The sequence below is a fragment of the Tamandua tetradactyla genome, chromosome 10 (assembly GCF_023851605.1).
Source record: "Tamandua tetradactyla isolate mTamTet1 chromosome 10, mTamTet1.pri, whole genome shotgun sequence".
NCBI classification, from domain to species: Eukaryota; Metazoa; Chordata; class Mammalia; order Pilosa; family Myrmecophagidae; genus Tamandua; species Tamandua tetradactyla.
In genome coordinates, this window is record NC_135336.1 from 4,836,921 (window position 1) to 4,897,868 (window position 60,948).

The 60,948-nt window shown below is 39.9% G+C and overlaps 1 non-coding gene and 1 pseudogene across 1 annotated transcript; both read right to left on the reverse strand.

Annotated features, from left to right (window-relative positions):
- Positions 1-18,286: 18,286 nt before the first annotated feature.
- Positions 18,287-21,834, reverse strand: LOC143648171 (ubiquitin-associated protein 2 pseudogene; annotated as a pseudogene).
- A 17,877-nt stretch (positions 21,835-39,711) lies between these two features.
- On the reverse strand, positions 39,712-39,782 carry TRNAE-CUC (transfer RNA glutamic acid (anticodon CUC)). Its single transcript has one exon. It is a non-coding gene; the product is annotated as a tRNA-Glu (tRNA).
- Between the last annotated feature and the right edge of the window lie 21,166 nt (positions 39,783-60,948).

The following is a 60,948-nucleotide window of genomic DNA, read 5'->3' on the forward strand; positions in this document are numbered from 1 at the left end:
TCGCTGGCTGGTAGACTCTGCTTCTCATGGCTATGTCATTCTCTGCTCTTTCAGAAATCTCCTGGCTTTCTCTCTTATCATTCTCTTTTATAGGATTCCAGTAAACTAATCAAGACCCACTCAATTGGGTGGAGACATGATTCCACCTAATCCAGCTTAACAGCCACTCTTGATTAAATCACATCTCCAGGGGGATGATCTAATTACAGTTTCAAACATACAATACTGAATAGGGATTAGAAGAAAGGGCTGTCTTTACAAACTGGGATTAGGTCTAAAACATGACTTTTCTAAGGTACATACATCATTTCAAATCAGCACAACCAGATTGGTTATTATTATTTTTTTATTGTGGTCTCTGGGACAAAGCTGGAGTAGTCCTGGGCCAGCCAGGGCCATTTTTCCTGGAACCCACATGAAGCCCTTTCTGGGTTCAGAAGCAAACTTTACAGGGGTCTTTTAGGAGCCTCATTTGTTTCTCACACAGCAATGGATGAAAAGAATTTTGAAAATTTGTCTAAAACATCTTAATATTTTTTGACAGTGCACAAAAGATGTCTGCCCCACCCCTAGCCAGGGCAAGGAAGAGAATAGCTTTCCTTTGGAATTGCTCAGGATAGTGACTTGAAGACCCAAGAGAGGCACAGATGGTGACAATTGGGCTGTGCATGCTATGAACAAACCCACCTCCTGGTGTTTGGGCAGTGGGTGGAATGAAGGAGTGGGGAGTTAGAGGGGGAGGAACTAAAGGGATACAAAGGAAATTTCTCTTTGTGATTCTAGGAATGTTCCTGTAAACCCAGGCTATGAATTCAGTCCTGGATTTATTTTCTGGCTCTGCCAGTGACCAGTTGTGTGAATTTGGGCAAGTTACTTGACTTCTGGACTGCTCTGAGCTTTGAATTTTCACTTCTGCATAAGGGGCTGACTGAAAATGCAGAAGCACTTAGTGGGGTCTTTGGCAGATAGCATGGACTCAATAAACAGTAGCTGTAATTATTACTGAGAGTAATTCCTCTCTCGCCTCCTACACATTGCACCTGAGTTCCTGGGTGCCTGCCCCCAGGTTTCTCCCATTGAGATGTGCCAATTCAGCCAGCCTTCTGGTTTGCTTGCCGTGCCCACCATCTGCTGAGTGTGTAATCCCAGCCCTTCTCCCTTCATCTGCCACTAGATGGCACGACGAGTCCAGCATGAAAAACGTCCCAAAGGATCATGGCGATTTTCCAACCCAGGTGGATTTCTTCAGGGATGAGGCCAGTGGGGACAGTTATAAGGTGAAAATTACAGCCCTTCAGTCTTTCAGTCTGTCTCAGTCACCATCCATGGTCATTTCAACAAACATGCGCTGGGCATCTTCTCTGTGCCTGGCATTGTGGGATCCAGTGCCTGGTTTAGGAATATAGAGAGGAAGAGGAGAGCCAGGGTAATATTATCCAGAGGCTTCAGCACTGGCCCAACCTGGGGGAGAGGGAAGCCCTTCAGGCCGAGGGGTGACCTTCGACATGTGAAGGGCTCCGAGGCCCCTGCCCCAGGGCGCACAGCACAGGGCTGACCGTGAGCTCAGTGATGTATGGCAGAGACCCAGCGTCAGCACTCCTGTCCTCACCACAGTGCCTGCTGTTCTCTCTCCTGCCCCAGGGACCTTTCCAATTCGCAAGCATTATCGAGACTGCACAAAGAGCAGAGCAGTTCTCCGAGGGAAACTGGGACACTGTTAAGGAAAAAGAAATGGAAGCGGAAAGGAAATGGAAGTCGAGCAGCCTCCAAACAAACTATCCACTCTCTGCAGTAGCTCTTCTCTGGCAATGTAATCAACTGCTGGACTCCTTGCAAAAGTGAGCAGGACAGCAATGGTGTAAATTTTAAAACATCCCAGAGTATAAATTGTTACAGCATTTCTGAAGGGCTTTTGAGCTGAATGTTGCAAAAGTATTTGAGTGCACACCCTTTGACTTGGCAGTACTAGTTACAGGAAACTGTCATAAGCAAATAAACACAAATATGGATGAAAATTAAATTTTGAGGATTTTATGGTAATGTTGCTCATGAGAGCAAAGAAGTGGAAATAAGCTAAGTGTATAACATTAAAAGAATGGATAATTAAATTACTGAACAGTTTGAAAATTTCTTTAATTTTAATTTTAATTTTTTTATTAGAGCAGTTAGAGATTTACAGAAGAATCAAGCAGAAAATACAGAGTTCTTGTATATCCCACTTCATTCCATGGTGTCCCTATTATTAACGTTTTGTATTAGTGTGCTACCATTGTTATAATTGGTGAAAAATTATTATACTATTAATTATAGCCCATAGTTTACCTTTTTTTTTTTTTTTTTTTTTACCTTTGCCTGTGATTTTTTTAAAGTAAATTTTTATTTGGTAACATGTAATTTCCCCCTTTTAACCACAATTAAATTCAGTGGTGTTAATTACATTAACAGTGTTTTGTTGCTATCACCGCTACTATTACCAAATTTTTTCCATCACCTGAAACAGAAACTCTGTATTAGGTAGCATTAATTCCCTGTTTCCTACTGCCAGCTCAGCTCCTGGTAGTCTGTATTCTGGTGTCTTTCTTTTTCTTTTTAAAGAGAAACTGAAGGGTTACAGAAAAATAATGTGGAAAATACAGAGTTTCCATATGTATTCTGATTTCTGACTCTATAAATTTGCTTACTTAAATTATTTCAGATCAATGAGATCATACAATATTTGTACTGTTGTGTCTGGTTCATTTCACTTAACACGATTCTTCAAGGTTCCTCTATATTGTTGCATGTATCAGAACTTCATTCCATTTTATGACCGCATAATATTACATTGTATGTATACACATTTTATTTGTCCATGTATCTGCTAATGGATAGTTGCTTTACTTTCATCTTTTGGCAGTTGTGACTAATGCCACTATGAACATCAGTGGGCAAAGAGCCATACTTTCACTTCTTTTGGGAATATATCTATTAGGTTGCTGGATCATACAGTAACTACCTAGTGGTGAGATTGCTGGATCATATAATAATTGTATACTTAGCTTCCTGTGAAACTGATTTAGTCTTTCACAGTGGCTACATTTCTTTATGTTCACACCAACGATGAATGAGTATTTCTATTTCTCCACATCTTTCCCAACTGTTATTTTCTATTTTAAAAATAGCCATTGAAAAAAAGAAATAGTAGCCATTCTAGTGGGTGTGAAATGATATCTCAGTGTGGTTTTGATTTGCATTTCCCTAATGGCTAATGATGTTGAACATCTTTTCGTGTGCTTTTTGGTTGTTTGTTTATCTTCTTTGGAGAAATGTACTGAAGTCTCTTATTATTGATGTAGAACCATCTGTTTCTAACTTCAAATCTGTCAATATTTGCTTGATATATTTTGGGGTTCTGAAATTAGGGGAATATATGTTCATAACTGCTATATCTTCTTGTTAAATTGACTTTTTTGTTGGTGTATATAGTGACCTTCTTTGTCCCTGAGAGAAGTTTTTGACTTAAGTTCTGTTTTATCTAATATTAGTATAGCTACCCCAGGTCTCTTTTGGTTGTTGCTTGCATGGTATATATTTTTCCAACCTTTCACTTTCAGCCTATTTGTGTCTTTGAATTTAAGCTTAGTCTCTTGTTAACAGCATATAGTTGAATCATTCTTTTTTTTATATGTAGTCTGCCAATCTCTGCCCTGTGATTGAAGAGTTTCATCCATTTGCCCACTGATGTTCATAGCGGCATTAGTCACAACTGCCAAAAGATGAAAGTAAATATATATATATATTATATATATTTATATATATGTATACACACACACACACACACACACACACACACACACACACACACACATATATATATATATATATATATATATTTTTTTTTTTTTGACATGGTCAGGATCTGGGAATTGAACCCAGGTCTCTGGCATGGCAAGTGAGAATTCTGCCACTGAGCCACCGCACTGCCCTCATTCATTAATATTTAAAGTTACTATTGCTAATGTGGGACTTTCTTTTACTATTTTTCTATTTGGTCTTTGTAAGTCTTATGCAATTTTTTCCCCTCAATTCTTCTGTTAATGTCTACTTTTGTATTTACATATTTATTTGACTTTTTGTATGGTACCATTTTGGTTCCTCCTTGTTTCTTTCTGTTTATATTTTTCAAATTTTTTTGTGGGGGGGGGGCTTACCGTGAGGCTTAAATTTAACATCCCAAATCTATAGCAAGCACATTTGATTTGCTATCAACTTAACTTTAATAGAATATATATATACACACTATTCCTATACTCCTGTATTCCCCCCATCTTTTTGCTGTACTTGTTACATATGATATCTTTATACATAGTATGTCCCAAACCATTCATTTATCATTACTTTTTATGCATTTGCATTTAAGTACCTGTAAGAAGTAAAAAGTGGAGTAACATACCCCAAATACTGCCATTTATAATTATCCCTATGTCTATCTTTACTGGAGATTTTTATTTCTTTTTGCTGCTTTGATCCACTGTCTAGTGTCCTTTCCTCTCATTCTAAAGAACTCCCTTTAGTATTACTTGCAGGTCAGGTCTTATATGATGAATTCCCTCAGCTTTTATTTATCTAGGAATGTCTTAATCTCTCCCTCATATTTAAAAGAAAGTCTTGCTGGATATAAAATTCTTGACTGGCAGTTGTTTTCTCTCAGTACTTCAAGTATTTCAACCCACCACTTTCTTGACTCCATGATTTCTGATGAGAAATGCACTCAATCTAATTGAAACTCCCTTGTACATAACATGTTTTTCTTTTGCTGCTTTCAGGATTCTCTCCTTGTCCTTTGCATTTGATGGTTTGATTAGTATGTGATGAGGTATATTTTTCTTTATGTTTATCCTAGTTAGCATTTTTTTGTTTGTTTTTTGGGTGTGTATATTCACATCTCTTATAAAGTTTGGGAAGCTTTCTGTCATTATTTCTTTGAATATTACTTTCACTCCCTCCCTTCTTTCTTCTTCTGGAACTCCCATAATGTGTATATTTGTATACTTGACTGTGCCCCAGAAGTCTCTTAGGCTAGTATTGCTTTTTTGCAATTTTGTCTTCTTTCTGCTCCTCAGCCTGACTCATTTCAATTGTATTATCTTCCAGTTTGCTGATTCTTTTGCCAGCTCCAGTTTGTTGTTGAAAGCCTACTAGGAATTTTTTTTAACTTTTTTTATTAATTAAAAAAAATTAACAAACAAAACATTTAGAAATCATTCCATTCTACATATATAATCTCCTACTGGGAATTTTTAATTTCAGGAGTAGTTGTGAGGAACTCCTTCAGGTTTTGTTTATCTGGGAATGTCTTAATCTCTCTTTATTTAAAAAAAAAATTATTAGAGAAGTTGTGGGTTTACAGAACAATCATGCATAAAATACAGAATTCCCATACCCCACCCCACCACTCTCATCTTGCACTGGTATTGAACATTTGTTACAATTGTTGATAGCACTTTTTAATAATTGTACTTTAAAAAGTACTAGTTACATTTATTACAATTGATGAATGATTATTAAAATACTATTAACTATCATCTGTAGTTTCCATTAGGTTTATTTTTCCCCATATACCTCCCTATTATTAATACCTGGTTTTAGTGTCATATATTTTTTAAATTCGTGAACGAACGTACGTCCTTATATTTGTACTATTAACTATAGTCCTTCAACTACAATAGGATCATTATGTTGTACAGTCCTATGTTTTAGCCTTCAATTTTTATTCTAGTAGCATATACATCCAAAAGTTTCCCATTTTAACCACATTCACTATACAGTTCAGTGATGTTGATGCCACTCAGACTAATGTGCTCCCATCACCACCATCCATTTCTAAACCTTTACCATCAGCTTAGAGAATCTGTACAAGTTAAGCATGAACTCCCCATCCCTGACCCCAATCTACCTCCTGGTAACCTATATTCTAGACGCTAACTCCATGAGTTTGCCAGTCAACAATTAGTTCATATCAGTGAGATGATACGATATTTGTCCTTATGTGTCTGGCTTATTTCTTCAACATAATGTCCTCAAGGGTCATCCATGAATCAGGACTTCATTCCTTTAAATGGTGGAATAATTTTCCAAAATTTGTATATAATACATTTTGTTTATCCATTCATCAGTTGATGGACACTTGGGTTGCTTGATCTTTTTGCAATTGTGAATAATGCTGCTGTGAACCTTGGTGTGCAAATGTCTGTTCCAGTCCCTGCTTTCAGTTCTATATCTAGTAGTGGGATTGCTAGATCATAGGTAATCCTATAATTAGGTTTCTGCAGAACTGTCAAACTGTCTCCCAGAGTGGCTGCACCACTTTATACTCTCATCAGCAATGAGTGTTCCTATTGCTCCACATCCTTTCCAGCATTTGTAGTTTTCTATTTTATTTGATAGTGTCCATTCTAGTAGGTGTGAAATGATATCTCATTGTCACTTTGATTTTCATTTCCCTAAAAGTTACTGATGTCAAGTATCTTTTCATGTGCCTTTTAGCCATTTGTATTTCCTCTTTGAGAAATGTCTATCCAAGGCTATAGCCCATTTAAAAATTGGGCTATTTGTCCTTTTATTGTTCAGTTGTAGGATTTCTTTATGCATGCTGAATATTAAACCCTTATCAGATGTGTGGTTTGCAAGTATTTTCTTCCATTGAGTAGGTTGTCTTTTCACTTTCAAGACAAAGTCCTCTGATGCACAAAAGTTTAAAATTTTTAATCTACTTGTTCTTTTGTTGGTTGTAAAGCACTTCTAAGAAACCATTGCCTACCACAAGATCTTAGAGTTGCTTCCATACATTTTCTTCTAGAAGTTTTGTCGTCCTGGCTCTTATATTTAGGTCATTGATCAATTTTAAGTTAATGTACATGTTGTGAGATATGGGGTTCTCTCTCATTATTTTGCACATGGATATACAGTTCTCTCAGTACCATTTGTTGAAGGGACTATTCTGTTAGTTGAGTGGACTTGGTAGTCTTTCCAGATAACAATTGACCATAGATGTAAGGGTTTATTTCTGAGCCCTCAATGTGATTACACTTGTGATCCTTATGCCAATACTATTCTATTACAAGCGCTATAATTTTTGGTATGTTTTAAAATCAAGAACTGTAAGTCACCTGACTTCATTCTTTTTCAAGATGTTTTCTATTTGGGGCCTTAACCTTCCGCATAAATGTGGTAATTGGCCTTTCCATTTCTGTAAAGTAGGATATTGGAATTTTGATTGGGGTTTTGTTGAATCTGTAAATTAATTTGGATAAAATTAACATCTTAATGGTATTTAGCCTTCCTATTCATGAACATGGAATGTCCTTCCATGTATTTAGATCTTCTTTGATTTCTTTCATCAATGTTTTGTTTGTTCTTGGTATACAAGTCCTTTCCATCCATGGTTAAGTTTATTGCTAAATATTGGATTTTTTAAGTTGCTATTATAAATGAAATTTAAAAATTTCTTCCTCTGATTGCTCATTGCTAGTGTACAGGAACACTACTGATTTTCACGTGCTGATCTTGTACCCCATCACTTTGCTGAACTCATTTATTAGCTCTAGTAGCTTTGTTGTAGATTTTTTGAGACTCCGTTCCAAGCCCCTCTCTCCTGTCTTTTTCTTTCAGCCTGTAGAATTCTCTTTAGAATTTCTTGTGGGGCAGGTCTCTTATTGATGAATTTTGTTCTTCTGTGAATATTTTAAACTCTCCCTCATTTTTGATGGACAGTTTTGCCAGAAAAAGAATTCTTGGCTGGCAGGTTTTCTCTTCCATTACTTTAAATATATCATACCACTGCCTCCTCACCTCTGTGTTTCTAATGAGAAATTAGTCTTATTGAAGTTTCCTTGTATATGATGAATTGTTTTTCTCTTGGTGCTTTCAGGGTTGTCTCCTTATCTTTGGCATTTGTCATTCTAATTAGTATGTATCTCAGGGTAGGTCTGTGAGGATTTATTCTCTTTGGAGTATGTTGCCCTTCTTGAACATGTATATTTGTCTTTCATAAGAGATGGTAAATTTTTGGTCATTGTTTCCTTAAAAGTTCTTTTTGCCCATTTTCCCTTCTCTTATGCTTCTTTGCTACCCATAATGCATATATTTGTGTGCTTCATACTGTCATTGAATTCCTTGAGACCTTGTTCAATTTTTCGCATTCTTTTCTCTATCTATTCTTCTGTTGGTAAAATTTCAATTGTCTGATCTTCTTGCTCGCTGATTCTTTCTTCTTTCTGTTCAAATCTGCTGTTGTATGCTTCTAGTGTATTTTAATCTCTTCTATTGTGTCTTCCATTCCCAAAATTTCTGTTTTATTTCTTTTATACTTTAAAATTCTTTTTTTTCACACAGTGTCTTCTTAATATCTTTTATCTATTTAGCAAAGTTTTCCTTCATCTCCTTGAATTGATTTAGGGGTTTTTTTTTTTTTTTTTTTCTTTACTTTTTTTTTTGCGTAGGCAGGCACCTGGAATCGAACCCAGGTCTCCGGCATGGCAGGTGGGGACTCTGCCTCCTTGGCCACTATGGCCTGCTCAATTTAGGAGATTTGTTTGAACATCTTGTATTAGTTGTTCCAAATTCTGTGTCTCCTCTGAAGTTTTGATTTTTTCCTTTGACTGGGCCGTATCTTCCTGTTTCTTATCTTGGCTTGTAATTTTTTGCTGAAATCTAGGCATCTGATCATCTTGATGTGCTTATTCTGGAGGTCAGCTTCTCTCTCTTGCCTAGAGTTTTATTGTTGATTGGCTTTGCGTTAAGTCTCTTCTTTGACACTTGGAGCAGGTTGTGTTTAGCTGATCAGATATTTTCAGCTGTTTTTCATCTGATTCTTGCCCTGGATATACAGTATAATTGTTCTAGATTGCACTATTTCTGCAATTGTTTTACCCCCAGGAGAAAAATTCCTTTTCTGTGTCCCTTATTCATGAATGCTGATCTATTCTGTTACTTTAAAATATATATTTTTATTGACACATCTTTGCCCACATATAGTCTATGCATGGTGTGCAATCTGTGGCTCACAATATCATCACATAGTTGTGTATTCATTACCATGATCATTTTTTAGAATATCGGCATCACTCCAGAAAAAGAAATAGAAAGACAAAAGAAAAACTCATACATCCCATACCCCTTTCCCTTTCCTCTGTTCTGTTAGTTTTTTATTTGGCTCTATAATTTTTTAACACTCTTCTTGTTGTCTGTCGCTGCTTTTTCCTGGAGGACAAATTTGTGTGTAGAGCACATTCTGAGAGGGCAAGCCAGAGAAGAGAGTCCTGGTTCAATCTTTCAGACTGCCACTGGATAGACTGGCACAAACATACGAGCATCCCAGTATGTGCATAGAGGTTAGTTGCTTTAATCCCTCTGGGGTAGGTCCAAGAACTTACACTGGAGTTTCGGCTGATTCCATACCATGTTGGGGAGGGAAGAGAAGGGAGAACAGCAAGAACACCATGAACTTTTCAACTTTTTTTTTTTTTGATAAACAGATTGACGTATATTTATACTTATCTTTATTCCTATAAAAGAAAGTAGAGCCAATGAGCATAAAGTGGAAATATAACTATAGTGATTTGAGTTCAGCATTTACAATGCAGCATTATCAGTGGGCTTTTAAAAAATACTTTTTGAGTATATTGGCTTTCACATTTGCTGTTAAATTATAGAAGTGTCATTATAGACAGCAAGTTTGCCTTTATTTTGTTGAAAATGATGTCTACTAGACACCCAGAAAATAAATTTGACATATTTTTATAATATAAATAACCTTTTTTTGCACTTGTGTTCATACTTGAATAAAGTGAATTAAATATTGGTGTGAAGATATTAAAAAGAAAGTATTGATTTTGATTCAGTAAATGTTTTCTTTAAAAAAAAAGTGGAATAATGAAGATATCCATGTAACAATATATGCTAGCATTCTAACCTGAATAAAAGATTCTGGAATGGAAAATATTTCATAAGGAAAAATGTCAACAGGCATAAAAGCAGAGAGAATTAATATAATGAACCCCCATATACTCATGATCCAGTGTTAAAATTTATCAACTCATAGTCAGTCTTGTTTCATCACTACTCCTGTCCTCCAGCTAGATTATTATGCAGACATCATATTTCATCCATAAATATTTTAGTGTCTATCTCTAAAACCAAAGGAATATTTTTTTAAAAACACAGCTCAAGTACCATCATCATACCTAAAATTAAATAACAGTAATTCTTTAATACCATGAAATATCCAGTCAGTGTCCATACTTCTGTGATTGTCTCATAAATGTTGTTTAAATAGTTGGTTTGTTCATACTGGGCTTCAAATATAAACAGAAGCAATTGATTATATCTTTTAAGTTCCTATTACTCTATATGTTCTCTCTCTTTTTTTAAAAACTTTTTAATTGTGATATATAACATGTATACAAAAAAAACCCAATACATTTCCAAGTACATAACAGATTTTAAAGTTTGGTATGGGTTACAGTTCCATGATTTTTCGGGTTTTTCTTCTAGTTGCTCCAAGACACTGGAGACCACAGAAATATCAGTATAATGATTCAGCAGTCATACTCATTTGTTAAAACCTATCTTCTCTGTTAAATAACATATATATATTTATATATATATTCCTTTTCTTTAAATAACATATATACATAAAAGCAATACATTTCAAAGTACATTGCAACAATTAGTTGTAGAACAGGTTTCAGAGTTTGGTATAGACAATATTAGGTTTTTATTTCTAGCTGCTCTAAGGTACTGGAAGCTAAAAGAAATATCAGTATAATGATTAAGCACTCACATTCATTTGGAGTTATACAAACCCAACCTTCTTTGTATACTCCACCATCACCTTTGATCTTTCTCCCACTCTTCAGTGGCATTTGGCTATTCCCATTCTAACTTTTTCACGTTGGAAGGGGCTGTCAATAATGTGGAATACAGGGTGGAGCAAGTTCATGCTCTGGAAAGGCTGGCCTCACTGCATTTCAGGACTTAACTGATTCAGGGACCCATCTGGAGGTTGTAGGTTTGGGAGAGTACCCTAGTGCATGGAACCTTTGTAGAAGCTTATATAATGCCCTTGGTATTCTTTAGGATTGGCAGGAATGGTTTTGCTTGGGATTTGGCAAGTTATGATAGGTAGCAATGTCAAACTGAAGCACATGTAAAAGTACCTTCAGAGTAGTCTCTTGACTCAATTTGAACTCTCTCAGCCACTGAAACCTTATTTGCTACAGTTATTTTCCCTCTTTTGGTCAGGATGGAATTGTTGATCCCATGGTGCTGGGGCCAGACTCATCCCTGGGAGTCATCTCCCATGCCACCAGGGAGACTTTCACCCCTGGATGTCACGTCCCATGTAGGGGGGAAGGCAATGATTTCACTTGCAGAGTTGGGCTTAGAGAGAGAAAGGCCACATCTGAGCAACAAGAGGTCCTTTGGAGGTGACTCTTAGGCATGCCTACAGGTAGTCTAAGCTTCTCTGCTACATATATAAGTTTCACAAGAGCAAGCCTCAAGATCAAGGACTTGGCCTATTAATTTGGGTGTCCCTAATGTTTGGCACAGTATCCGGGGTTTTCCTGGTGGTAAAGCTTAATAGTTACTTAATTTTTCTCCCATCCCTTAGGAGACTTTGCCAAATACTTTTTGATTATCTGCTTAATAAACTCTGGGATGTATCTAAGCATTGCATTTAACTATACAGGATTAAAGGCTCTCCTTCTTATTCTGGGCTTCTTGTGTTTGGATTGTTTAAATGATCTATTCAGACAGGTTGAGTTAGATTATGTGTTACAGAAAACCTAGGTTCTGGATATAATAAACCTTTCTTCCTTTGGTCTCAAAGAGTAGGTGAAGTTCTAAAACACAGGCAATGTCTTTCTTAACCCTGTATTCTGAATTACCTTAATCCTGACCCGATCAGCTTCATTCTTATCTCTAAATCCCAGGTCATACATATATACAACAGCCCCTTAAAAACCAGAAATAAAAATTACCACTCCAGGCTAAATGTGACTGCTATAAGAGCTTACAATCCAGGCCCCAATTTTCTTATAAGCATTTTCTAAATGAGATCATACAATATTTGCTCTTTTGTTTGTGACTTATTTTGTCTCACCAAATGTCCCACAGGTCGATTCACATTGTTGCATGCCTCACAACTTCTTTCCTTTTTGTAGCAGCACCATGTTTGATCATATGTTTATACCACCATTTGCCAATCTACTTCTTAGTGCACATCTTTCAGCCACTCTATCTACTGGGCCATATGTATAATGTCCAAAGTCAACAGTCCATCAACACTCTCAATTTTAGATAATATCATCATTCCCAAGAGAAAGATAGCCAAAAAATACACCCTCACCAAATAGAAAATTCAAACCTCCCCCTAGCTCTTGTCCCCCACTATGTACCCCTGGTATTGCTGTGGTGCTGTTGATGTTTTCCTGTTAAACAGCCTATAGCAAGCAATAACATTTCCTCCCCATGTCCTGATATTATACACTCTTTGTACAAGATTTATATCTTTGCAGTAGTTCATGCGAGAAATTATATATATTTGTAGTGTTAATTGCTGGGACACATGAGTCTATACAACCCCTTTCAATCATGTACAACTTCAATATGGTAAGACCCACTAGTGAACCTTATTCACTTCTATGTCTTCCCTTACAATTAAGTTCAACCACATTAGCAAACTGTTCACCAATCTCAAGCTTCTGTGTATCTCTAGGTCCCCTATATTCTGTATTACAAGCCTCTGATTTTACTTTTACCATGGTCATAAAAGTGGAATCATGCAGTATCTATCCTTTTGCATCTGGCTTATTTCACTCAGCATCATTTCTTCAAGACTCATTCATCTTGTCATGTGGTTCAGGACGTCATTTCGTCTTACTGCTGCATAATATTTCATTGTATGTATATACCACATTTTGTTAACCCACTCATCTGTTGATGGGCATTTGGATTGTTTCCATATTTTTGCAGTTGTGAATAATGCTGCTATGAACATCAGTGTGAAAATCTCTGTGTCACTCCTTTCAGCTATTCTGAGCATATAGAAGTACTGGTATTGTCATAGGGCAACTCAATATTTAGTTTTCTGAAGAACTGCTAGATGGTTTTCCATAGTGGTGGTACCATTATACATGCCCACAAGCACTACATAAGTGTCCCAATTTCTCCCCATCCTCTCCAACATTTGTAGTTTCCAGTTTGTTTAATAGCAGCCATTTTTATAGGTGTGAAGTGGTATCTCACTGTAGTCTTGATCAGCATTTCCCTTATAGCCAGTGAAAATAAGCATCTCTTCATGTGCTTTTTTTTTTTTTTAACTTTTTTTTAATTGAATAGTATAACATATCTACAAAGCAAAGAAATAAGAAACCAATAGTTTTCAAAGCACTCTTGAACAAGTGGTTACAGGACAGATCCAAGAGTTTGTCTGGCCTACCATACTATCCTCTCATATATTTCCTTCTAGCTGCTCCAGAATATAGGCAGCTAGAGGGTTAAAAATTTTTTTTTATCACAATCGACTTTTTTCCTACTTTTTAAATGAAAAATAACATATATACAAAAAAGCTACAAATTTCAAAGAACGGTACCACAATTAGTTGTAGAGCATATTTCAGAGTTTGACATGGGTTACAATTTCACAATTTTAGTTTTTTATTTCTAGCTGCTCCAAAATACTGGAGACTAAAAGAGATATCAATTTAATGATTCAGCATTCATATTCATTTGTTAAATCCTATCTTCTCTGGAGAACTCCACCATTATGTTTGATCTTTCCATTCATCTCCCCAGGGGTGTTTGGGCTATGGCAATTCTAAATTTTTGATATTGGAGGGGTCTGTCATTAATATGGGGTAGGGAGATGGAACTATCTGATGTTCTGGAGAGGCTGGGGTATGTTTCAGGACTTATCTGGACCAGGGACCCATCTGGAGGTTGTAGGTTTCTGGAAAGTTACTCTAGTGCCTGGAATCTTTGTGGAATCTTATATATTACCCTAGGTGTTCTTTAGGATTGACAGGAATGGTCCTGGTTGGGGGTTGGCAGGTTATGATAGGTAGCAAGGTCTAACTGAATCTTGTGTAAGAGCAACCCCCAGAGAGACCTTTCGACTCTATTTGAACTCTCTCTGCCACTGATAATTTATTAATTATACTTCTTTTCCCCCTTTTGGTCATGATGGAATTGTTGATCCCATGGTTCCAGGTCTGGATTCATCCCTGGGAGTCATCTCCCACATCACCAGGTAGACTTTCACCCCTGGATGTCTTGTTCCACATAGGGGAGAAGGAAATGATTTCACTTGCAGAGGTGGACTTAGAGAGAGTGAGGCCACATCTGAGCAACAACATATGTCCTCCAGAAGTAACTCTTAGGCATGACTATTGGTAGTCTAAGCTTCTCTGCTACCTACATAGGCTTCACAAGAGTAAGCCTCCTGATTGAGGACATGACCTCTTGATTGGGTGTCCCAAAAGTTTGATGCAATATCAGGGGATTCCCTGAAGATAAGGTTTAATAGTTCCATATTCTTTTTCCCTTCCCTCAGGGCACTTTGCCAATGCTTTTTGATTATCTGCTTAACCTACTCTAGGATGTTTCCAGGCATTAAAATAATCTATACAGGATTAAAGGACCTCTTTCTTATTCTGGGCTCCCTATTTTTCAATTGTTCAAATGAGTATTCAGATAGGTTGAATTAGATTATGCACTACAAAAAATTTCAGTTCCAGATGAAATAGACCTTTCTCCCATTGGTCTCAAAGAGTATGTGTGGTTCTAAAATATAGACGCTGTTTTCCTTACCCTTATGTTCTGAATTACTTTAACCCCAGCTTCTTTGGCTTTGTTCTTATCTCTAAGCATCAGGTTATATATATAAAACAGCCTCTCAAAATCCAGAAATAATAATCACCACTTTGACTTAATGTGTCTGCTCTAAAAACTTATAACCTAGGCCCCTGTTTTCTTATAAGCATTTTCTAAAGGTGACCATACTATTGTTGTCCTTTTGTTTCTGGCTTATTTTGTCTCACCAAATGTCCCACATGTTCATTCACATTGTTGCATGCCTCACATTTGTTCCTTTTGTAGCAGCACAACCTTCATTCATAAGTTTACACCATCATTCACCAATCTACTTCTCTGTCAGTGCATCCTTCAGCCACCTGCATTCACTGGGCATCATGTAGAGGGCCCAAAGTCCACAGTCCATCAACAGTCTCAATTTTAGATAATTTCATCATTCCCAAGAGAACGAATACCAATAAACACGTCCTCACCAAATAGGAAATCTAAACCTTCTCTTAACTCTTGACCCTCCCCTCATTATTTACCTCTGCTGTTGCTGTGGTAGTGCTGATGGTTTCCTTTTGAGCATAGCTCATAGCATTCAATAGCAGTTTCCCCCTGTACTCTGGACTTAAACACTCCTTATACAGAATCATATTTTTGAAGTAATTCTTGCGAGAACTAATTCATATGTCTAGTGTGAATCAGTGGGACACATAGGTCTATATAACCTCTTTCAAGCTTGTTCATCTTCAATATGTTAATATTACTTATATGTCCACTGGAGAATTACCTTTGCTCCTACCTATTCCCTTACATTGGAGTTAAACTTCATTAGTTAATTGTTCACCCATCTCTAACTCTATGTATGTCTAAGTCCCCTATATTCTGTACTATAAGCCTCTGTTTATACCTTTATGCTGGCCATAAAAGTGGAATTATACAGTATCTATACTTTGTGTCTGGCTGATTTCACTCAGCATTATGTCTTCAAAGCTTGTCCATCTTTTCATGTGCTTCAGGATGTCATTTTGTCTTACTGCTGCATAATATTCCATCATATGTATAACCACATTTTGTTGATCCACTCGTGTGCTGATGGGTGTTTGGTTTGTTTCTATCTATGGTGATTGTGAATAATGCTGCTATGAACATCGCTGAACAATGTGTGTTTGTGTCACTGCTTTCAGCTCTTCTGAGTATGTACCAACTAGTGCTATTGCTGGGTCATAGGGCAACTTGATATTTAGTTTCCTAAGGAACTACCAAAGAGTCTTCCATAGTGGCTGCACCATTATACATTCCCACCAGCTGTGCATAAGTGTCCCAGTTTCTCCACATCCTCTCTAATATTTATAGTTTCCTGTTTGCTTAATAGTAGCCATTCATACAGGTGTGAGGTAGTATCTCATTGTAGTCTTGATCTGCATTTCCCTTATAGCCAATGAAAATGAGCATCTCTTCATGTGCTTTTGAGTCATCTGTATTTGTTCTTCAGAAAAATGCTATTCATATCTTTAGCCCATTTTATAATTGGGTTGTTTGTTCTTTTGTTGTTGAGTTGTATGATTCTTTGTATATACTAGAAATCAAATCTTTGTCCAATATATGATTACCAAAGATTTTCTCCCATTGAGTTGACTGCCTCTTCACATTTTTGACATAGTCTTTTGAGGTGCAGAAGCATTAGATTTTGAGGAGTTCCCATTTATCTCTTTTATCTTTTGTTGTTTGTGCTTTGGGTATATAGTTTGGGAAGCTACCTCCTATTACAAGGTCTTGAAGATGTTTCCCTACATTTTCTTCTAGAAGCTTTATGGCCTAGTTCTTATATTTAGGTTTTTGATCCACTTTGAGTTAATTTTTGTGTAGGGTGTAAGATAGGGGTCCTCTTTCATTTTCTTGGCTATTGCTATCCAGTTCTTCCATGCCCAATTATTGAAAAGACTGTTTTGTCCCAGTTCAGAGGATTTGGGGGCCATGTCAAAAATCAGTTGACCATAGATTCGTGATCTCTTTCTGTACTCTCAAGTCGATTTCACTGGTCAATGCTTCTATCTTTGTGCCAGTACCATGATGTTTTAACCACTGTGAATTTATAATAAGTTTTAAAGTCAGGGAGTGTTAATCTTCCCACTTTGTTCTTCTTTTTAAGGATGCTTTTAGCTATTCAGGGTCTTTTCCCCTTCCAGATGTATTTGGTAGTTAGCTTTTCCAAATCTTCAAAATAGGTTGTTGGACTTTTGATTGATACTGTATTGAATCTGTAGATCAAATTGGGGAGAATTGATATCTTAACTATATTTAGCCTACCTATCCATGAGCAAGGAATGTTTTCCCACCTATTTAGATCTCCTTTGATTTCTTTTAACAATGTTATGTAGTTTCCTGTGTACAAACAAGTCTTTTACACCCATAGTTAAATTCATTCCTGAATACTTGATTCTTTTAGTTGCTATTTTGAATGGAATTTTTTCCTTAACTGACTCCTCACCTACATCATTGCTTGTGTATAGAATGTTACTGATTTTTGCACATTAATTTTGTATCCCATCACCTTGCTGAATTTGTTTATTAGTTCAAGTAACTTTGCTGTAGATTTCTCAGGATCTTCCAAGTATAGTATCATATCATCTGCAAATAAAGAGAATTTTCCTTCTTCCTTTACAATTTGGATGCCTTTTATTTCTTTGTCCTGCCTGCTTGCTCTAACTAGAACTTCTAGCACAATGTTGAATAATAGTGGTGACAGTGGGCATCCTTGTCTTGTACCTGATATTAGGCAGAAAGCTTTCAGTCTCTCTCCATTGAGTATGATGCTGGCTATAGGTTTTTTATGTATTCCCTTTATCATCTTGAGGTAGTTACCTTTTTTTTTTTTTTGCTCTCAGAACTTTATTAGGTGGAATTTGCCCACCTGGTTCAGGACAGTTGGAAGAGAGGGGCTTTTGCTTGGAGACATGTTATTTTTGGAGCCAACTGGCTAAGCATCTGAGCCCAAGTTCAGATTATTTTTAAAATGGTCAGCCAGAAGAAAACAAGTCTCTAGGACATGAGTACACCAGAAGCAGAAGCTTCTGATACAAAAGACAAAACAAGTGCCTGGTGTTATGTGGGGCCAGGGGACCTCTCTCCTATTCCCAGATCAAGAGTTGGCATGGGGAGGTACGTGACAAATGATAAAGGAACAGTTTCTCAGAAAGGATACATTACACACAGGGTTGAGAAAACTCAAATAATGGTTTACAAGGAAGCAAGATTAAGTTGTGATTCATCATTGGTACCTGATTCCCATACCCGGGGTACCTTATCAGGCAGCCAGGGCATGGGCGCTTTGTGGAAGGCCTGAGAGCAGAAAGGAGCAGGGCTTATTTTGCTACCAGGAAAAGGGCTCAAGGAGAAAGCAGGCCTAGCTGAGGGCAGACCCACCTCCATGCCCCCAATGCTTCCATCACATTTACAAATACATACATAAATACAATACATACAAAGGCCAGGCTGGGAGGCAGGTTCTCCACAGAGGGTCAGGTGACAAGGGTTACAGGTCTCAGAAATTATAGGAAAGGGACTTGGGCTCTGGGCTCTGTGTGTTCTCTCCTACCCAGGGAAGGTCCTGCCATAGCCCACCCCTCTCTTTGGGGTTCAATTCGTCCAATATGGAGAGTTGCCATACGTGGGTTTGAAGGCTTGAGTCTTGGGCTGCAGGGAACTCGGCTGGCTGCACTGACCCGAGCCACTCTGGGCATCTGGCGGAAGGTGGTGGTGCAGCAGCTGTGAGTGGGGCTGCTCCAGGGGCCAGGGGCCCAGTGGAACCCAAGGCAGAGGGCAGGCTGAATGGTGGAGGAGTCCCGGCGTGAAATCCCTGCTTGTCAAAAGTCTGAGTTTTGTTGTAGACTGAACCAGTCATATCAGGTAGGCCAGTAGTGCTTGAAGACAACGATACTCCTTTGCCAGGTCTGGAACCTGCAGACTTGTTCTGTGCCTGTGATCATCCACTATAGCCACCCTTGGTGTAGTCTCCAGCGCTGTCCCTTGGGTCAGGTCATCATAACCTGCACCGTAGCTGTGCTGGCCATAACCACCAGCCTGCTGGAAAGGAGGGGTTGGGGTGCTGAGGTTCACACCGTGCTGCTTGGCTGAGGTTGGAGGGACAAACATGGTGGGCCCGTACTGGAAGGCACTGGGCATGCCTGTGTAGTAGGGAAGGCCAGTGTAGCTGTAGCCGGGTGGCAGTGCAGGATTCAAGAAGGGCTGCTGGGCTGTGTGATGGGTCTGAGATTGGCTCTGCTGTGGCTGAGCTAGTGTGGTGGGGGGCACAGGGGATGCAGAGTCACCTTGGCCAAACTTGGTGACATCCCCTGAATATGGACTGTTAGCTAGACTCCCATCTCGGCTGGCAAGGGCTGTGGGCGTAGCAAAGGGAATTCCATAGTAATCCACTGGCAGCCGTGACTGCAGCATCTGGAGCTCGTCATAGCCATAGATCGGATAGGCGGGAAGCAGTCTTCCAGGGCCCACGAGGTACTGGTTATGCAGCAGCGGAGGCACCCCCTGGGGCAGGTTGGGGGGCGCTTTGTCTGAGGTCACCAAGGGTGTGGTCCTGGTACTGTTGCTGGGTGCACTCATGGTGGTCCCACCCAAGCAGAGGCTGTTCCCTGTGTTCACACTGCTGGGCAAATTGGCCCCTGAAGATGTGGCACTTGAGATGGCGGTTGCTGCTGTAGAGAAGGTAGCTGAGGACTGAAGGGGAGAGGTACTCTCCATACTAGCATGTGTGTGTGGCATACTCTAAGAGAGTGCTGCATGTGCAGAGGAGAGACTGCTCTGGTGGCTGGAGAGGGAGCTGCTAAGCTGAGAGAGAGGGCTGCTGGGTAGGTCACCAGGCTGAGACAAGGAGGGCAAAGTGGCAGTGTGCTGGGATGCAGAGGGTAGAAGCGTAGTGCAGGAGGTGGTACTGGGCAGGGAGCCCATAGATGGGAGGACAGAGGGAGGGTCTGTTGTCTTTGGAGCTGGAACAGATGAAGTAGTGTCTAGAGTCTGCTGACTTCGACCACCACCATGTCCATGTCCATTCGTGATGGTTCCTGGAGCTGATTCTGATAGACTCACAGAGCTTTGGTATACGATCCTGTTATGCACAGAACTCTGGTCATAGGAGGATGACGCTGTTATGGGACTAGAGGAGCTCAAGGATGAGCTCGTCAGACTGGAGGAGGTAACAACAGAAGTTGTATAGGTGGAGTCCTGTACTGCACTGGTCATCGGTAAAGAGGTATTCGAAGGATCACTTAGAGATTTAGAATACAAGCTGATGGGAATCTGTTTACTATTTTTGCTGGTTGGAACTGACCCAAATTCAGACAGAGAAGGTTCTGATCCAAATTCCAGGGCACCAAACTGAGCATTTAATCCTGTGACATCTGCTGAACCAGGCATTTCCACTGCAGATACTGGGATCTTAGAAGTTGGAGGTATCCGCCGCTTAGGGAGCTTGATGTGTTTGGACTGTGGTTGGTGGACAGACACAGCCACATTTTCAATGGTCATCCTGGGAAGCTGCAAAAGCTTATTCACAGTGGAGGTACTCTCTCTGGGTGTTGGTTCTCGGAATTTTACCTGGGAAGGAAAGGACTCCAACCCAGGCAGAGGAACAGCAGCTGCCTGGGTCTGGTGCTGTTGTTGCTGGCTCAACTGGCTTAGAACTGGGGATGGCTCAGGCTGAGATTTGAAGTCAAATTGACTGAGGACTGAGGGCTGGGATGATGGGGGCTTGAGGTCCCAAGAAGAAGTGGGTGTGGGAGGATTCGTACTCTTCTGTGGTGAACTCTGGGTGGTGCTAAACTGGCCCAAACTTGGAGCTTTCAACTGATCCAAAATCTGGGAACTGCTAATGTTTGTCATTTTTGAAGGTGCAATCTCTCCAAATCCTGAACCAAGGATGGATGACAGACTCGGGGGAGAGTAGGAGTTGGCAGTAGTGGAGTTGCCAGTTCCTGGTGCCATCTGAATGTTGTGTTGAGAATTTGTGAAGACAAGGGCTTGGCCAAAGTCCTGCTGTTGGGAAGATTCAAAGGAGTTGACTTCTGAGACTTGACTGGGAGGAACAGGCTTCTGGAGCAAGGCTACCAGATCAATGCTTTACCCAGGCATGACATGATTCTCTGGTGGAACAGATGAGGCTGTATAAACCTTTGTTTCAGAAAGATCTTCTGTCCAGTCTTCCACAGAGTTCTTTCAGGTGCCATTTTGCTTGTCTCCACCATTCTGAGCAACCTCCCAAACTACTGGTTTTGTCCCACAGCCATCTGTGGATACAGGATCTGAATATTCTTCAGGATTAAATGTCCCCATCCCTTGGGTTGAGAACCTTCCTGCCCCTCTCCCTTTGCCACATCCAAATCCTCTACCATGGGCTCGCTTGCCACAGTCTGAAGATTTGTCCTCTTGATTGCAATCAATTCCATTCTCTTCGCCTCGAAACTCTCTGCCACAATTGCCACCTCTTCCTTTTCGACTGTTGTTTCCATGTCCACGACTCACTTCTCTCTCAGTTCTCTTCTCTCTATTCCCTTTGTTTTCTGAACTTTCTTTTCCAAAATTCTTTTTCCTCCCCCCTACAGTCTCCCATGAAGTCGTGTCTGAATTCCCTTCCAGCAATACATTGGTAGCTTTGTTCACATCTCCGTTACAGTCATGAAGGGCCACTATGCATTCATCCTGATTTTTCCCTTTCACTTCCATAAGCTGTTTAACTTTAGCTTCAAAATCTGAATCATTCTTATCAAAGATCACTTGAGCAAGACGCATCTGTTCAGCTGTTGCCTGTACTACTTGTTTCTGTGGTTGTACTGCCTGTGTCGCAGAAATCTGCATTTTTTCCCGAGAACTTCGGGACCGGTCACTGCTCACCGAAGTCATCATATACAGTATATACAAAATAACGTATGTACAAAATAGAAAATCAGTGTTGCTCTCAATATTCTCAGGACCCGTCACCGCCGCTGTCGCCGCCGCTGCCGCCGCAGCCACCCAAGGTAGTTACCTTTGATTCCTATCTTTTGGAGTGCCCTTATCAGAAAAGGATGCCAAATTTTGTCGAATGCTTTTTCAGCATCAGTTGAGATGATCATATGATTTTTCCCTTTCAAATTGTTAATGTGCTGTTACAGTAATTGATTTTCTTTTGTTGACCCGTCCTTGCATTCCTGGTATAAACCACACTTCATTGTGGTGTATAATTCTTTTAAGGAGTTATTGGATTTAATTTGCTAATATTTTATTGAGAATTTTTACATCTATGTTCATTAGGGAGATTGGCCTGTAGTTTTCCTTCCTTATAGCATCTGTGCTGGTTTGAAAGGATGTATGTCCTTAGAAAAGCCATGTTTTAATCTAAATCACATTTCATAAAGGCAGAATAATCCCTATTCAATACTTTATGTTTGCAACTGTAATCAGATCATCTCCCTGGATATGTGATTTAATCAAGAGTGGTTGTTAAGCTGGATTAGGTGAGGACATGTGTCCACCCATTTGGGTGGGTCTTGATAAGTTTCTGGAGTCCCATAAAAGAGGAAACATTTTGGAGAATGGAGGAGATTCAGAGAGAGCAGAGCAGAATGACATAGCCATGAGAAGCAGAGTCCACCAGCCAGCAGCCTTTGGAGATGAAGGAACATGCCTCCCAGGGAACTTCATGAAACAGGAAGCCAGGAGAGAAAGCTAGCAGATGATGCTGTGCTCACCATGTGCCCTTCCAGATGAAAGAGGAACCCTGACCATGTTCACCATGTGCCTTCTGACTTGAGAAAGAAACCCTGACCTTCTTTGGCCTTCTTGAACCAAGGTATCTTTCCCTGGATGCCTTAAATTGGACATTTCTATAGGCTTGCTTTAATTGGGACATTTTTTCGGCCTTAGAACTATAAACTACCAACTATTAAATTCCCTTTTAAAAGCCATTCCATTTCTTGTACATTGCATTCTGGCAGCTAGCAAACTAGAACAGCATCTTTACCCAGTTTTGGTATTAAAATGATATTGGCTTAATAAAATGAGTTAGGTAGAGTTCTTTTTTCCTCAATTTTTGGGAAAAGCTTGAGCAGGATTGGTTTTAGTTCTTTATGGAATGTTTGATAAAATTCCCCTGAGAAGCTGTCTGGCTCTGGGCTTTTCTTTGTGGGAAGATTTTTGATAACTGTTTGAATCTCTTTACTTGTGATTGGTTTGTTGAGATCTCTGTTTCTTCTTGAGTCGGTGTAGTTTGTTTGTGTGTCTCCAGGAATTTGTCCATTTCATCTAAGTTGTCTAGTTTGTTGGTGTGTAGTTGTTTATAGTATCATCTTATGATTTTAAAATTTTTTTTAAGGTCTGTGGTAACACTCCCCTCCTTATTTCTGATTTTATTTATTTGCATCCTCTCTCTTTTTTTCTTTATCAGTCTTGCTCATTGCCCATCAATTTTATTGATTTTCTCAAAGAACCAACTTTTGGTTTTATTGATTCTTTCTATTGTTCTTTTGTTCTCCTGTTCATTTATCTTTGCTTTAATCTTTGTTATTTCTCTTCTCCCATTTGCATTGGGATTAGTTTGCTGTTCTTTCTCAAGTTCCTTCAGATGCTGTTAAGTCCTCAATTTTTGCTCTTTCTTGTTTTTTAATATAGGCATTTAGGGCAATAAACTTCCCTCTCAGCACAGCCTTTGGCACATCCCATAAGTTCTGATAAGTTGTATTCTCATTTTCATTCATCTCCAGATAGCTACTGATTTCTCTAGCAATTTCTTCTTTGACTCACTGATTGTTTAAGAGTGTGTTATTTAATCTCCATATGTCTGTGAATGTTCTTGTTCTTTGGTAGTTATTGAGATCCCGCTTCATCCCATTGTGATGATAGAAAGTGCTCTGAATAATTTCAGTGTTTTAAATTTATGAAGACCTGTTTAGTGCCCAAGCATATGTATGATCTATCCTGGAGAATGTTCCATAAGCACTAGAGAAGAATACATAACCTTGTGTTTTGGGGTGTGATGACCTATATATGTGTGTTAGGTCTAATTCATTTATCAAGTTATTTAACTTTTCTATTTCCTTGTTGCTTTTCTGTCTGGTTGTTCTATCTATAAAGGAGAGTGTTGTATTGAAGTATTCTACTATTATCATTGAAACATCTGTCACTCTCTTCGGTTTTTGCCAATGTCTGTCTCATGTACTTTGGAGCTCCTTGATTGGGAACATAAAAATTTATTATTGTTATATCTTCTTGGTGACTTGATCCTTTAATTGTATATAGTGTCCTTCATTGTCTCTTATGATGTCATTATATTTAAAGTCTATTTTGTCCAATATTAGTATAACTACTCCTGTTTTCTTTTGGTTACATCTTGCGTGGAAACTCTTTTTCCATCCTTTCACTTTCAGCCTATTTATATCCTTGTCTAAGATGAGTCTCTTGTAAGCAGCATATAGCTGGATTATGTTTCTTAACCCATTCTGCCAATCTGTATCTTTTAATTGGTAACTTTTGTCCATTAACATTCAAAGTTATTACTGAAAAGGCATTTCTTGATTCTGCCATCTTATCTGTTTTATTTTATTTGTCAAATCTATATATTCTTTTCCCTCTTTCTTTTTGTATCTTTGAATTACCCTTAGTGGTAGTCTTCAATTCTGTGCCCTCCTCCAGACCTTCCTCTCCTGTCTTATTTTTTACCCTGCTGGCAGAGCTCTTTTAGTACTTCTTGTATGGCCAGTCTTTTGTTATCAAACTCTTTAAGGACTTCTTTGTCTGTGAAAACTTTAATCTCCCCCTCAGTTTTGAAGGACAATTTGGATGGATGCAGAATTCTTGGCTGGAAGTCTTTCTCTTTCAGGATCTTGAGTATATCATACCTCTGCCTTCTCCCCTTCAGGATGCTAGTTGAGTAGTCTGAACTCAGTCTTATTTGATTTCCCTTGTATGTAGTAGATGTTTTTCTCTTGCTGTTTTCAGGAGTTTCTGCTTCTCTTCAGCATTTGACAGACTAATCTGTATATGTCTTGGAGAAGGCCTATTTGGATTTATTCTGTTTGGAGTTTGTTGGGCTTTTTGACTTGTATATATATATATATCCTTTATAAGGGTTGGGAAGTTTTCCCCTATTATATCCTCATCTACTCTTTCTAAACCTTTACTCCTCTCTTCTCCTTCTGGGACACCAATGATTCTTTTGTTTGTGTGCTTTGTTTTGCCTATCATTTTCCTGAATTCCCATTCAATTTTTTCACCTTTTTTGCTATTTGTTGTTTTGAGTCTTCAAAGTCAATTATCCTGTCCTCTATATTACTTATTCTTTCTTCTGTCTCTTCAAATCTGGAGTTGTGTGTCTCTAGTATGTTTTTTATTTGGTCAACAGAGTCTTTAATCTCTGTGATTTCTGCTGTTTTTCTATTTATTCTTTCAAATTCCTCTTTATGCTCTTCTACTGTTTTCTTGATCTCCTTACATCATTTGCTATCCTACTTATTTTTTTATTAATTAAAAAAAATTAACTAACACAACATTTAGAAATCATTCCATTCTACATATGCAATCAGTAATTCTTAATATCATCACATAGATGTATGATCATCATTTCTTAGTACATATGCATCAATTTAGAAAAAGAAATAGCAAGACAACAGAAAAAGAAATAAAATGATAATATAGAGAAAAAATAAAAATAAAAATAAAAAATACAAAAAATATAAGAAAAAAAACTATAGCTCAGATGCAGCTTCATTCAGTGTTTTAACATAATTACATTACAATTAGGTAGTATTGTGCTGTCCATTTTTTTTTTTTTTTTTAGAAATCATACCATTCTACATATGCAATCAGTAATTCTTAACATCATCACATAGATGCATGATCATTGTTTCTTAGTACATTTGCATTGGTTTAGAAGAACTAGCAATATAACCGAAAAAGATATAGAATGTTAATATAGAGAAAAAAAATAAAAGTAATAATAGTAAGAACAAAACAAAACAAAACAAAACAAAACAAAACAAAAACCTATAGCTCGGATGCAGCTTCATTCAGTGTTTTAACATGATTACTTTACAATTAGGTATTATTGTGCTGTCCATTTTTGAGTTTTTGTATCTAGTCCTATTGCACAGTCTGTATTCCATCAGCTCTAATTACCCATTATCTTACCCTGTTTCTAACTCCTGCTGAACTCTGTTACCAATGACATATTCCAAGTTTATTCTCAAGTGTCGATTCACATCATTGGAACCATACAGTATTTGTCTTTTAGTTTTTGGCTAGACTCACTCAGCATAATGTTCTCTAGGTCCATCCATGTTATTACATGCTTCATAAGTTTATCCTGCCTTAAAGCTGCATAATATTCCATTGTATGTATATACCACAGTTTGTTTAGCCACTCGTCTGTTGATGGACATTTTGGCTGTTTCCATCTCTTTGCAATTGTAAATAACGCTGCTATAAACATTGGTGTGCAAATGTCCGTTTGAGTTTTTGCCCTTAATTCCTTTGAGTAGATTCCCAGCAATGGTATTGCTGGGTCATATGGCAATTCTATATTCAGCTTTTTGAGGAACTGCCAAACTGCCTTCCATAGTGGTTGCACCATTTGACATTCCCACCAACAGTGGATAAGTGTGCCTCTTTCTCCGCATCCTCTCCAGCACTTGTCATTTTCTGTTTTGTTGATAATGGCCATTCTGGTGGGTGTGAGATGATATCTCATTGTGGTTTTGATTTGCATTTCTCTAATGGCCAGGGACATTGAGCATCTCTTCATGTGCCTTTTGGCCATTTGTATTTCCTCCTCTGAGAGGTGTCTATTCAAGTCTTTTTCCCATTTTGTAATTGGGTTGGCTGTCTTTTTGTTGTTGAGTTGAACAATCTCATTATAAATTCTGGATACTAGACCTTTATCTGATATGTCGTTTCCAAATATTGTCTCCCATTGTGGAGGCTGTCTTTCTACTTTCTTGATGAAGTTCTTTGATGCACAAAAGTGTTTAATTTTGAGGAGTTCCCATTTATTTATTTCCTTCTTCAGTGCTCTTGCTTTAGGTTTAAGGTCCATAAAACTGCCTCCAATTATAAGATTCATAAGATATCTCCCTACATTTTCCTCTAACTGTTTTATGGTCTTAGACCTAATGTTTAGATCTTTGATCCATTTTGAGTTAACTTTTGTGTAGGGTGTGAGATATGGGTCTTCTTTCATTCTTTTGCATATGGATATCCAGTTCTCTAGGCACCATTTATTGAAGAGACTGCTCTGTCCCAGGTGAGTTGGCTTGACTGCCTTATCAAAGATCAAATGTCCATAGATGAGAGGGTCTATATCTGAGCACTCTATTCGATTCCATTGGTCGATATATCTATCTTTATGCCAATACCATGCTGTTTTGACCACTGTGGCTTCATAATATGCCTTAAAGTCAGGCAACATGAGACCTCTGACTTCATTTTTTTTCCTCAGGATACTTTTAGGCATTCGGGGCACCCTGCCCTTCCAGATAAATTTGCTTATTGGTTTTTCTATTTCTGAAAAATAAGTTGTTGGGATTTTGATTGGTATTGCATTGAATCTGTAAATCAATTTAGGTAGGATTGACATCTTAACTATATTTAGTCTTCCAATCCATGAACACGGTATGCCCTTCCATCTATTTGGGTCTTCTGTGATTTCTTTTAGCAGTTTTTTGTAGTTTTCTTTATATAGGTTTTTTGTCTCTTTAGTTAAATTTATTCCTAGGTATTTTATTCTTTTAGTTGCAATTGTGAATGGGATTCATTTCTTGATTTCCCCCTCCGCTTGTTCATTGCTAGTGTATAGAAATGCTACAAATTTTTGAATGTTGATCTTGTAACCTGCTACTTTGCTGTACTCATTTATTAGTTAGCTCTAGTAGTTTTGTTGTGGATTTTTCCGGGTTTTCGACGTATAGTATCATATCATCTGCAAACAGTGATAGTTTTACTTCTTCCTTTCCAATTTTGATGCCTTGTATTTCTTTTTCTTGTCTAATTGCTCTGGCTAGAACCTCCAACACAATGTTGAATAATAGTGGTGATAGTGGACATCCTTGTCTTGTTCCTGATCTTAGGGGGAAAGTTTTCAATTTTTCCCCATTGAGGATGATATTAGCTGTGGGTTTTTCATATATTCCTTCTATCATTTTAAGGAAGTTCCCTTGTATTTCTATCCTTTGAAGTGTTTTCAACAGGAAAGGATGTTGAATCTTGTCAAATGCCTTCTCTGCATCAATTGAGATGATCATGTGATTTTTCTGCTTTGATTTGTTGATATGGTGTATTACATTAATTGATTTTCTTATGTTGAACCATCCTTGCATACCTGGGATGAATCCTACTTGGTCATGATGTATAATTCTTTTAATGTGTTGTTGGATACGATTTGCTAGAATTTTATTGAGGATTTTTGCATCTATATTCATTAGAGAGATTGGCCTGTAGTTTTCTTTTTTTGTAATATCTTTGCCTGGTTTGGGTATGTGGGTGATGTTGGCTTCATAGAATGAATTAGGTAATTTTCCCTCCGCTTTGATTTTTTTGAAGAGTTTGAGGAGAGTTGGTACTAATTCTTTCTGGAATGTTTGATAGAATTCAGATGTGAAGCCGTCTTGTCCTGGACTTTTCTTTTTAGGAAGATTTTGAATGACTGATTCAATTTCTTTACTTGTGATTGGTTTGTTGAGGTCATCTATGTCTTCTTGAGTCAAAGTTGGTTGTTCATGTCTTTCCAGGAACCCGTCCATTTCCTCTAAATTGTTGTATTTATTAGCATAAAGTTGTTCATAGTATCCTGTTATTACCTCCTTTATTTCTGTCAGGTCAGTAGTTATGTCTCCTCTTCCATTTCTGATCTTATTTATTTGCATCCTCTCTCTTCTTTTTGTCAATCTTGCTAAGGGCCCATCAATCTTATTGGTTTTTTCATAGAACCAACTTCTGGCCTTATTGATTTTCTCTATTGTTTTCATGTTTTCAATTTCATTTATTTCTGCTCTAATCTTTGTTATTTCTTTCCTTTTGCTTGCTTTGGGATTAGTTTGCTGTTCTTTCTCCAGTTCTTCCAAATGGATAGTTAATTCCTGAATTTTTGCCTTTTCTTCTTTTCTGATATAGGCATTTAGGGCAATAAATTTCCCTCTTAGCACTGCCTTTGCTGCGTCCCATAAGTTTTGATATGTTGTGTTTTCATTTTCATTCGCCTCGAGGTATTTGCTAATTTCTCTAGCAATTTCTTTGACCCACTCATTGTTTAGGAGTGTGTTGTTGAGCCGCCACGTATTTGTGAATTTTCTGGCACTCCGCCTATTATTGATTTCCAACTTCATTCCTTTATGATCCGAGAAAGTGTTGTGTATGATTTCAATCTTTTTAAATTTGTTAAGACTTGCTTTGTGACCCAGCATATGGTCTATCTTTGAGAATGATCCATGAGCACTTGAGAAAAAGGTGTATCCTGCTGTTGTGGGATCTAATGTCCTATAAATGTCTGTTAAGTCTAGCTCATTTATAGTAATATTCAGATTCTCTATTTCTTTATTGATCCTCTGTCTAGATGTTCTGTCCATTGATGAGAGTGGTGAATTGAAGTCTCCAACTATTATGGTATATGAGTCTATTTCCCTATTCAGTGTTTGCAGTGTATTCCTCACGTATTTTGGGGCATTCTGGTTTGGTGCGTAAATATTTATGATTGTTATGTCTTCTTGTTTAATTGTTCCTTTTATTAGTATATAGTGTCCTTCTTTGTCTCTTTTAACTGCTTTACATTTGAAGTCTAATTTGTTGGATATTAGTGTAGCCACTCCTGCTCTTTTCTGGTTGTTATTTGCATGAAATATCTTTTCCCAACCTTTCACTTTCAACCTATGTTTATCTTTGGGTCTAAGATGTGTTTCCTGTAGAAAGCATATAGAAGGATCCTGTTTTTTAATCCATTCTGCCAATCTATGTCTTTTGATTGGGGAATTCAGTCCATTGACATTTAGTGTTATTACTGTTTGGATAATATTTTCCTCTAACATTTTGCCTTTTGTATTATATATATCATATCTGATTTTCCTTCTTTCTACACTCTTCTCCATACCTCTCTCTTCTGTCTTTTTGTATCTGACTCTAGTGCTCCCTTTAGTATTTCTTGCAGAGCTGGTCTCTTGGTCCCAAATTCTCTCAGTGACTTTTTGTCTGAGAATGTTTTAATTTCTCCCTCACTTTTGAAGGATAATTTTGCTGGATATAGGAGTCTTGGTTGGCAGTTTTTCTCTTTTAGTAATTTAAATATATCATCCCACTGTCTTCTAGCTTCCATGGTTTCTGCTGAGAAATCTACACATAGTCTTATTGGGTTTCCCTTGTATGTGATGGATTGTTTTTCTCTTGCTGCTTTCAAGATCCTCTCTTTCTCTTTGACCTCTGACATTCTAACTAGTAAGTGTCTTGGAGAACGCCTATTTGGGTCTAATCTCTTTGGGGTGCGCTGCACTTCTTGGATCTGTAATTTTAGGTCTTTCATAAGAGTTGGGAAATTTTCAGTGATAATTTCTTCCATTAGTTTTTCGCCTCCTTTTCCCTTCTCTTCTCCTTCTGGGACACCCACAACACGTATATTTGTGCGGTTCATATTGTCCTTGAGTTCCCTGATACCCTGTTCAAATTTTTCCATTCTTTTCCCGATGGTTTCTGTTTCTTTTTGGAATTCAGATGTTCCATCCTCCAGTTCACTAATTCTATCTTCTGTCTCTTTAAATCTATCATTGTAGGTATCCACTGTTTTTTCCATCTTTTCTACTTTATCCTTCACTTCCATAAGTTCTGTGATTTGTTTTTTCAGTTTTTCTATTTCTTCTTTATGTTCAGCCCATGTCCTCTTCATGACCTCCCTCAATTTATCGATTTCATTTTTGAAGAGGTTTTCCATTTCTGTTCGTATATTCAGCATTAGTTGTCTCATCTCTTATATCTCATTTGAACTATTGGTTTGTTCCTTTGACTGGGTCATATTCTCAATCTTCTGAGCGTGGACAGTTATCTTCTGCTGCTGGTGTCTGGGCATTTAGTCAGATTTCCCTGGGTGTCGGACCCAACAAGGTTGTAAGATTTTTCTGTGAAATCTCTGGGTTCTGTTTTTCTTATCCTGCCCAGTAGGTGGCGCTCGTGGCACACGTTTGTCTGCGGGTCCCACCAGTAAAAGGTGCTGTGGGTCCTTTAACTTTGGAAATCTCTCGCCGTCCGGGAGGTTCGCTAGCCGAAGCGGCTTGGAAGAGTTCTAGCCGGCCCGGGGTCCGAACGCGGGGAGGGTTGCTGGTCGCCGCAGCCAGGGAAAGAGCCCGTCCGAATTTCCTAGTTGGCCCGGTGGCGGGAGGGCGCCAGCTGCAGCGGCCCGCCCAGGAGAGTGCACGTTCCCGGGGAGTCACGGGTTTGGAAGGGCCCCCCCCCCCGTCACCGTTCTCCGCAGCCTGGGGATTTCCAATCCAATTCTCTCAGTTGGTCCGGGGGGCCACGCGTGGTTTGGGCGCCAGCTGCCGCGGTTTGAGGGAACCGCCTGTCCAATTCTCCCAGCCGGCCCGGGAAGGGGGAAGGGAGTGACTCCAGCCGCTTTCTGCCCCGCCCGGTGAAGCCCGCGCCCCTCAGCGATCTCACCAGAGCGGGTTCTCTCAGCCAGCCAGCCGTTCCAGGATGGGGTACGCTGTCTTTTTTATCTCTGTCGTGGCTTTGGGAGCTGTTCTGTATCGTTTCTACTCCCCTAGTAGCTGTCCTGGAGGAGAAACTAAGATCCGCATGTCTTACTAAGCCGCCATCTTCTCTGGAAGTCCCTATCCTACTTATTTTATTAAGTAGAGTTGTATCAACATCTTTGATTAGTTGTTCCAATGTCTGTGTCTCCTTTGGTGTTTTAATTTAGTTATTAGGCAGGGTTATATTTGTCTGCATTGTGATAAGCTTAGTGATGGTCTGCTGTCTTCATGGCATGTAAATATTTTGATTGATTTACTTTGGGAGTTGATTTCTTTCAGTAGTTTAAGGCCTGCATTTGTGGGATGGTTGTACAGTAGGCAGCAGGGCATGGGGTGGGGCACTCAGAGTGGTGATTTGCTTCAGGACAGGTATAGGCACAGGTTGGGGATATTATGCTGATGCTTGTGCATGTGGGTGCCCTGCAGCCAGGGAGGATGTAGCTGTGTGTGTGCACTGGTCTGGGGTCCATAACCCTGGTATGTGCTGGTCTAAGGCGCGGGGCCCTTTGTGTGCATGTGTAGAGTTGTGGCAGCAAGTCGGCTATATGAGTTCATGGATTGGGGGCAGATGTGACCTGGCTGCACAGGACATGCGCAGTTCTAGCACTGCTGTAAAGTATAGTTCCCACAGCTGAATGATGTGATTGGGGGCCTGTGCACATGTGTGTTCCTGAGAATATGCAGAGCTCAAGGGGGGTGGAGTGAGGCTGTGCGACTCTATAGCAGGGGATGGGCAGGGGTAGCCTAGGTATGGAGGTTAGTGCCCACAGCCTTTTTGCACTGGTAACAGCCTGCAGGGAATAGGTAGGGGAAGGTAGTGCTTGGGAGGGGTGCAGGAGAGGTGGGTTGAGCTACACTTGGGGTGGGGGTGTGGGGCAGGTACATGCACTGGGGCCTGATGGGGTGGGGGCTCCTGGAGCGCAGGGAATGGGAGTGGGTGACAGGGGTTTTGGTGCCTGGGGTGTGGGGTGAGTCGCTGATCACGGGGCTGCGCTCATGAGGGTAGCACGCCTAAGGAATGTGGCCTGGCTTACTTCCTGGTTCCAGACTCCTGTATGTGCACTCCTGCGGGCTCTGTGGCTCTGCACCTCCACACCAGCCTCCAGCTTTCTGCCTCTCAGTTCCTCCGCCTGTGCAACCAGGGCTGCCCCATGTGGTGCAGAAGGCTCTCCTAGGTCAGCTGCACTCCCAAATTGCCACCTCAGTTGCCCTCCTGTCCCTTCTCTAACTTTTCCATGGGGCAGGGGTAATCTCGAGCTACTCCATTTGGCCATCTTCCTGGAAGTTATCTCTTCATGTCCTTTTTAGCCATCTGTATTTGCTCTTCAGAAAGATGTCTAGTCATATCTTTAGCCCACTTTATAATTGGGTTGCTTGTATTCTATTGTTGAGTTGTATGATTTCTTTATGTATACAGGATATCAAACCTTTATCCAATGTGTGATTTCCAAATATTTTCTCCCAGTGAGTTGTCAGCTTCTTTACCTTTTTGAAAAAGTCTTTTGAGGCACAGAAACATGTGATTTTGAGGATTTCTCATTTATCTATTTTTTTCTTTTGTTGCTTGTGCTTTGGGTGTAAAGTTTAGGAAGCTACCTCCTATTACTAGATCTTGAAGATATTTGCCTACATTTTCTTCTAGGAGCTTTATGCTGGTTCGTATATTTAAGTGTTTGACCCAGTTTGAGTTCATTTTTATATAGGGTGTAAGATCAGGGTCCTCTTTCATTCTCCTTGCTATTGATATCCAGTTCTTCCATGCCCATTTATTGAAATGACTATTTTGTCCCAGTTCAGTGGATTTGGAGGCTTGGTCAAAGATCAGTTGACCGTAGATTTGGTGGTCTATTTCTGTACTCTTGATTCAATTCCATTGGTTAGTACTTCTATCTTTGTGCCTGTACCATGTGGTTTTGATCACTGTGGCTTTGTACTAAGTTTTGAAATAGGGGAATGTTAATCCTCTTACTTCATTCTTCTTTTTTAGGATGCTTTTAGCTATTCGGGGGTCTCTCCTTTCCAGATGATTTTGGTAACTAGCTTTTCCAAGTCTTCAAGGGAGGCTGTTGGAATTTTGATTGGCACTGTTTTGAATCTGTAAATCAATTTGGGTAGAATTGACATCTTAACTACATTTAATCTTCCTATCAGTAAGCATGGAATGTCTTTCCACCTATATAGATCTTCTTCCAACCATTTCTAAAGTTGCATTGTCTTGATTTGACACTTGTCCGCTTACTACAACCCTTTAACTGCTTTCCAGAGTTGAGGAAGATGACTCTGTCAGTTTTTGCTAGTTGTTCATAGATTCTGAGTACGAATGGTACTTTGGAATATCTTACACTGCCATCTTGGTTGACCAGAAGCTCCTTTAAAGGTCATATTCTTTAAATCTAACATTTGTAAAGCATTTTTACCAAAGAGGAAAGAACTTATATTTTATGTGAATGCTGGACATATAATAACATTATATCTAGCATAATCCCAATTGTGTAAATTGTACATGTATGTAGTAATGGGAAAGAAAACATCAAATATGAATAGTGGTTTTCATTGAGAAGTGAGATTTTGGATGAATTCTATTTTATTCTTCTAAGTTTCCTGTCCACCCACAAGTTTCCACAGTGAACATATATTATTTTTATGTTATAAAAGAGTTATTTTAAAATTTTATAAATATCACAGACTATCCTAATCCTTCCTGAAGACAAATATAGTAATTACCATTTAAGAGTGTTTATTATGTACCAGCCACTATCATAGGAGCTATAAATATACATACTTTCTTTAGTTTTTGTACCAACACTCTAAGCAAAATTATTTCCCCATAACATAAATATAATTCAGAGAGTTTAGGTAACTTGCTGAAAGTCACACAGCTAGTTGATGCCAGAGCCAGGATTTAAATCCAAGTTTGTCTTTCCCCAATGACTATGAACTTTCTACTATATCAGAGCCCTGATCAGTGCAACTCTCCAATTATAAAAGGATTGGGTCATCACATTCACTCACAGTTCAATTATTGTTAGTTTGGGACATTTTCTTTTAGAAACACTGTTTAAATACTAACATGCCACACTGTGTAAAGGCCAATCCTCCGAAAGCTGATGAAACCACATTTAATCATATACTTGAAACCACAACTTTTATAAGATATTGCTTGCTAACTCTCTCTTTGAGCTGCTCACATAAGAGAATAATGAAACAAACGTTGGGGTGAGGACAGATCAGTACTTGAGGGAGTCCTGGGGGAGTCACAAAAGCCATGTATGCATACAAAAAAAGAAAGAAGCGCACGGTATGCATAAGAATGTGGGCAAAAGTCATGAAATCTGATTGGCAGACTGGCAATGTGTCCAAAATTAGGGCTGCAGGGTTGAATGTGGAAGCCTTGTGCAGAAACCTAGGAGGTCTTGGGGGTCCCAACCCAAATGTTTCCAAGAGCCAGACAGGTAAATTAATGAAGCAATGGAAGACTGCATGACACAGTCATGTGTCAAAATACAGTCATGTTTATATTTGCCCCAAAACACAGTCATGGCAAAATATAAAAAACTTTATCTTTTCCCAAAATGGTGGTCCTCGGACCCTAGAATTGAATATCTGAACATACTAATATTGTGGAAGCAATGAATTACGGAAACTGTATGGACTGTGACTAGAGGGCTTGATCATGAGGGAGGGGAACAAGAAAGACTCCAATGTCCCCTGCTTTGCACATTGGAAAACTGTTAGACAAGGACTCTGGGGGATGAGGAGCTTGTCAGCAGCAGCTGTTCCTATTTGTGGGTAATTAAAGCATCCCTTCATTGCTTCTTGAAAAAGTTCGACCATGGGGGAAAAGAAAGAAGAAAGGAACCAACACTTGTTGAAAACTGCACTGTTTTACAGTCACCAGTTCATTTAAGCTTTATACGCTCCCTGTTGGTACATGTGGCAAAGATTAACTAGATATTTACCAAACCTGTTTCCTCGACTTCCTTGGCAGACAGCTAGGCCTCATTCCCCAGTTTTCTTTGCAATTAATTGAAACCATATGACTGTGTTACAGACAGTTGTATGTGAGTGCAAGTGATATGTGCTACCTCTAGGCCTGGCATACTCTTCCAACTTGCCACACTCCTCTGTCCCCTACCTTTGGATTTATTTCTGCAAGCCCCGTGACCTTGAAAATACTTTGAAAATGGTGGATCCAGACAAAGAAAGGAGCCCAGGTGCCTGATCTCTTGAAGAGGCATAGCCTACAGATTAATTAGGTACACCTGTTTTGAACTTTATGCAAACAAGAAATAAACTACCACATTATAGCAATTTATATTTTCATGTTTATTGTCGCAGCTGCCGTTGTCTTACAAAAACTGTATTTTAATGCCTATTTTATATAGTAGGAGACAGACTCAGAGATGTCTAGTAATTTGATGAAGGCCACACAGCTGAAAAGTAATTCATTGGAACCCAGGTTTATCGAGCTCCCAAGCCCAGGCTCCTTCCACAGCAACATATTTCTTCTAAGGTAAACAAGAAACTCTACTGTGCCTGATCTGTGATTTTTTCATCTTAGTATAACTGTTCCCTACCCCAATCTGATGGGAGCTTCCAAAATGTAAGCGAGAGGAAGAAGTTAGAGATATCACGCTGATATCAAGGTTGCGTGGGTGGGGTGGGGCGGGGTGGAGGGGTACCTGTTGTGTAGTTCCCAAGTCCCTTTTCTGGAAGCCGGATAGGGCTGCTGGAGGAACAGAATGGGGCTGTCAGCCCCAGCCTGCCAGCAGGGGTCTGAAAACTCTGGGGACGCTTTTCTATTCCCAGTGACCCCCTTGATGGTCCCCTTGTTCATTAGCATCTGTGTTCCTCCAATCTGGGCTCTGGCTTGAACTCTGTGAACTGCTCAAAGAGGCTCTTGCTACCTCTTTGTTCAGATAGACAATGGCTGCAGTAATAAAGAGGAAAATCAGATGCAGGTGAAAGTTTATTTTTAACATTTCCAAGGCCAAATGTGGATTGAACATGAAAATCAGAGCCCTCACTTCCTCCTGCTCTCGCCAAAAGTGGATAGGGTGCTTTTGGCTGGTCAGGACTATTTCTCCAACACACTTGGACCTCTTCCAAGCAAGTGTTATCACTTGATGAGGTAGACAGTTCAGTCTTTCTGGGGCCTTCTTTTGGCAAGAAATAGTCCTTTTGTTTGGCAATGGGGTTACACTTAGGCCCAAAGAATATGTCTAGCTTTGGAAGCCATGCTGCTCTGGCCACCCCAAATAGCTGATTTACATTTCAGTCAAACAAAGCTGAAGCCTGAACAAATGTGGAATAAGGTGAAAATTCTCTCAAATGATCTGGCTGAAAACTGTTTGGGGGCTGGGCCCCTGGCACCTGCCTCCTCTGCAGCTCTCCCTAGAGGCCGGCACATAGCTGAGGCACAGGCCATGAGGAACTGGTATTTATGAAGCGTCTACATGTGTAAAGTATTTTACCACCATTATCTCCTCTCATTATCACAACTGTTTCCCAAGGTAAGAGTTTTATCAATTGTGTCTTAGTGAGGAACCAGCTCAGAGAAGTACTGTTTTAGCCCCTTAATCACAGAATGCACCCAAGATTGTTTGATGCCAAAAAGCCAATCTTCTTTCCATCATACCACAGTGTAGATGAGCATTAGTTTTCTTTTCCATGGTTTTCAACCTAACAGGGGAGGCAGAAACATGCAGAGATGGTTCTGTGCTTTCTCTATCTTGAGAACCCCAGGAGCTGCCAAGTTTATTCCTATAGAAATTAGAAATTATAGGTTCATAGTAGCCACAAAGGTGAGAAAATAGTTCAAGAAGATAAAACAAAAACATTAAATTATTTACTTTTTTTTGTGCTAAACTTTAAGCTAATTAGAGTTCTGATATAAAATGTCCTTTCAGTTTCACTGCTTCTATTGGCATGCCTTGGGCAAGAAGAGGGGAAGGGGAGAAAGTTGTCCCAAGAGCTGCCCCTCTTCTTTTATGACACCTCATGAGCGTGCTGTCTTCTTGTGTTTTATTATATTCTTATTATTATTTATATTCCTTGTACAACAGAGAAGAAGTAGAGTGATCATGGAAGGGAAAGGAAGAGCAGGGAAAGGCAGGGTGAGAAGAGAGAGTCAAAGAGGCTCTCTGGGCAAGGCCACGGGTTGGCTTTAAAGCGAGCTCAGCAAATGGGATGGGCTGACTGGGTCAAAACTGCCAGGTGCAATTTGATTTTGCTGTTACATCCAAGTCCCCTTCTTGCCAGTCCACCTGCTTCCTCTCTATTCCAAGGCTCCTTCCTAGGTCTTCTGCTTGGTCAGACCCCCCCAACACACACACCTGCTGCTTGCCCCCTTCCCAGAAGAAGAGACCCCCACTGAAGTTTACTGAATTGGTTCTTCCCAAATTGCCATCAATCAGCCAGGACCTCTCTCTCCATCCTGCCCTGTATTCCCCCATTTTCGTCACCAGCTACTTCCATCAAGTTCAACAAAGGCAAAGTCAAGGCCATATCTTCTCTCTCAAACCAACTTTTCCTTTCTTCCTGTTTTTTCAGCAGGGCCATTGCCAATGTCCAGGAGCCCAGGCTTGGAATCAACATTGTCCCTTGCTTCCCCCTTGGACTCCTATATTCTGCCATTCACAAAGTCCTATTTGTGCTTTGTTCCAAATCTGTTGCATTTCTTATTCCTGCTACTGCTCCCTCTGCTCCCACCCTAGCATTGGGCCTTGCATCTGCTCTTGGCTGTTCTCCCTACTCTCTTTCACTCCCTTCACTCATTCATCCGAAAAATATTAATTGAGCACCCACTAAGTCCCAGATACTGTACGAGACGTCACATGCACCAGTAAGACAGACATGGTCCAGTTTGGGAGTCAGGTAATTAATAGGCAATTACAGTACTGCAGGATGAGTGTGGTGCTGGAGGAAGAGCAGGCTGTGAAGGAAACCCTTATGTGGGGCCCTGATCCAGATGGGGGGAGATGCTAAGGGAGGCTTGCCTGCTCTTGCCAGATTTATCCTCATAAAATCAGTCTTTTCCTGCTTCCACTAAAGTTGGCCTCATTACTTTCCCTCCTTCAGGTTCAATCTTTCCCACCTGGAGTTCCAAGCCCTCCCCCTCATCAGCCCAGCCTCATCCCAAGGACTGTCCAGTGGAAAATTAGAAGTAGCGCTAGAAATGATAATGCTGTTAGTAACAATAATTGCGAAACTTCATTAAGACTGTGTATGCTGGGGTCTTCTTCTAAGTGCTTTTCTCATATTAATTCCTCACAGTGTTCTCTGTGAAGGAGGTGAAGCTGTTCTCACTGTTTACAAAGGAGAAACCTGGGGCCCAGGTGAGCTAAATGGCAGAAGCCAGGTTCCAGTCCAGATGGCATGACTCCAGGCTGGCACCTGCGGCCGCAACCCCATCGTGCCTCTGTGTAACCTAGTCGTGTGGATTCCAGTTCCCACCACTCACCTGAATTCTCCCTGAGGGCCTTTTCTCCTAGTCCTCTCTCTCCTGGGGATGCCCTTCTCCTTCTTTTCAAACCCTGCTCTATAGAAAAGAAACGGTGTCTGGGATCAGTTCTAAATTCAGGTCCCAGTTTCCAGCGGACAAATTCCTGCTTCTCCCTGACTCTCGGTTTCCCCATCTCTACGGTGGGGATGCTATCATTCCCATCACAGGGCCAGCCTGGGTACATGTGAGACAATGGATGTGAGCACTGCTTTATATACTCCAGAGCCCTATATAAATGTAAGGGAATCATTCCCTTCCCCCAGTAACCCAAAATAAGAATATTTCTGTATGGTCTGTACGTCACTCTGACAAAGTTTGCTTACACATTCCCTTGGACCTATGACTTCATCTTTCCTAATCTGTGAAGTGGGGATGATACCATCGACCTTGTGGGACTACTGTGGGGATGAAATGAAATGTTTTTAAAGGATTAGACACTTGCAGAGACAGTCTAGGTTGCTGTCCCCACCCCCAACCTTGACTTTTCTCTAGCTGCTGAAGGGAAATAATTTTTGTCTCTCATTAGAAGACATCAGTCCAGACTCATGCCTTTCCTCTTCCTCCATTCTTTTTTTTGGGGGGATGAGGTGGTGGTAGTGCATGGTCCGGGAATCGAATCCGGGTCTCCCGCATGAGAGGCGAGCATTCTACCACTGAACCACCTGTGCGCATCTTCCCTTCATTTTTTTAATGAATGAATGGGTCCTGTCTTCTTAGAGCTTCTGACTTAATTCAGTATCAACACTGGAATATTTATTTACCAACGAAAAATATTTCCCATACTCCTTTTGACCGTGTCATCCTGGTGTGCCACCTCCAGCAGCCTAAAAAGCCAGTTCTGAAGCAGAACATTTTGCAAGCGCAGCAGTACTCTGTGACCCTTCAAGTGCTTGTTCAGCTGAAATTACTTGTGTCTGGCACAGCCCTTCTCTTTTGACTTTGGCAGAACTTCAGGGAGTGAAAGAGCTGGGTTAGTGTTAGGGCTGGGATTAGAATTTGGGACTCAACAGATCATACTGTTAACACTTCTCCTCTTTGCTAACTTTATGAAGTTCAAGAAAAGCTTTCTGGGGAATGGCACTGATTTATTTGCCAAAACTGAGATGGGCCAAGGAAGATGTAGTCAGCATTTGGAAATGCCTTGCCTTAAAATTTAACAGCCAAGGAAGAAGGATATGCTGGAGAGCTGGAGAGTGGGGGCAGGACAAGGGGTGGGCAGGTGTGTAAAAAGATTTGGAAGGACTCAGGATGCTGAACATACTTGGATCTTTGTGAATCCACCCCCATAGCATCTCTCAAGCCTTCCCTTCCTCAACTTCTCTAGCACAGCACATTCTCTGGCCCTCAGCATCTTCATCAACCATAGTGATACTTTCTGATCAGCCTCCTTGCCTCTCTTGTTCATTCTAAGCACTGCTGCCAGTTTGTATTGCTCTGCTTAAAAACTTTCAAGACTCTCCAGTACTTATCCCCACCTCTTAGCACAGGGTTCAAGGCCCCTGGAAGCAGGCCCCAAACTACCAGTCTCTCCCCAGCTCATCCTTTAGCCTCCACAAGCCCCCAACACCAGTCTGCTAGTTATGTGCCATTCTAGACATGCCATATACATTCCAGCCTGTGAGCCTTCGCCCAGGCCAGTGCCTCTGCTTAGATGCTCTCCTTCGGTTTCCATGTGTGCCTGCTAAATTCCTCTTCATGCTCTAGGAGGCCCTCATTCAAATATAATTCCTCTTGTGAAGCCTTTTTCAACTCCTCCGGACCAGTTTGATACCACCTCATTTCTACTCCATGGGACTTGTATACCGCCCTGGTTTGTGTATTAGGTGACCTTGGGGACAGAACTATGTTTTATTTACAATTAAGCACCTGCCACTTAACCCAGTGCCTTGTGCAGCGTGTATTTATTTGAATGATTGAAAGCTGATGGAACAAGCTCCCCTGGTGCCAGGGAGGAGCCAGAACAATAGACTGGGTTTTTAGCTCTGTCAGGTTCACTGATCTGACTTCCCTATTCTCCAGAAAAGTAGTTTACTGGGTGCTGGGCAGTGGGACATTGCCTCCTTGTTTACTCTGGGTAACTGTTCCCTGCTCATGTGTCTGTCTCTTAGAAATGGCAGGAGCTTCAGCCCCATTGAGCTTCCCACCAGTTGTCCTCACTATGTGGCAGAACTTGTGTTGGATTTTGAGAACATAGACATGACTGTGCCATTGTCCCTGCCCTTTGTGGGGGAGACACACACATAATCTTAAAACAAGGCATGATGTTTGAAGGGATGCTCCATGATGCAGGCTTCCTGGAGGAGGTGGCACCTGAGCTGAACATTGAAGAATGCACAGGAGTTAGGCAGTTCAATCAATACAGTCTCAAGCTGTCAGGAGGATTCAGAACTGAAAGATTGGTGAATTGAGGAGTGGGCGTGTTGTGGTGAGATGAAGAAAGATAGAGATACTGACAGAGAAGATGGTGGCATTTGAGCTGGACTTTGAAGGATGGAAGGATTTTGGATAATTAGAGATAAGAATAGGATATGGGTTGGAGGACAATCCAGGCAGAGGAATTAGTGAGCAAAGGCGTGGAGGAGTGATGCAGCTTGTTCCACATGATAAACCTTTAGAAGGTTGTCACTGGAGTAAGAGTTGGGAGTGGGTCATGATGAGAAATGGGGATGAAGAGAAGCAAGTGGCCAGATGTTTGAGGGTTTGATTGCCATGCTGAGGTGTTCGGGCCTGATCAACAGATACATTGGGAGTGACATTGTAATGTTTGTGTTTTGGCCAGATTATAACAATCCCCTACCGACAGTGGGGTCTGCAGAACTGGGAGACAGGTTGCCCAGAGCTTGGTCACCTCTAGTGTCAAATAACAAAATGTCAGCAGGCTAATCATTTATTTCATATTTTCAGTTTCCATATTAGTATGATCAAGCTGACCTACCTTCTAGCAGCAGAGGTAGGGATGAAAGCAGCCTTGGGCCCCATAGTGCTTAGATGCTGTCCAGAGACCAAAGCTGACACCTCTCTGGAAAAACAATTGCCTAAACAGCCCTTCTGTGAAAGAGCAGTTAGAGCACTCTCTTCTAGGCTATTGTGTTCTTAGAAAGGTAAGTTCTCCAGGTGTTGGATGTTTTAGATGGGTCAGGGACATGTTGGAAATTGAGAGGTCCCTAGCTTCCTGCAAACAGGCTAAAGGAGTCTTAGGTCAGAGCCCAAAGAAGTGGGCTACGCAATTGTTTATCAGCCTCCATGAGAGTCAAGCTTGTTGTCCTCAGCTCTTAGCCCCAGGCCCTGCCAGGAATGATCTCTATTGGAACATGGAAATTCTGACAGGTTCTGAGAATCAATGGCAGTCTGGCTATATGAAAGAACCTTCTTTCTCTAGGTGCAGAGCAGCCAGAGTTCTGGCATCCTTGACCTCAGGTTTAGTATTGGGTCCCCATGCAAAATATACAAAGAGAGTCTCCTGCTTAGTTGGAAAATAAACAGCTTTCCTTTACTCTTGTGCTATATTTCAAGGGTCTATTTCGGGTGGGGTGGGCAATAAGATTGGTGAATCTGGCTCTAAAGTTCCAACTGGAACCTTCAAGTTAGTCACTCAGCCATAACCACCCTGCAGCTTTCCTTATGACCAAAATCTATGAATCTCTGCTGATTACCCGGGATGTCCTGCATTAGTACTGCCTGGGGGAGGAAGGGAGGCTTTCCTAGCTTACCCAGAGCTTGAGACCTGATTAGAAATGTCTTATTGAGGCAGCCTCAAGCCTATCCAAGAAACAGTACTTCAGTACCTACTGTATGCCAGGCACTGACACCACTACAGGTAAGATCTCAATCTTGGCTTTAGAAAAGCACATCCAGTTGCAGTAGAAGGGATGGGGAATAAGACTTATCAATTAGGACCCTTTGGTTTATAAGTGATGATAATGTTGCTTCCATCCAACTTAAGCAAAGAAAGAAAATAAGCACAGCAGGGGCCAGGGGCTCAGGATGCAGTTTTTTCTTTCTGGGTCAACTCCATCCTCAAAGAAGCATTTCTCTTGTGGTTACAAGATGGTTCCTAGTAGCTAATGGGGCTACACATCTGGCTTATTTATAATGGGAAATAAGGAATGTTTCTTTCCTAGGATTATTAGCAAAAGCTAAATCATGTATCAGTGACTCTAAACAGTTTATATGCCCATTTCTAAACCAGTAGTTGCAGTGTAGAGGGTGGGGGGAGATGATATGTGATAAACTTAAGCCTAGGATATGTACTCCATCTCTGAACTAGAGGTTGGATCTCATCTGAAGTGCATAGGCTGAAGGCTGGGGAGAGAAATAGGATTGTGGTGATCTGAAAGGTGAGTGGAAGTTAGTGACAAAAAAAAAAAAAAACCAAAGTACTCCAAGGTAGACTAAGATAATAGTTAGGGCTCTGATTGCAGTGAATGGCAACTCAAAGCAAGTAAAGAAAGAGGGAAAAAAATATTGAAAGGACATTGGTTAGGGTCACAGGATCAAAGGAAGAGTAGAACAACACATTTTCCAGAAGCGCAGGCACCAAGGCAGCTCCTGGGTTCTGTGAAGATCTTTATGAATGACTTCCTAACATCTGTTCTGCTTCAGTGATTAGGCTAAGCCCATCATGGTACGCAAGAAGTAAGAGCAGAGTGATGGAAAAAGCCCAGGTCTTTGTTGACACTGTTGATCTGCTGCATCAGTCAATCCTGGAGCCCACCTTATCTCAAGTAATGTGAGACAATTAATTTTTTAAACATTTTATTTTCATTTTGTTCATGGCTTGAGTTCAATGTCTCCTACTTTCACCTAAAAGCATCAAAATGGGTATTGTCAAACACCTTTCAGTACTCTTTTATCAGAGTTTCTCTCTAAATGCTGGCTCTATTCTCCGCAGCAAGTTTCCTCTATATGGCAGGCTCTGTATATGTACCCTAGTGGCTCTGTGTTTCAAAGCTTTTGGGGAAGGGCTGTGATTGGTCTGGCATGACTAGCCGACTGTCCTTTCATGTCTCCAGGGGCATGATATGTTCTGATTGGCACAGCTTGGGTTAATGATCTGTACTCTTGGATTAATCAGCCATGGGCAAGGATTGAGGGAGGAATGGAATAAACATTGCTCCTGGAATGGTAGCCTGTTCCATCTGTATCTATCACATGAAGAGTTTCAAAGTGAGGGCCCCAGATTAGTAGTATTAGTATCACCTGTGAAACTGTTAGAAATGCAAATATTTGGATCCACCCAGCAATCACCTCCAGGTGTTCTGATGCACTCTAAAGTTTGAGAACCACTGAGTTGCAATCATAAAATCAAATGCTTTGGTAGTTCAAAGAGAATGCAATAATATTTGGTCAAGATGACGAAAGTCTTATAATAGGAAAGAAGCGGCCTTTGAGATGGGTTTTGAAGATTGGTTAGATTACTTGAAATGAATATAATTTCAAAAATAATATTGGAATGAAAATGTGGGAATTTTTAAAAATGCTTTAACAAATTGTTTCCTTTTGCATATGGTCTTTTTTCATTCTTGGTCCATGAGTAAATATATATATTTATTTGTAAATAACATACTTTACATTTTCCATTTTACTTTTTTTGTGTGTAATACATTTATATTTTATATGAGCATTTTAAACATTTATGAAATTCACTGAAGAAATCTTAGAGGTTACCCTATGGATAGTCATTTTCATTTCCTTCTAGTCTTTTTTTGTGGAAATTATTCACATAACTGAGATAATACCAGATGTATAATATAAAATATATGATCACATATATTTTAGCATTATAGCACAGACATTCCTCTCCATTACTGCAAAGTTTTCATAGGAATAATTTTCATGACCACATAAGAGGTCAGAAAATACACTTATCATGATATGGCCAGCCAGTCTCCTATTATTGGATATTTAGGATGTTTCCAATTTCTGCTGTGATAAACATTTTTGCGTAGGAAGTGCTTTCTCTCATATTTAAAATTATTTCTACATAGTGGATTTCCAGAAGTGGAAAAACAGGGTCACAGGATATGAACCTTTTTATGGCTTTTGATATATTTTGCCAAATTTTTCCCAAAATGTTTGTACCAATTTACATTGCCACCAGCAATGTGTGAGAGTGCCAGATTTCCCACACCCTTGGCAGTTTGGGATATTTTAATTAAAAAAAATTTTTTTTTGCCAATTTAATAGGGGAAGAACTTTTACCCCATTTTAATTTGCATTTTATTACTTTACATAACTTTACTTAATTAATGTTTTCCCATGTCACTTCAAAGTCTTCTTAATAAGCTCTGCCATGGTTGCAAAGCCCATTTATAGTTGAACTTTCATGAGTGAAGGTAAGGGTAGGGCAAGTCAGTTTAGAGAGCACTGTGAGTGACAGCACAAGGTCAGGGCCAGGAAAGTTCAAACTCAGTCTACCTAAAAATTGAACTCATTCTTTTCAGCACTCCTCTTTCCCCTGGGTTCCCTTAGTGAATATGAACACCAGCCATCCAGTCATTTGAGCCAAAAATTATGTATCTTCGTTGACTCTTCCTTGCCCTTCAACACTTCTAATCAATCAATAATCAAGTCTCCTAAATTGCTCTTGAAAACATTTCTCCATCCCCACCACTACTTATGATCTCTTTCTGAAATCACTGCAAATGCTTTCTAAAAAGTCTTGTTCCCCTCCAAATCATGCTCCACCTTGCCACGGAGCTATCTTGCTCAGATGCAAACATGATTCAAGTCTTTGAACAAGTTCCCATTGCTCTAAGGTCAAGTTCCAAAATTCCTTGGTCCATTTTGCAAATTATCCATAATCTGAGCCCTGCCCTACTCTTTTCCAAGTGGTACAATCAGGAGAATGTATGCTTCTGTTTTCCCGTGAGTCATACAGAGCCCATGTCCCAGGCCTTTGGGAGCAACAACTACATTTTCAAAATGGTTGTCCAGGCTGGGACTTAAGGATGGGAATCATTACCTGCTTCCTATGAGCAGCCTCACTATTTGTCCTGTATCCAGATCAACCAACTGGTACCCCACTTACTACTCAAAGCAACTCCAGGCTTGGTCCATGAAGTGTTTGTTACTGGTTCAAGCTGCAGTGAGTACAGGAATAGAGAGGAGGCACTTAGAAACTGCTGTAACAATGTGAGAGAGTAACTTTATATTTAGACTCTAATATTAAAAAATGACTTGGTATTTTAAGTGTCTTTTTCATTTCCCTTTTCTAATAATTTGATTTTATGTCATTTTACGAAAGTATTGGTCTGCAATGTCTTGGAATCTTTTTTTTTTTTTAAGAAATTCTTTGGCCATAGATAGTTTGACTTGAATTCTCCTCAGTCTGGAGCAAACAACCTTTCCATAAAGTTTGTAAAGGCACTTTCTGGAGTAAAGAGATCTTTGAATTCCCACCTGACAGCGTGTGTTTCAAAGATTGAAGAAAATCACAACGGGGAAGAAAGCACAACTTTTAATTTATGTCTCACTGTTCATGATTTTCATGAAGAAACTGGTTAAAATAGAAAGTTCTGGCTTCTGACCATCAAGCCCAGATGTAACAGTGCTTGATATATTGAACAGGACGGTAACTTGGAACACTTAAGAGGGGAATTGGTTTCAAACACTTCATGTGTTCTTGGTCTGTAAAATGAGGGGATGAGATTTAAAAAACTTTCAACATTTCTTTCAGCTCTAAAACTGTGTGCTTTCATAATTCTATGCTTGACTAGTTAGTTAAAAACTTTTTCTGATAAAGGTAGCTGCTGGAATATGACATGGAAAGATGAAAGTGCTTGAAAAAAAGAAGTAGATGGATAATGATTATTTGATTTGCTTATTTATTTGTCTTTCTACAAATTCATTGATTCTTTTAATGTAAGGAACTGTCAAACAACTTATCAGAGATCTAGGTTCTCCACTGCTAACTAACTGTGTAAGTGAGGACAGATGACTTCATTTGTTTGTGCTGTTTCATAACAAGGGGGAGTTGGGCTGTGCTGCCAACATCCCTAGGAGTGTCAGGGGGTCCTACGGGGGCTACAGGGGAGAGGGATGGAGAGTAGTAGAAGCCAGACAGGTTGGGTGGCTCTTCTTTTGTGTCTTGAGATCAGGCCTTTGTGCGAGCTTTTATTAGAAGCACTTTACTGCTACAGAAAGGTTGGGAAAGGCTCCATGATTGCTAATGGCCTTTCTAGCTCTATGCCTTCCTATTGGCATAGGACCATTTAGTAGAAGATGCTTGAATTGAGGAATAATGCCTTGTTTGGGGGTGGAGATTGAAAACCCAAATGTATGAAAGACAGGCAAACTATATAAATGAATGAAAAGGGTGGGGATGCATAATTGGGAGTCTTGAGGACTGTGGTGAACTAAGAGGGGCATACATCATCTACAAGGAACCTCAGAATCTCAGAACTTGCCCCTTGTTGCTGTGTGGGGATACGGGCACTGCTCTAAGGCCTATGCATCTGATATATATTGAAGGAGCTAAATGTGACTCATCTGCCTCCAGAGTGTGGCCTGTCTAAAATTTTTAGAATGTTTTTTAAGCCAAGTAATTAGCACACGTGAACTAGCAGGCTGCGGGCTGAATCATCTTCCCTATTGCTTGGTATTGTATCTGGCATATGATAATTAGACAGTGGATATTAGTTATCATTATTATTATTATCCTTATTACCCAATGCTGGTGTCACTGACTTAGATCTGTTAATAATTGCAGTTGAATTATAACATAATCATGCAGTTTTGTGCTACTGAAGTTTAATTCCTTAAAAACCCTTATCATAAAACTACAGCATTTTGGAGGATTACTGACAACAGGAAAAAAGAAATAAATGAGGCCTCTCTATGAATTTGAGTCATGTCCAAAGTAGATCCTGTGCTCCTCTGCCAGTTGTGGCCCTTCAGACTCATCATGCCTCCAATGAAAAATGTGTGTCCAGCACTATTGAACATATGGATGTGCTTGCTCTGTGTGCATCTTAAAGTCAGAGCTAGTCCAATGAAAATAAAACTACATGGTCACACTTGGATAGGTGTCTTGTCTGGGGCTTTTGCTTCAGGAGAGCTCCTTCTCACTCCCTTGATTATTGCAGCTTTAAAAGAAGTAATAATGTCTACAGAACCATTTTCCCTTCCTTATTCGTTTTTAAAAATGCCTTGACTTGTCTTTGAGGTTTATAATTTTATTTTTTTACAGATATACCTACTTACTATATTTCAGATATTACAGTGAAATCCTATCCAGGAATTGGCTCTGCCTTAAATAAACAAAATAAAAGGAAATTAAAAACATATATATATATTCTCAGTTCCACCTGCCTAACAAAACAATCATCACTTCTCTGCATTCCCTCTCATACATGCTCCTATTCTGTTCATTAAGCAAATCATGACTTTATTGAACTTGTTAGAGCCTACTAAAGGGGTTACAAATGGTTACAAAAATGAGTAGGATATAGTTTCTGTCTTCAAAGGAGGGAGACAGAAAGTAAATAAGATTATTAAAATGGAATGAATAAAGCAGAGAATAACAAGAATGTGTTTGGGGTGGTGGCTTGGAAGGAGAAGATATAAAAGGGGAAGGCTGATTGACTCTGGTTATGGAATTATCTAGCCTAGAGGTTCCATAATGAATCACTTTGAAATCCGTTTCAGCTGAGGGCTTCTGGTGCAGGATTACTAAGTGGGTATGGGGGGGCTAGAGTTATAGTTATTATGAATATACTATTCTGAGTTTTCCTTTTAAAAAATTTATAGTAAGAAGTAAACCTTTTCTTGCATTGCTACAGAGCCTTTATAATTATTTTTAATAATCTTCTGAAGCATTCTCCAGTATCTCTGGTGCATATAAGGTTGTCTTGTATGTATTGGTTTGTGTCTCTCAGTCCTATTGAACTATGAACTTCTTTCTATGTCCCTAACATCTTACATAGAATCTAGGACATAATATTTGCTCAGTATTGCTTGGGTGTTTGAAGAAAAAGAGCACTTGTGTAAAAAATGAGATGAAGGAATGCGCTACAGCAAGACCATCATTTAGAACTTCTAGAACTAGAGCGAGACCTTCCTTCAGTCAGGAAGATGGAGCAAGACCTCTGGCTGACCTGCGAGGAGGCTTGATGGTTGCCGAGCCAGTCTTCCTCCCTCCCCTGGGGCCTCACCCAAGACTCTAGAAGGTGCTTGCTCCGAGAGCCCTGGGGGCCTGGGTGGGCAGCTGCTTTCCTTTGGCACCACTTTCTGGGCAAAAGGTTCCAGTGTTTGGTTTTATTGGCCAATAAAATTAAGGGGAAAATGCTGGAAAAAAATCACAGCACACTGTTGTTACTCTTATGAATGAATAACATAACTTGCAACTAGATGATTAATGCCTAAATGGATTTTTTGTGCTCTGAGCCAAAATACATTTCATGAAGTTACACAGAAATGGATAGTATCCCAGTTAATAAAAACAGTTGTGCACGACGGACACTGTGGTCTAATAGGAGGGAGCTGATTGATGCAAGGTTGCTGCAATTGTTGCATTCACTGTGACTCTATTTTTAAATAAAATATAACATTTTCTTACGTAGGTGACAAACTTCCTTCCCAAACCCTAAATGTAAAAAGTGTATTTATCAAGCAGGCTTTTGGAGATACAAAGAGGTAGATGGAATTTTGAAGAATCTTGAAACATTTTCAACATTGTATTATCGATCACAGTTTAATGCGATCTAGTATGACCCCAGTCTTAGGTAGGGATGTTTCTTTGTAAATTACATTTAATTTATTTGTTGGAGTGTCGCTACTCCCAGAAATGATGTACAACATTAAAACAACAACAACAAAATTCTCCAGATTTAGATAGTACCTTAACTCAAAGAATCATTTCTGTGATCACCTTCCCTCACAATCTATTGTGGGGATAATATACTTCAGAGTTTAACTTCCTTAGACCCCCATGATTCTGAGCCAAAGAAGAAAAGAGAGAATGCAAGAAAAGAAGTACTGAAAGCCTAAAATGGCCAGGACATTTTTTTTTTTTAATCTGAAAAGGTAACTTTTCATTCTATTCTTAGAAAAATTTCCCATCCCCATATAGATTTCTCTAGTGAGGATTAGGGACTGGTGGCTAGATATTAATTCAAATTGTACCTCCTTCTCCAACAAGGTTATTTATAATAATGACCAGGAAAACCTGTGGGCTGAGAGACAAACTGCCTAGACAAAGTAGTCCGAATCCTACATATAATGTGTATAGTCTCTCTTCTATCACTTCAATAATAAAGGGGTAGTGCAGAAAAATGCTAAAATACAAAAAATAGTGAATACCTGGATATGTGCCAAATGTGAACAGTGCGTTTACTATGGGGTTGTGGAATTAGAAGTGATTTTAATTTTATATTTATGTAGTTATTGCTTGTTTTCTTTCTTATTTTTCCCGGCAATAAGCACGTACTTCTTGTGAAGAAGCCACGTTTCCTTGTCTTTTTTTTTTGGAAATTTTTAAACAAACATAAAAATCGCAAGACTAGACTAGTGCACTTCCATATATTCATCACCTAGTTTTGTATGTGTGCTACTGTATGATATATCATGTACATTATACAACATGCACAAAAATAGACATTGAAAAAAAGTGGAAAGATGAAATAACCAATGTTTTAAACATGATGTTATCTTATTGATTGATTTTATATCTGCAAAAGAGTTTAAGAGTAATGATATTGAAAATGTGCCATTTATTATTATTTTTTAATTTTTTAAACATAACAACATACAAACACGAACATTCTTACCATATGATCATTCCGTTCTTGGTATATAATCAAAAACTCACAATGTCCTCACCATGATCATTTCTTAGAACATTTGCATCAACTCAGAAAAAGAAATAAAAAGAAAACGGAAAAAAACTCATACATACCATATCCCTTACCCCTCCCTCTCATTGATTGCTAGTATTTCCATATACCCAATATATTAGCCTTTGTTTCCCCTATTTTTTCAATACCCCTTGCAACCCCCTTTCATCCATCACTAGCATTTCAATCTACTAAATTTATTTTAACATTTGTTCCCCCATTATTTATTTATTTTCAGTCCATATGTTTTACTCATCTGTCCATACCATAGATAAAAGGAGCCTCAGACACAAGGTTTTCACAATCACACAGTCACATTGTGAAAGCTATATCATTATACAATCATCTTAAAGAAACATGGCTACTGGAACACAGCTCTACATTTTCAGGCAGTTCCCTCCAGCCTCTCCAATATACCTTAACTAAAAAGGTGATATCTATATGATGCATAAGAATAACCTCCAGGATAGCCTTTCAACTTTGTTTGAAATCTCTCAGCCATAGACACTTTATTTTGTCTCATTTTTCTCTTCCCCCTTTTGGTTGAGAAGGTTTTCTCGACCCCTTGAGGCTGAGTCCCAGCTCATTCTAGGATTTGTGTCCCATGTTGCCAGGGAGGTTTACACCCCTGGGAGTCATGTCTCACATAGAGTGGGGGAGGGCAGTGAGTTTGCTTGCTTTGTTGGCTGAGAGAGAGGCCATATCTGAGGAACAAAAGAGGTTCTCTGGGGGTTACTGTTAGGCCTAATTTCAAGTAGGCTTAGCCTATCCTTTGCCTGGATAAGTTTCATATGAACAACCCCCAAGATTGAGGGCTCGGCCTATTGCTTTGATTGTCCCCACTGCCTGTGAGAATATCAGGAATTCTCCACATGGGGAAGTTGAATTTTCCCCCTTCCTTGCCATTCCCCCAAGGGGACTTTGCAAATGCTTTTATTTGCTGTTCAAATCACTCTGGGATTTATCGGGGCATCACTCTGGACAAACCTACAAAATCTCATGCCCTACTCTAGGTTCCATGTACTTATGGTGAAAACGTGCCATTTAAAAACAGTGACTTTACATTTTCAGAAAAGCTGCAGAGATGGTACAGAGAGTGCCACAGAGCTTCCCTGGGTGTGGGAGGGGGAAAACTAGATAGTCTCCCAGATCAACAGGCAGCTGTGACACAGAGGAGAGGGACACTGAACTTAGAGTAGGAGAACACCGTTAGAGCCCAGGGCTGTCCCCTACCAGCTGTGAATTGCATCTCTTCATGCCTTTGTCTCCTCATCTGAAAACAGGGGTGATAATACCTACCTGCTAGAGTTGGGGAGATTAAGTAGATCCTAGCTTTGTCTCATACTAGCTAGGGACCTGGATGAATGACCCTGGAGAAGACATTTGACTTTTTAAGGCATAGTTTCTTCCATAAAATGAAGGGAGCAACACCTTCTCTACTAGGTTATAAGGAAAGGGGAGGTGTTTGCCTTCAGACCATTGGGCCATCTATCTGTTCTCTTTTGTTATTCCTCAGCCACGTTTTCCAGGCTTCTGCCTATGCTGAACTCTTGTTTGCATTTGTAAAAATGCCAAAGGGCAGATCAAATATCCACATAGTATGTTCAGACACACCACAAAAACTTGCTCTGAAACAGTTTGTGGCATTAATAGAATTTTAGTGTGTACGTATGGGTGTGCTTGGTTGTGTGTGCCTGTGTGAGATAGATAGATAGACAGATATTGGTGATCCTTATGACACTTCCAGTCTTGAGATTCTTTGAATCAATATAAGGAGAAATCTAAGCTTGCTGTTTTTATGCTCGGAGGAGTCCTCAGCTCTGTCTGGAAAATTCCAGGAGCAGGCTTCTTCAGTACATATGTCTGAGAAGAGCTGATTTGTTCTAAAATGAGCGAGTGCGTGGGTTGCAGGCACCACTGCTCCTCAGCAGCCTCCCCTCGCCCCCACTTCTGCAAATGCCAGCCTTGCCTTCAGCTGAGGAACCTCTGCCACCATTTCTCCTTCCTCTCCAGGCTCCCTCAGGGGAAGGGACACTCACTAAGTTCTGGTCCTATAGCCCTTTTCATCTCCTTTTCCATGATGACAAAGATCCCAGAACACCCATGGTAGAACTACTTGTTCAGTCCAGTATTTCTCAAGCTTGGCTACCTTTTAGAATCATGTGGAGAGCTTTTAAACCAAATCAATTCTTGGGCCCCACCCTCAGAGATACTGGTTTCATTGGCCTGGGAAGAGGCCCAGGCCTTGGTATTAAAAAAAAATTGCCCAGGTGAGTCTGAATCGCAGCCAGGACTGAGCATCCCTGCCCCACTCTGGGGTTTTTCCAAGGCTATCTCTTACAGGAGGCAGAGAACTTGTCTGGCTTGTTTACCTCTGTATCCTCCGGCAATTGGCACCACACATGTTTGTTGAATGAATGATCAAACTTACTCCTCAGAGCCCTGGGGAGTCCCTTGGATGCCATGGAGGGTTGAGGGAACAAAGAGCCAATTTACTGGGGCTCCAAGCCCCCACCCCTATTTCAACTGGAGCAGCTTGCTTTCATCTGTTTCATTTAGTGAATGCTTCCAGGTAAGATATAGACAAAATTCACTGACCTAGTCAAAACCTCTCATTTGTTAGTAAGGGGATATAGGCTCAAATAGATTGAGGTTCAGGTCACAAGAACAACCCCTACTTAGAATAACCCCTATCCCTGACTTCCAGTAGGTTCTAGCCACCCGTGTGACTTTCCCCAAACACCATCTCTTTCATTCTCTGGGCTCTCTGCACCTAGCATCCAAATCCACATTTTCAGCCTGGATCTCTCTCCTGAGGTTAGCCTCCAAAATTCCAACTCCTCGTTGGATATTTCTGCTTTAATGTTCCACCTCAATTTCAATCTGTTTAAACTTAAATCCATCGTCTTCTTCCCCAAACTAGTTTGTTACATCTGCTTTTCCTCTTCTCAGTAGTGGCAGAACAATGCTAACACTCTCCTGGCTCTGAGTCACAGCTACCTTTTCCCTTCTACACAAATCACTTGCCAAGTTCTGTTGATTTCTTCTTTCATACCTATCCTTAATAATGTTCTTTTTTTTTCCAGTCCTCTGTGATGATCCTACATGATATCATTACTGCTTGTGATCTAAGCTATTAACACAGCCTTCTAGCCCATCACATCAATTAGGTTTAATTAACAAATACATCTTTAAGAGCCTATTTTGTCCAGGCACTGTGCTATTCATGGGGGTTACAAAATAAACATGACTGTTTATGGTGTCTTCCTTCAAAGAACCTAATCTGGTGGGGAGACAGGAAGTTAAACATGGAGTTGGAATGGTAAGTGCTGGATTTAGTTTGTTATTTAAAGTCCTCCATGTTATCTTGTAAAGGAGTATGGTCTTTATCCTAACGGAAGTAGAAAACTTTGAAAATTTCTAAGTAGGATAGTGACATGATCAGAATTGCCTTTTCAAAAGGTCGTTCTGGCTGCAGTGGATTGGCCAGGAAGAGACAGGCCAGGATGTGAGACAATTAAAAGTTTACTGCAAGAGCCCAGGCAATAGCTCTGTATCAAGGGACTGAGAATGTCTTCTTGGCCAAAAGGAGGAAAAGAAATGAAACAAAATAGTTTCAGTGGCTGAGAGATTTCAGATAGAATCGAGAGGTCATTCTGGGTTACTCTTAGGTAAGCCTCAGCCAGATATTGCAAACTGCCACAATATGCCAAGCCCCAATCAACAGTGTTCTTGAAAACCCTAAATACCCTGGGCTCTATCTAAGACTCTACACATGTTTTACTTAGTAAGTTTATTTCTTCAGGAACTTAAAATCTCCCGATGGCTCCTATGCCAGATAAGCCCTGAAACCCAGAGGTACCAGACTCTCCAAGAACATCAACCAGTGTCATTCCTTTTCTCCATAAACCAACATCTCTTTCCAGCATGATGACACTAAAATGGTCATTGCCCAGATATCCCTGAAGATTGAGAGAATGATCAAATGAGAGGGAGGAGGTATAACTGAGAAATTAGCATTTAACAAATAATTATAACTACAGACTCATTATATAGATATTTCTTTTTAGTTTCTCATGTTTTAGAATAGTCAGAAGGAAATACCTGAAACTGTTGAACTGTAATCTAGCAGCCTTGATCTTTGATAATGATTGTATAACTATATAGCTTTTATCATGTGACCTTGTGATTGTAAAAACTTTGTGACTGACCCTCCCTTTGTCCAGCATATGGACAGATGAGTAATAAAATAAAGACATAGATGAAAAAATAATAATAATAATACGTCTGGAATATGGGGGAAATACCCCTATGTGAACTATGGACAATAGTTATACTACTGCTTTAATAAACTTTCATCAATTGCAACAAACAATTGTTAAAAAAAATTACAAAAAAGTGTTATCATCTTTTTTTTTTTGCATGGGCAGGCACAGGGAATCGAACCCGGGTCTCTGGCATGGCAGGCGAGAACTCTGCCTGCTAAGCCACTGTGGCCTGCCTGTTATCATTAATTTTAACAAATTTTCCACACCAATTGCAAGTGTTGGTGGTGGGGTGGTGTAGGGAAATCCTGTACTTTATACATGATTGTTCTGTAAACCCACAACTTCTCTAATAAATTTTTTTCATAATTAAAAAAATAAAGAGCCCAGGCAAGAAAGGATGAGCATCTTACCTGGAGCAGAGATGGGAGAATGAAGAGGAGATGGATGATAGAGATGTTTCAGATCTTGGCAATAAGCTAATGTGTTCCTGGAGACCACGTGAGTTGTATAGCATTCCAGAGATAATGTGGTCCAACTGCCCATCACACCATTTTCTACAGAAGGAAAGGGAAATGAATTACCCACAGTCACTCAGTGAGTCAGTGACTCTGTCAGCCAGCCTGGGAGTCCTGGCTCTCCACTAGTGTCTCTCTGTTGTTCGTGACTCCGGAGGCATGATGCTGACTGCCCCTGTGTGCTCTGCTGCCTGGGTACTTACTTGCTCAGACATTGTCAGAGACAGGGTAGGTGCACCGGGAAGTCAGTGAAGCTGAAACTGCAGGACCTCTCACTTGCCCTGGCCCCTTCCAAGGCTCTGGATGGCCCTTATTAGTTTTTGCTATTGTGAAAAATAACATATATACAAACAAGCAATAAATTTCCAAGCATATTTTCTCTTTTTTGGCATGGGCAGGCATCAGGAATCAAATCCGGGTCTCCAGCATAGCAGGCAAGAATTCTGTCACTGAGCCACCATCACACCACCCTTCCAAGTACATTTTAACAAGTAGTTATACAACAGATTTTAAAGTTTAGTATGGGTTACAGTTGCACGATTTTCCAGTTTTTCTTCTAGCTGCTCCAAGACACTGGAGACCAAAAGGAATATCAATACAGTGATTCAGCAGGCGTATTCACTTGTTAAATCTTATCTTCTCTATAATACTCTTTCTTCTCTTTTTTTGTAAAAAATAACATATATACAAAAAGTAATACATTTTAAAGCACACTGCAACAATTAGTTGTAGAACAGATCTCAGAGTTTGGTATGGGTTACAATTACACAATTTTAGGTTTTTAATTTATAGTTGCTCATTTTTATTTATGGAGACTAAAAGAAATATCAATATACTGATTCAGCAATCATATTCATTTGTTTAACCCCACCTTCTCTGTATAACTCCACTATCACCTTTAATTTTACCTCTCATTCTTTAGGGACATTTGGGACTATGCCCATTCTAACTTTTTCATGTTGTAAGGGGCTGTCACTAATATGCGATAGGGGGATGGAAAAAGTTGATATTCTGGAAAGGCTGGCCCCTCTACATTTCAGGACTTATCTGGTCTAGGGACTCATCTGGAAGTTGTAGGTTTTGGAAAGTTACCCTAGTGCATAGAAACTTTGAAGAATCTTATATAATGCCCTAGGTGTTCTTTAGGATTGTCAGGAATGGTTTTGGTTGCAGTTTGGCAAGTTACAACAGTAGCAATGTCTAACTGAAGCTTGCATAAGAGTGACCTCCAGAGTAGCCTCTTGACTCTATTGGAGCTCTCTCAGCCACTGAAACCTCATCTGCTACACTTCTTTTCCCACTTTTGGTCAGGATGGAATTGTTGATCCCACAGTGCCGGGATGGACTCATCCCTGGGGGACATATGTTTTTTAAAGTCAGCAATTTTAACCACAATTAGTTAAGGTCAGTCTCCTTCCAGTTCACCTTCTTTCTGTCGTACACTTCCTCTTGTGCAGAGCATTGGTGCAGGAGCGGCTGTGAGCACTTTGATATAATGTATGTGAATCACAGTCTTTTGCAGGTATAGTAGTTGAGCTATCGCTAGTAGCAATATGTCTTCAAGAAATACTTCTGTCATAGGAAGACCCAGGTCTAGAGGCCATATTGTAATAAGTGCGTCTCCTACGGAGTCTGACACGAGAAGTATGCAGATAGTGGAGGAGAAACAGGGTTGGAAATAAATAGAGCCAGAAGTTGACCCATGGAAAAATCTTCCATTCCTTAGGTATATAAAATAGAAAGTAGAGGTTTTGGTTCTAATCTATGCCTAGTCATTTAGCTGGTAGATGGCTGAACTGCAATTCATCCACTAGCCTCTGGATTCCAAGGGCAGCATGTTCCTCTTTCTTATTCCAGAAATAATCCTAGGGCACAAAAACCAAAACAACCAACCAAACAAAAAATCAGCCATGTTAGTATTCCAGGGCTATTTCATGACATAACAGACTTTGAAAAATAATACTGTGGAAGAATATTTTATGACATGCAAAGATGTCCATAAAAAAACCAAGTCACAAAAGTATGATCGCATTTTTGCAAAAGTTAAGTGTTTGCAGAAGCACCAAAAAAACAAAAAAACAACCATCTAGGATAAGATATATTGTCATGTGCAAAAAGCTAGATGCAAGGACAGTTTATATGATATGGCTACCTTTTTAAATTTTTAATTTAGTTTTTAAAAAATATTTTTAATGAGAAATATCCAACCATAGTATAGTATACAATAAATGGCTCATAATATCATCACATGTAGAGTATTCTTTACTATGATCACTCCAGAAAAAGAAATATAAAGGAAAAAAAAGGAACACATACATCCCATACCCCTTATCCCTCCATCTCACTGACCTACAGTGATATGCTACCTTTTGTGGTAAGAAGGGTGAGAAAGAAGAATGTGTTTGTGCTTGTGTTTGCATTAAGAACTATTTGAAGGATACACAGAACAACCAATGAAGAGTTCACCTATGGAGGGGGTGGGTGGGGGTGGGTGGGTAATGTGATCGATGGGACGGGAGAGGGGAAACACTTCTCAAGGGGTGTCATTTTAACACCACTTTGATTCTGAACAACTCAAAACGCTAAAATTAAAATTTAAAACATCTGGCAGATATACCAAAATACTTATTTTTGGGTGGTGGGGAAACAGGTAACATTTATTTTCTTCTTTCGGCTCATCTGTATTTTCTCAATGTTTAAAATATGTAAAAAAAAAAAAAAAAAAAGGAGTTTTTTTAATTTTTTTACTTTTTTCCAGGTTGTAGAATAATGTCCTCATGTAAGGTTTTCTGTTGGTTAGAAAGGCAAAACTTCAAAAAAAGGAATTATTTTGAAACTTTTCTCTAAACTTATTAAGCATCTTTGTTTCCATGGTTGAAAGAATTGAGTGATCTTTCAAAGGATACCAGAAAAAAAATGGCATTCTCTAGGCTGCTATAAATGTGAACCCTCTTTCCACCTGAAACTTTTTTATTCCAGCCTGCAGAAGTGTAACTGCAAAGATCCATTCTGAGCCTGGTTTCAATTTTAAGAAAAGCAGTAGTCTCCAGAATTACCTCTGGAATAGCCTCCAGGATGCTGCTCTGACGACAAGATGAAATGCAGATTTCCCACTGCAAGGCCAGTTCTCCTCCCTCAAATCTTGATTCCGATAGCTTTGAAAAGAATGTCACACCACCTACTTTTGGAAAACGGAAGAAGCCCAGTCCAAAGATACTCTCTGGGCCTTTAGCATTTTTGATTGATTGTGAATTTAATGTATTTTTAACTCAATTCAAGTGCTTGTCTCTCCAGAGACTGCCCCTCCTTTCTGGTTCTCCACAGCGTTGCCTGAGTTGTAGTCAGTGGAGAATGACTGGGTGTTTGTTGACACATTTTCTGGGCAACGCTTTTTGAGAAATACTGACATTTCCCCTAACTTCCTCTCTAGGCATCAACCCAATTTGTTTCCCTCTCCCTCTTGAGTCTCCAGTCTCTTGGAAGAAAAGAATCTGCTTTCATCTTCACAAGCACTTTCAAATTTTCTTCTCTTTCTTTATTTCCTTCTCCAGACTTGTCTCTATTATACAGCCTGGGCCTCTGCCCAGCCTGCTTCCAAGCCATGATGTCTCCCTAAGTAGACTCCTCTTCTCTCAAATTTGGAAGGGACCTTAGAGATCTTTTAGGTCATCAAATCAGGAATTTTCTCTACCACTTCTTTGCCAGCTGGTCACTCAGTGTCTTCTTAAACATCCCCAGTGACAGAGCGCTCACTGCTTTTCAAACCAGTTGGCCTTCTGTGTGGGTGGGAGCTGATGGACAGAATGCTCAGCTGAGAATGAGATGTGAGGCACTCCTGCTTGCTCTTTAGCTTCTGATCCAAGTGTAAAGAGTGGCTTGAGGGAAGGAGAATGGGGAAGAGAGGTGTTCACTACCCAGCCTGGACCAAAGGGAGCAGATCTAAGCCTGGCATTTGCCCCAAGGGCAAAGGGTTGGGCTGATAACCAAAAAAGCTCTGGATTTGGCCTTAAAATACAGGGTTTCAACTCTGCCTCATCTAGGGACCCAGTGTTCTTGGACAAGTCATTTACACTCTGTGTCTGGTTTCTCTCATTTACAAAATGGAAGTTGTAGTAGCTACTTCACAAGGCTAATAGGAGTATTGAATGAAACTACACTGATGAAACTGCCTTGAAACTGTAAAGAGTTGTATAAGCAAATGACTGTCTTCTAAGATGCTAGATTTGTGAACCAGCTCAACCCATGAAGGTTACAAAGTGGACGGCTGGGATCTTACTCATAGTCACAATTTTTTTCTCATTCTTTCTCTCTCTGTTGCTCTTACCCTTTCTCACTCTTGTGCACACATTCTCTCTCCTTCTATTCTTCAACCTCTCCCCTCTACTGGCATCTTTCCATTACTATTTAAATATACGCCCAAGTCCCTCACTACAAAAAACCAACTGCTGTTTTTAAAGATTATGGTGTTTTGTTGGTTTGTCCAGAGTGATGCCCTGATGAATCCCAGAGTGATTCGATCAGTGAGTGGAAAAGTATTTGCAAAGCCCCCTTCGGGGAGTGGTGAGAACGGGGAGAAATTCAACTTCCCCAAGTTGAATTCTTGATAGTCTCACAAACAGTGTGGACAACCAAAGCTGTAGGCTGAGCCCCCAGTCTTAGGGTTTGTTCATATGAAACTTAACCTCACAAAGGATAGGTCAAGTCTACTTAAAATTTAGGCCTAAGAGTCACCCCAAGAGAGCCTCTTTTGTTGCTCAGATGTGGCCTCTCTCTCCAGCCAACACAACAAGCAAACTCACCACCCTCCCCCTGTCTACATGGGACATGACTCCCAGGGGTGTGGACCTTTCTGGCAACGCGGGACAGAAATCTTAGAATGAGCTGAGACTCAGCATCAAGGGATTGAGAAAAACCCTAGAATGAGCTAAGACCCAGCATCAAGGGATTGAGAAAACCTTCTGGACCAAAAGGGGAAAGAGTGAAATGAGACAAAGTGTTAATGGCTGAGAGATTCCAAATAGAATTGAGAGGTTATCCTGGAGGTTATTCTTATGCATTAAGTAGATATCACCTTGTTATTCAAGATGTAATGGAGAGTTTGGAGGGAACTGCCTGAAAATGTAGAGCTGTGTTCTAGTAGCCATGTTTCTTGATGATGATTGAATAATGATATAGCTTTCCCAATGTGACTGTGTGATTGTGAAAACCTTGTGTCTG